The following is a 72,089-nucleotide window of genomic DNA, read 5'->3' as shown; positions in this document are numbered from 1 at the left end:
AAAGATGATCAAGAATGATCAAGGGGGTACAAAGAATCCATATAAATGCATGAATGTAATGAACAAGATGCTATGGATGACAAGATAAAAGAAACATGCAAAACATGTGAAAAACAATGCATGCAGAGGATCTCGATGGATCGAGAGGTGTCGAGAAGCTATCGAGCATACCTCGATGGATCGAACAGCTATCGAGAAACTATCGAGGAGACAAAAACTTTCTTAATCGATCCACCTAGCTATCGAGAGGTGTTGAGATTACGATAAGAGGCAACAGAAGAACTCAACAGATAAGCCAGGTATCGAGAGGTGTCGAGGAAGTGTCGATATAGCTTAAAAACAGTTTTTCAAGAAGAGAAAAAACATAGATATGAATGCAATCAAACATGCAACTCAGCCAATGATCCAATTAACATTTTAACCTCTCAAAACATCTCTCAACAACAATCTTAAGCACATGGATCTCAAAACACGCACTCACACACTAAACACGTCTAACCAATTTTATATTTTAAAAACAAGTTAAAACAGTTTAGTGAGCATACATCAACGCATGTAAACCTTGTGATGGTCAAATCACATTGTACATGCACATGTATCAAAAGTAGCAAAGAATATTGCGTGTTGTGTGTGAAAACATCGCAAGATTGCACAAGTGTCTCTATGTTATGACGATTTGAAATATGAGAAAATCACTCTAACTCACACACAATCATAACTATTTGATGGGGACTATCACCTTTGAGGTACATCCTATAACTCCCACATCTCCTAGAAAACATGCTTGCAATCATATTTAAAGCATTTTTTATCTTTTTGCTTTTATTTTCTTTACATATTTTCTTTTTATTAAGCATATCATGCATGGGTATATGAAAGAGAGAAAAGAGATACCCAGTTATGTTAAGCTTTTGACATTGCACTTTTGCTATGCCGAAGTATACAGATGTCATTGACATTGCACTTTTGCTATGCCGAAGCATACAGATGTCATATCATGAATGACGAGTAACAGTGGTGAGATGGTTATTTATGTCTTTCTCTTAGTATTTTCTAGTTCAATCCGTTAAAAAGAGTGATACGAGTGTTAAGTTCAAGAGATCACTTAACCTTACTCATCACAAACAAAGAGTTACAAAGCTCACTTGCTTAGTTGTGCATAGAGATGCTCATTTAAGCTACAAGAGATACAAAGTTTAGAAAACTCCGTTTCAATGGCCATTTTAAGGTTCACAAGAACCGATGTACACAAAACACACACTGTTTTTGTATTTTTCATTTTTTCTCAATTTTTTATTTTGAAAAAAAAACAAAATAAAAACTAAACAACCAAACAAAAACAGACAAACAATCATGAAAGCATGAAAGAAAGATGCAAATGCATAAAGGCATGATAGAAAGATGCAGATGCATGAAAGCATGATTCCAAAAGCAGAAAAGAAATCAAGCAAGAAAGTCCTACTTAGATAGAAGGAATTAAAGCAGAGGACAAACAGAAAATACAATTAAGTCTTAGGCTCTTTTCTCACCCACACAGCACGAATCTTTGGCCGTGAAGATGAAAAGGCATGTGTCCTAGTATGTCTACTAAAGGACGAAGAAGAATTAAAATTCTCCTGAAATCGAGTTAAAAAGCTCAAAGTTTTTAATAACTCCCGAAACAAAGGTGTAGGTCCTTGAGAGGAAACCTGTGACCATTTGGACACTTGCTTATGAGGATACAACTTAAAGCAATTAGGACAAATGTGTCCAAAAACACTACAATAGTGACAAACATGAGATCTAACAAAGGATTTAGAATTAGTCAAAACAGTTTTGGATTTCATACCTTTATTACCTTTCTCAGATTGAGGCACAATGACAGTCCTTGATCCAGAAGCCATGGAAGAGGAGGGGCCGAAAGAGACAACATATCCTAAGCCATTCTTATCAGAATTAGGCTTTTGAGCACTCAAGACCTCTTCAAGCTTTGCACTAGACATCCTCTCTATTTGAGTTATAGCTTGACTAAGCTCAACCTCAAGATTCTTGACCTTCTCTTCTAATGAGGTGTTTTCCACAATGAGAGTCTCAACTAACCTTGTAGTCTCATCCAGTTTGACTAACAGATCAGCCTTTTCAGTTTTTACCTCATTAAGCTCTTGTCTACAAAGATGAGAAGTCTTTTCAGGTTTTATGAATTCAGTGCATAGCTTATCATAGGCTTCCTGAAGGGTCAACTTCTTAGATACTTCATCATCAGAAGAATCATCACTGTCACTAGCACTCTCCACAATCACCTTATCAGTTGAGGCAACAAAGGCCATAACGTGAATGCATTCATCCACATACTCATCAGAAGAGTCATTCTCAGTGTCACTCCAAGTAGCAACCAACCATTTATCTTCTGACTTCTTGGCCTTTTCCCTCATAAGGTAGTTTGGGTACTCTATCCTCATATGACCAAAACCCTTGCACTCATGATATTGGATGGGGGGCTTCTCATTCTTACCCTTCCTAGAGAATTTAGATTTCTTAGGAGGTTTTCCCTTATCCTTTTTTCTAAACTGAAGAAGCTTGATTATCTCATCAGTTATGAAGGTTAGATCCTCATCCTCATCCTCATCCTCATCTTCATCTTCATCTTCAGAGTCCTCGATATATTCCTCTATACCCTCAAGAGCCAAGTTTTTACTCTTTCCACCTTTTCCTATTGAGCCTAATCTCATCTCATAGGTTTGAAGGTTCCCTATAAGCTCAGTCAAAGAAATTTGATCAATGTCCTTTGCTTCTTCAATGGCAGTGATCTTGGTATGGAATCTTTCAGGTAAGGACTTAAGGATTTTCCTAACAATTTTGGATTCTGCTATAGACTCTCCAAGGTTGAAGGCAGAATTCACAATATCCTTGAGTTTAGCATAGAACTCAACAAATGTCTCATCCTTCTCCATCCTTATTTCTTCAAAGCTACTAGTGAGTCTTTGGAGCTTCACAGTATTTATAGCCATGGTACCTTCATATGTGGTCTCAAGAATGGTCTATGCTTTCTTGGCAACTTATGTGGATGATATTTTTCTTGAATTTATCATTGGTCACCCTACAAAACAAAGCATTCAAGGCTCTACTGTTGAAATTTGTCGCTATGACTGTTGCATCATCCCAATCCACCGGCGATTCCTTTGGCTTAATCCAACCAACTTCAACAGCTTGCCATACCTATTCACCTAGAGCTTGCAAAAAAACTTTCATATGAACTTTCCAGTACGCATAATTAGTTCCATCAAATAAAGGAGGAATCAAAAGAGATTGTCCATGATCCATGACAACGGGGGTCAAGGATCACACTCAGAAAATTAATCCAATCAGAGTGTACCCGCTCTGATACCACTTATTGGGAAATTTAGACCCCGGTTGATAGAATTAACAAGTTTTTAAATCCAAGTTATTAATTAGATCTATTATGCATAAAACTTGTTAAAACAAACAAACATCAATATCATGTCAAAACTAAGTGCAGCGGAAAAATAAATAAGACAAGATATGATGACCTAGGAAAACCAATGAAACCAACCAGTTTCACAGTAAAAAATCTGAGGGAAAACCTTCCCGAAAAGCAATCCACTATAGTAAAGAGAAGTTTCAGATCTAGTACAAAACCTTTGTTCCTAGACTCTACAATCCCCGTAGATAAACTCACAGCAGAAACCTTCTACTGCTTCAGAACCTCTGAACTATTCAATATATGAACGCCACCCTTTGATGCACGAATCCTAGTACGTGACTAACCAATTGCGCGAATCCCAATACGCGACTTCAATCACCAACTAGAGAAGAAGATGTTGGTTGCAAAGTTCTTCACTTCATTAACAATGAAGATCAAGAAGCACTTGGTTACAAAACCCTAAGGCGCAAAGACGTAGTAACTTCTTTCTGAGAAAATAAGGCTTCGGTCACCTTTTGCATATATTCTTCTTGTATTCTCTTATGTGACGGCTTCTAAAATATGTCTTATATATGTCTAGGGTTGTGAGAAAAGAATCCCTACACAAATACAAAAGCCTGGCCCAAAAATAAAATCTAAAAATTCTGATTTTCGTAACCTCGATAGATAGCCTCGATAGATAGCATCTAGCGAGCCTCATTAAACCTCGATAGATAGTTATCTGTCGGGCAGCTGTTCACCAGGTATCTAGCAGGTGTCCAGTTTTAGTAAATACCTTTTCCTCACTTGTTTCTTGGTCCAATCTTCATGAATTTAATACTAGACTTGAACAACGTGTTCTTTGAAGTATTAAACACATCCTAGATCTACCCAAATACAAGTAAAGTGCGTTTTGTCAAAGGATTAGCCAACTACATAAAATACGTCCTTAACAGTGTTCGGCAATTCTCGGTGGTGTGGCCTACGTCCTAATGATAGTGGCAAATGAGGTTCTAGTTCTACTTCATAGGATCTCCAGCCATCTTACTGGGCCATTTGAAGTATGGTTCCTTCCGGATCTTCTCCAGCAACTGATGCACCAGTTCTCGGAACACAGTCTTGACTGCTTGAGGAGTGGCTGAACCACACTACCCAGCGAAATCTCTCCTCAGCCTGCTGTTATTGTATCTATCCGACCTGAAATCCCTCCTTTCCTGAGGGATAACCTTCGCCTTCCCCTTACCTTGCTGTTGATCTTCCTCGACTCTTTTGTACTCGTCAATACGATCCATGAGCCGACGTACACTCCACACAGGCTTTTTGGTCAAAGATTTCCTTAAGTCGTGATCAATTGGGAAGCCCACCTTGAAAGTGTTAATCGCCACCACATCAAAATCGCCATCAATTTCATTAAACATCTCCCAATATCTATCCGAATACATTTTCAAGGTTTCCCTTTCCTTCATGGCCATGGACAATAACGAGTCCAAAGGTCGAGGAACTCTACTGCATGTAATGAAGCGAGACCCAAATGCCCTAGTAAGCTCCATGAAGGAATCGATAGAACCTTCCTTCAAGCTGTTAAACCATCTCATAGCAATGGGTCCCGAGCTAGAAGGGAAGACTTTAAACATTAAGGTTTCATTCTTAGAGTGTACCGCCATCTTCTGATTGAAATGACTCACGTGCTCCACTGGGTCTGTCCTGCCATTATAGATGGTGAACGTGGGCTAAATGAATCATCGTGGAAGCTTTCCCTTTTCGATCCTACGTGAGAAAGGTGACTTAGAGATCTGATGCAACGCCCTGCTCATAACATCGTTTCCCAAGCCCCTAGAGGAAGACTTCTTATCCCTACGACCAGGAAAGTCGTCTTTCTCATACGAGAAAGTTTCGCTAGGAGGAGTCCTGGACCTTGGCCTCTAACTACTACCCTGAGAGCCCTCAGAAGAAGGATCAGAAAGCGATGGTATCCGCCTCCGTCTCGCATGGCGCAACTTCTTCTTAAGGTGATCAATCTCCTTCTGCATAGCCTTTGCATCATCCTCTTGGGGGACTCTGCTTCCATCACGCGAATGACTCCCACTGGGGTACACCATATGCACACTACCCTCTCGATGCCTCTCATGTTCAAGTCGCTGGAAAAGATCCTCAAGCTAGGACCCTTGAGACTCTGCATGATGCGAACCTGAGCCTGCCATAGTATTCTGATTCCTAAAGCACAAGGATTCCCACAGACGGCGCCAATTCTAGTGCACAATTTGTACTCAGACCCAAACGAGTGATGGGCTCAGGCCTAAAGAGCCTTATATAATGAAATTTGTAGAGCGTGGGCTTAAAACCTAGGCTTTACGGATATTGGACAACAGATAGGTGGGCTAGACCGCCACTACCTACGCAATCAATGGATGAAAATAACGGAAACTCTCCTCGGACGTAAGCCGAGGATCACTTGTATTGTCTTTCTTTCTTTAAACAAAAGATTAAGACTGAAGATAATATGTACAATGCTATCTCTATCTCTTCCTCTCTTTTTACCCCGATCCCCCCTTTCCTAATGCCTCTTTTCTTTCTTATATCCCTTTTTTCCTCCCTTTCATCTTCCACGTGAAGCACAGATCACCCAATTAGACACTTGTCTCATCCACCACTTTTTGGAAGTCTTTAAACAATAGCTGGAAGGCTGAACATTTACTGTTCAGAGATCATTTCCCCATTAATGCGGCCAGAGAGGTAGGTGCAAGGTCTTTAATGTGGTAGTAGCAACCTTTTCTCTTGATATTTCTCATACGTTCCCCCTCTCTATAACTGTGTGGAACACATTTTTACCCAACAAGCTTTCCAGAATTCTCTCCTCAAACATCATGACGTGTCATACGATCTTCACTTGACTCAGCCGAGGAGATGCCTCTCCTCGGACAAGCTCATCAACCTTTCTAGTAAGAGCTGGCTTGTGGGCCTCAAAGGCTTTGCTCGGACAAGCTCACATCGCCAAATCAGGCCCAAGGCCCAAATGCGTGTTCTGACCATTTTTATCCACACAACCACTTTTTTCTTTCTTTTTTGAGAGGATTTAACCATCTTTTTCTAATGTATGTAAGATTTCAATTCTGTTTTTTTCATTCTCATTTTTAAAAGTGGATAAGATTTCAATTCTAATTCTTAAATTTCTAGTTTAATGATAGGAGAATTCATTAATTAAATTAATTGACACTTATAAAAAAAATGGATGACAATTATGGTAACAATGGTATCTAACCGCTAAAAAAGAGAGAGTCATAATCAGGTAAGAGAGATGCTACATCCACAATATTTTTACAACAAATCAGAGGTGGTTAGTTATTATTATTTCAAATTTGACCCTAACACTAAGATTAATTTTTTGCCCTAACAATAACAACCAGTAACAACCTGCCACTTAAGATTTATTGTAAAAATATTGTATAAATGTTGTGGACATATCATTTCTCAATCAGGTAATGGTATACGAATGAAAATTCGAATATAAGGGATGTGTCCTAACTGCACTTCATTCGAAATTATTAAATTAGTGGCTTGATTGATTGGGGTTTTTAAATCAACAACAAAAAATTAAAAACTTGTTTGGTAAAATAAAAAAAATAACCTTTTTCTTTTATCTTCATCAGTCATCACACAAAGGCAACCAAAATCCCAAAAACAAACTAATAACCTCCAGTACAACCGAAAAATAGCCACACCTAGCTCAAACCACAAAACATATCGAGCATAGGGCACGCAACTCAATTCACACACAATTCCTACTAGGTTGAGAGTTGAGACCCATTGTCCAAATCAAACCCATGTCAAACCTGGTATGACCCGAATTCACAAATCCCAAAGGATCATTATGTTGAATCCACCGAATGCACCATCAAAAAGAGACCCATAGCCCAAACCAAGCCAGGACCCACTCCAAATCCACCCAATCTAAATTCCATGCGTAGCCCAAGCTCCCCAATGCCCATCATGCCTCCAGCAATCCAAGCTTGTGGCTCTTTACACTCAAATTAATTGTATTGATCAAGAGTTTTGTAGCTCAATTAATTAGCATATTATGGTAATTTTAAGTAAAACATCTAGGGTTTAAATCTCCTTTCACTATTGTAATTATTGAATTTATAAACAAAAAAAATCGCTTATCTTGACCTACATGTAGTAATACCCCTCCCAATTTACACCAACAATTTGTATCTATCAGCCACATCTCTCTATTTTTTAGTAGGTTCAAAAACTTAAAATTACCCAAAACAGGCATCCTAAATAAACTGAATTTTTTTAGTATAAAATTGAAAATAATCTTTACAAATCCCAACCAATCAAATCCATAGTTTTCTCCTTTCCTTTTTGTATTTTTTAAATAGATATAATATATTTCAACTATGGCAATAGGTCAAGATACCTTTTCTTTTTTTTGGTTTGTGTAGGTGAAATTTTGTCCAAGTCTCTTTTTTGAAGACAAAATATAACTCGTGTTTCCCTTAAAATCTCTTTCTTTAAAGTCAATAAAATATATTTCAAAGGTATTGAATAACAACAAGAGATTTTACCATCCACACAAAGACTCCAAACTTTCGATTCAAACAATATTGACCATTCCTCTCTTCTTTACTTATTTGTTTTTTTAAAAAAAATTGGGTATGAATATTGGCAGTGGCAAGAAGAACCTTAGGATGACCTTCCCAAAACAGTCTTTCTAGGCTCAAACTAACACAAGTCCGTTGAATACAACACAAAGTGTTGGGCCTTAGCCTAGAACTAGAACGGGCTAATGAAATTTTGGGTACATCGCGGCTTGGATCAAGGTCTGTTTTATTTTTTTTAGATTCTTTTGGGGTGAAATGGTAACTTTTATTGAAAACAAAGTGATGTGATTATTCTTTATTCATCCATTGAAAAGCATATTCGAAAAGCATATTATGATTAGCGCATATTTCGTAAATATAATATAATATGACATATTTTCATTGCCCGACCAAACAAAATTGACATTTGATATTTTCATAAGTATCCCTAACCTTAGATTTCTTTACTTGTATGTCTGTTAAATGGCAAATGAAAAAAAAAAATGGATGGATGGATGGATGGATAATAATAATAATCTTCAAAGAAGTTATGGATGCTGGTTCAATTTGCCGGTTGTTGATTGATTAGACAATTAGATTAATTCTAATCATTTTCTTAATGTATATAATTATTCTTCTATTAAGTGTCGTGTTTAGTTTATGTGGAATTTTTGGGTATTTCGGTTTCCAACAAAGACTATTTAAGATTCAAATATCTTCTTTCTCTAATATCAAATATATCAGGAGTAGTGGGTTTCAATTAACTCAATTGGTAAAAAATTTTATGGTTGTATAAAAAATTTGGAGTTCAATCCCCGCCTACACAAAAAACTGATTTGTATCTTAGTCTGATGATAAAGAGCTATCATTAGGAGTGAACGCCATAAGTTGAAACTCTAAAAAAAAAAATATCAAGAGTACAATAATGTTATACTCACTCCTCTCACATTAATCATAGATTACATAATGATGCTCTTTATTATTTTTATCTCTCTCGCTTGTTAATTTCTTTATTTCTCATTTTTTTTATATATAAAAATTCAATAGTTGAGAGAAGAGGAATATGTATCTGGACATCTTTGCTATAAACACCAATAAATATTAGTTGAACCACAAGACTTTTGATCTCTGTTTCCTTGTTTAAGTAATGGATAACTTTTTTGGTTCTCAATTCTAATCACTAAAAAACCATCACTTTAATCTTCTGAAAGTGACAAGGGAAGACTGAGCATTGGTCGATAGTTTAGTTAATGGTTTGCTCGACTTTCTTAAACGACTTTGAATTAGTGGCAAGAATTGGCAATCCCTTTAGTTTTAATTGCAAGTTAGAAACTAACCACTTATTTTATATGCAGTTGTTAAGAATCAACTAAACACTAAAGTATTTCGTTTACCTTTCTGCTCGATCATCTATTTGGCTAGGGTCACATAAATGGGGGCCACCAACCATTACCTGAATCAGGAAGTCACCTAGGGCTAGGTGGGAAAAGCTTCTCAAATTGTAAGGTTCAACCACTTAGTCACATCACAGTATGTTTATCTATTATTAAGCGGATCAAATGGTAAATTATACATTTAAAGTTGTAGTGATTTTAGTTTTGTGTTTTAAAGTTTGAATTTATTGCCTTAAAATTAAATAACCTTTTAATTTAAACTCTTTCGTAAATATTTAGTGCTGAGGTGGTCAAATATGTGATTTGGGTCAACAAAAGCTCTTGAGGTGAAATTGAAGTCCAGAGAAAAGAGCCCTAGAGCAGAACGACGAGCTCGACAGAGAGGAGGATGCTTGAGAGAGAGAGAGAACAAATATATAGAAAATGATTTGTTGATGAATAGTAGCCCCCAATGAATGTATAGAGGATATTGTTCATTGCTAGCAGTTTTTGTTAAATTGCTAAGATTGATGCATGACGGTTTTGTATTGATTTTTAATCAAATTTTTTATGAAACGTTAAATTGGTGAGGCTCATGGGAATGCCCTACTACATTATCATAAAATTATGATATATAATCAAAATAATTAAAATAAATATTAAATATTTTCGCTGCTTTACCAGCAAGGTAATGGAATTTCAAGTTGAATTTTTCCTCAAAATAGAAAAATAAAAAATAATTTTCAAAGTCCTATGCATCCGCTTATGATCCTTTATTATTTCAGTGGCATTTATGTACTTATAGTCTTCTAAATCAAAATTTCATCTATCATATGGATTTTAATTACATTATTATTTTTTTTCGAATTCAATATGTTGGAATTTATGAATTGATGGAGGACATTACAAATGAACCCATTGTTTAGGGTGACAACTATAATTAATCTTTTGGTTTAAGTGAATTTCTTATTGTTTCTAATGAAAACATCAAATATTTAAATTCCTCCCTCCCTTAACTATCAATTTAAAAAAAAAAAAAAAAAAAAAAACTTGTCCGTTATAGTTAATTTTCCACTCATTAAATATTGAAGACTTAAAAGTTACAGTCTTATGAATCTCACGCGTAAAATACACGTTTATATGAGAATGAGATGTAATACAATAAATGTACAAAAGAATTTATGATGATTGAGGTTCTCATTTCTCACCCCAGCAAAACAAACTAGGTTGATATGGATTTGGTTCATTCTCATTGTTTTTGTATTTAATGAAGAAAAGGTCAGCCAACGCAAGTTTGAAAAGGGCATTATCATGATATTATTGCCTACAAATTAAAAGTTAAATTTCAAACGAATTAAAGTTTGAACTACTACAGTGCACCTTTGGTGCGATGTTCACTTCACAAGTATGTATAACTGCTTGTGAGTGTGTGGAGAGTAAGGGCCGGAATTCAAGTTTTCACTCTTTATGAGAGAGCTTCACACACGTATATACATATATTAGGTTAGAACATAAATTTTATCTTGTATAAAAAAAAAAAAAAAAAGCTTAAATTTAATGAGATTACTCACGGAAGAAAGTGATCTCACCCCTTTTTTATTTAAAAAAAAAAGTTATTATTCTTATTAAGATTATTTCTCCCTCATTTCCTCGTGCCTTTACTTTTTCAAACCATATATAAATTTGGTCTTTGTTCTACTTTCCCACTATATTTTCAGTTCCTTAGTTGTGTCATATTTTTTTTTTCCACTCGAGAGAAAAGTCAGGAAAGTGACAAAATTAGGAACCTTCACCGCCAAACATTTTGTTATTGAACAGATGTACTAATATACTTGCATTTTCATTTATTCACACGTGGTTCAAATTCTCATTTCCATTTTACCGACAAATACATTGGCAGGGATGCTGCTGTGTTCACAATTATAGTTTGGATTTTTTTTAAAAGAGGTAGAGTTTTAACTTAGGAGTAATACTGCATGTACACCCTATCTTATAATATTTTTATAAAATATTGATATGGTCAACCTCTTATTAGTTTTTATTTAGATCTATAATTAATATCACTTTTTTTATTTATCAATAATCATTCACCACATCAACAGTTTATAAAATATTTTTGTAAAATAATTTGTATTTCTAGCATTATTCTTCAATTTATATCTATAGTTGGATAAAGAAATATCATGATAAGAGTATAATTGGTCAAATTCATATCCCATAAAAGTCACATATGTGAATAATCAATATCACATAATTAGGTTTAAGTTCATAGATTTAGGATTTTAAGGTTTTTTTTTTTTAATTACTGTTAGGGTTTTTAGTTAAGGTAGTTAAAATTATAGAAAATTGGAACCAGCATATAGCAAACATAAAGGGAGACATCCTCTTTCTGGCCTTATGCAATAAGAAAAAATAAATCCCATATCACATAAAATTCATATATGTGACTGTGTGAGTAATTACAATCACACAATTAGGGTTAATTAAATTCATAGGTTTAGGGTTTTAATATTTTTAAATTTATTTATTATTTTTTATGATTTTTAGTTATGGTAGTTGAAAACATACAAAATTGGAATTAGCCTATAGCAAACGTAAAGAGAGCCATCCTCTTTCACGCCCTGAGCAATAAGAAAAGATAAATCTCAAATCCTTCTCCAAAAATCAAAATTTGACTAAGACCTTTCTTAAGAGAGTTGTGGACAGGGCATTATATTACCACCACACCAAAAAAAAAAGAAAAAAGGACAGGACATTATTAGAGGATTGCCAACCTAGCTTAATAATATAGGAGGTATTTTCATCTTTAATAATTTAAATAGGCAATTTTTTAAAATAAAGAAGTTGAGTAAAATCCGATTACATGACTTATATGCAACAGATAAAGAAATTTAAGAACACGTATTATACATGCAATTGTAAAAAATAGTTGTGCCCTTAACACATTACTAAAATGGTACGAAAAGGAAACTTACGCAGGACCATTTTTTTAATTATAAAATATTGTGTTTCTAGAATTACCAAATAGTGTGAAATAAACTTTGGCAAGTGCCTTTTATATAAAAATAATAATATGATAGTTATAATAATGAAGAATGGGAAATTCGAACTTTGATTCTTCTCATAAAAGAGAGAATATAATATTATTGATCATTCCTGATATTGGTCTTGAGCAAAGTTAATTTAACCTCATCAGATGGAATAAGATAAAATTTATCTTATGGAATCATCAGCCAAAGATTCTAAACTTATGTTGTCTTCACCTAAGTATAAAACAAAAATTATCAATTAAAGATTTTAAGCTTAATCAAAAATAGGTTTTGTTATTCACCTCTTTTCTTTTATGCGTCTATAATTTATTAATTAGGTGAAAAGTCTTGGCTGCACTCAACTACCTAGATTGTTACTTGTTATTATTAGTCTCTTCCTTTAAAAAAAAAAAATTATGGGTGAAACACACAACACTCTCATTAATACTTCAAGTTGTCTACATTTTTTACTATATTGAAGACGGAAAATACTACGTAGACGTAGAGGATACCCTCTGGGCTACTGGAATGAGGTATGACTTAACTATAAATTAAAAAACAAAAAGACAACAACCTGAAATGAGGTCTAACCAGTATCATACAATCTTTTTAGTGGTTCTAGAAAAAAATTTCCAATCTTGAAGGTTGCCTTGATTAGAAAGGAAGAATTTTTGCTTGGAGGAAGACTATGTGTGTGTGTGTTTGCGCGCGCGCGTTTTTTTTTATGATGACGAATTATAATATTTGTAAGGTCACGATTTATACCTAAGCCCAAAAAAAAAATATATATATATATAGGCTCAAAGAGCCTAATACAATAAATTTATAGAGAGTAAGTCAAAAATCTTGTTTCTAATGAGCTTAAACGGTATCAATAATGGTCCAAGATTACAAGATGACAAAGATGGATGAGTTTATATGATGAAACTTATCCTCAAACTTAAGCCGAGGACCAGATTCTTACCTTTCTCATCTCTTAAAGATTAATTACAAATATCCAGTCTACAATATTTTCTCTTCTTCTCCCTCGATCCCCTTTTCTCCAGGACCTTCCTTCTTCTTATACCTCCTTTCCCCCCTTCATGCTTGCACTTCACGTGTAGATCTTGGCGGCTAATATGGATACTTGTCCCATCAGCAGTTTTTTGAAATCTTTAGGTAATAGCTGTAAGGCTAAAATCACTGTTCAGATATCACTCCCTCATTAATGTGGCCAGAGACTTAGGTACATAGCATTCAATGTGGTGGTAGCAGCTTTCTCTAAGATATTTCACAACCGTTCTTCCTCTCTGTGCCCTTGTGAAACATATCTTTATCCATAAGATCTTCTAAAATATCATTCTAATCAACATGGTATACCATCTGATCTTCATTTCACTTAGTCGAGAAGATACTCCTACTCGGACTACTTTCACTAACCTCTCTCGCAATAGTTTGCTCGTGAGCCTTTAAGTTTGGCATCTTTATTACCATCAATCCGTCCTCGGATAGGTAAGCATCCTTGGACACAACCCGAGGCCCAAAAAGCATCTTAGGCCTTTTATTCCCACAATATTGATCCACAAGTAATTATATATGTAAGGATTTTCTTCTCCTATTTTTTTTAAATAATAATAACAATAATAATAATAATTAAAATAACTATTTAATTTATTTTATATTTCTTTACTTTTGGTAATAGTATTTCAGTAGGAATATTAGTTGGAATAGAATTTCAAATTTTTAGAAATTTTTTATTTTTTTGGTAATAGAGTTTGGGTAGTATTAATGGGTATAAGGTACTCGTTAAGAAACACTTTTACGTTTGCTTTATATCAGATTTTCACCAACTTTTTAGGGTGTAGAACTAATAAAGTTTACTTTTTAAGTTCCACTTGTCATTTCAATACTATTTTCAATCATCTTATCAATTTATACTAATTTTTTATTAGGTAACTCTAAAATAAATCATTCTCAACGAACATCTTACAGTAGCTATTAACATTTTCCATAGAGTTTTACATAAAGTACATTATCTTAAAAATCAATAAGATAAGATAAACTATTTGAATAATTAATGTGAGAGTGCATCCACTTGTTTTAGTGAGAAAATAAATATTTTATTTATTTTAAATTAATAATTAATAAGAAATGCTTCAAAAAATTTAATAATTAAGAAGACAAATTATTTTAATAATTAATGAGAGGATAGCCACTTGTCAAAGAGAGAAAATAACCATTTGGAACAACCACGATTTATTTTTTATTATATATTATATGATTTAAACATGCTTTTTTTTTTTTTTTTTTTTTCAGTTTACGTATTCATTTTATGATTTCACAAACTTATTTTCATTATTTATTTAATTTTTTGTAATCTTGCAATTTAACCAATGGCCTACATTTTAACTAGTGACCCATCTACTAAACCGGTAAATGTTCCATTTGGGTTTAATAACTAATACCTACGATTGACTCATCTTTTTATCTTTTGTTAATCTTCTCGTTTTTCCCTCACGGTCTTCAACCCTAAAAGAGACTCTTAAATATACTATCCCTTCAAATTCATCCTCTCATAGTAAGTAATCTTCTCGAAGCCTCGAAGGGCTTTTGATAAGCCAAAAGGGTTGTAATTGTTTCACTTTCATCAAGCTTTCGATAAATGCCTATTGTAAGCTAGATTTTTGGTCCAGTAAACTTGTGCTTTCTCCCATAAGTTTGAAGTCCGAAGACGAAGAGGCATTAGATCCCATGAGAGAATAGGCTTCTTTTAAGTTTGTCATAATTTATATGATCATCATCCCTTTCATGTACTCGTTGTCTATTATTGTTGTTTCATTCAATAATTTGATTCTAGCTTTACGAGACCTTAACATGGACATGGACAAAGGCCACCTATATAAATTATGAAGGAGCAACAACCAATTTATTTTCCATTACAATATTAGTTTTCATTTCTTTCTCATGTGATTTTTTTTTTTTTTGAGAATGAAACATGCTTCTATTATTGAATGACTGGCAAATCAGATACAATGAAAGAAGAAATGTTTGGAGGAACAAACTTCATCCAGGCTAATAAAGGAAAAGATGATCTAGCTCTTTGGGCTAAGGCATGTGCTATTGCATTTCCTTGCTAACTAACATGAGAGAAAGAAAAACTCTAAAGCGAGTTTGCATAAGACAAAATGTCTTGAATTATGTTTCCATCTTGTGAGTTTACCAACCCCTTCCCTCGAAGCGATTTGATAACCAACTCAAAATTGCCTTCGAAAATGGAGTTTTGAAAACCTATTTCAATACAGAAAGTGACTGCTCTTCTTGCTGCCAACAGTTCTACTGATTGGGCTGAGTGTGGTTTATGAATCTTTTCCGAGAGGGCAGCCATTACATGTCCTTCAGAATTACGAATCACCACTCCAAGACCTGCCTGGTCTGATTCTCTAAACATAGCTCCATCAAAATTAGTCTTCGTCATACTTGAAATTGGAGGACTCCACTTCTTTGTTTGGCTTTTTCTCCATACAAATTGTTGTTGCTGCTGCAAATTTTTGAAGCCTCTGATGTAATCCTTTGCATAATCCGCAATTTTATTCAAAGGCAAATTGCTCTGCTGAAGGCGAGACTTGTTCTGATGGTGCCAGATTGACCACGCTGTGGTTGCAAATAGCGGTACCAGATGCTGCCTTGATTGCACCTGTCAGATTAGCTCTGGGAAGGAACCTGGTGTTGTTGCAGACCTATCCACTCAACCAAAATCTGCTGTCCACACCAACTGAACCTTTTCACAGCCCCATATAGCATGTAGTACACTTTCGGACTCCCTGGAACACAGATGACACAAAGAATCTGTGAGTATAGTCTTTTTGAACAAATTTTCTCTAGTAGAAAGAGAATTTGTACAACACTTCCATAGAAAGTGTTTTATTTTCCCAAGAACTCTCAAATTCCAAATTCTCTTCCAAAATTTCCGTTGAGCCATAGCCTTCTCAGAGTCTACCAGGTCCACATCAGGTGTCTCACAAAGAAGCTTGTAACCCATTTTGACTGAGTAATTCCCTGAATTTTCCTTCGGCCATACCAGTGTATCAGGTTGTACTGTAGAGCATAGTGGCAATGATTTGATAAGTTTTGCTTCAGGTGGGTAGAAACACAAGTCAATCAGGTGAGTATTCCACCATCCTGAATGAGGATCAATGTGGCAATCCACTATGGTTTCCCTAGATAAAAGAGTTGGTGGAGTAACAATTCTACCTCCCTCTGAATTCGGCAACCAAGCGTCCTAAAAAATACGAATAGTCTTCCCATCCCCAATCCTCCATCTAGAGCCTCGAACAATCAAATTCCTGGATTTGAGAATACTTTTCCAAGCAAATGATCTGGAAGAGGAATTTGCTTCAAAAATGGAACAATTTGGGAAATATTTTGCTTTGAAAACTCGATAAAAAAGAGAACTTGTATCTTGAATCAATCTCCACACTTGTTTTGCCAACATTGCTTCATTGAATTTACATAAATCCTTAAAACCCATCCCCCCTTCCACTTTGGGTTGGCACAAAACTTCCCACTTCTTCCAATGAATTTCCTCCTATCACCTTGCTGCCCCCACCAAAATTTTCGGATCAACATCTCAATATCATAACATAAACCCACTGGAAGCCTAAAACAACTCATTGCAAAGGTAGGAATGACTTGCACTACAGACTTCAATAGGACCTCCTTGTCGGCTTGGGAGAGTAATTTTTCCTTCCAACCCTGCAACTTTGCCCACACTCTATCTTTAATGTAATTCAAACTATCCCTTTTATTTCTTCCTACCACTGCTGGCAAACCCAAATACTTCTCATATTCTTTTATCTCCGGCACCCCCAACAGATTCTTTACATGCTCCTTAAAAGAATTTGCCACATTTGAGCTAAAGAAAAGGGTCGTCTTGTCATTGTTAATTTTTTGCCCCGATGCCTTCTCATATATGCACAAAATATTTTGTATTTTCTTAAGCTCATCTGCCCTAGCTCAACAAAAGAGGAGGCTATTATCTGCAAAAAATAAATGAGATATTTTTGGTCCATTCCTACAAAGAGAAAAACCCTCCACTTGCCTATTATCAACTGCATTTTGAATCAAACCACTCAAACCTTCTGAACATATGAGAAAAAGGTAAGGGGAGAGGGGGTCCCCCTGATGAATACCTCTAGTCGGAGTGATGTGACCTTTAGGCTCCCCATTCACCAGAATAGAGTAAGTCACGGAGCTGATACATTCCATGATCCAACCAATCCAAGTCGCATGAAAACCCATTTTTTCCATAATACATTGGAGGAATACCCACTACAATCTGTCATAAGCCTTACTCATGTCCAGCTTCAAAGCCATATGCCCCACCTTTCCAATTTTCTTCATCTTCATGTGATGCAAACTGTCAAAAGCAACCAAGATATTGCCTGAAATAGCTTTATTTGATTGGAATGCACTTTGTAATTCATAAATAATCAAAGGTAACACTCTTTTTAACCTATTTGCTAAAACTTTAGAAACAAGTTTATAAAGAATATTACATAAAGCTATAGGGCGGAATTCAATAACATATTCTGGACTTTTAACTTTTGGGATGAGATGTTCATTTTTCACAATCAAGAAAATATTGGGACATAGACTAGGGATGGCAATTTAAGCCTGATCCGCGGGTACCCGGTCCGGTCCGACCCTAATAGATCGGATTTTATTCGGCCCAATAAATAATAGGGTCGGGTATGTTTTAAAAAAAAAAAAACCTAAAACGAGTCCGGGTTTTAGTCATACTCGGCCCGAACCCGACCCGTATACATATAATATTAAATTTTTTTTAAAACCCTACTACCCCAATATAAATACTCTCTCTCTCTGCCACCCTCTCTCTCAAGTTCTCACCGCCGGCCACCCTTTCTCTCTCTCAAGCTCTCACCGCCGACCACCCTCTCGGCCTTAGACGCTCCCTTCATGGCCTTGTTCAGCCTCATGCTCCTCACCTCGTTCAGCCCCACAGTCTCACACAGCCTCGCCACCCTTTACCTCTCATCATGGTCCTCTCTCATTCTCACTCTTGTTTTCTCTCAACCGACCCTCTCCTAGTCACGGAGGAGTATGGATCTCGTGGTGGCTTCTGTTTTCAAGGAGGAGCACGAGATTGTTAGATCAGATCTGAGAGAGATGAGATGATCAGAGAATGGGATTGCGTTTTCTGTTTGTGATTTGTGTTTTTTTTTTTTGAGTAAAAAATTTGTATTAACAGAGCAGTGCAAAAAAAAGCTAATTTGTGTTTCTGTTTATGTTTGGGATTGTGATTTGTATTTTTTTTTTATGAGGGAAAAATCTGTATTAACAAAGAAGAGAAAAAAAAAAAAAAAGCTAATTTGTGTTTCCATATATGTTTGACAATCCAGCATTTTTTTTTATGTGGTTTGACAATCCAGTATAAGTATATGCATCATGGGTTCTTAATTATGCTATATAGTGTAAGATTTTTCCTTTTTTTTTTTCTTTTTTTTTTCTCTCTCTCTCTCTCTCTCTTCATATTTTAAGCTGATTGGGCCTATTTTTGGACTATTTTTGGCACCTGGGCATCTTAAAAAAAAAAGATTGTGATTGGGCCATGATTTGGGTCGAGAATTAGGCCTAATCTGGACTAGATGGACGAGGCTCGTGGGGCCTGCAGGGCGGATTTGGAGCCTGGATAAAAAATTCGTTTAATAAACGGACCGGGTTCGGGTCACAGGTTTCAGCCCGCGGGTCAGGTCCAGGTATAGTGAAACCTGGCCCAAACCCGACCCATTACCATTCCTAACATAGACCATTTTGAGAGATATATATATATATATATATATATATATATATATATATATATATATATATATATTTGAATGACCATTGTGATATTAATTGATCTAGTCTTTAGTTTGGAAAAAGTTTAATTCTAAACCAATTTGGAGCTATATTCCTCTCATTATTATTATTAATTCATGGAGAAGATCATTCATGTATATTTTTATTATTTCAGTCACTTGACTTTTTTGATGAGTCATCGTATGACTTGTTTAAATAATATACATAGATAGTCTTATAAATTGTATATATTAGAACTAAACTGTATTACAAGCTCATTTAACCAAATTACCTTAATAATGAGCATCTTCTTTTTTCTCCAAAAGAAAAAAAAAAGTTTGAAATTAAACTTTATCCGTTTAGTTTTTACATGGTCAAAATAACAACAAAATAACACCATCCCCAAGTGTGGGTGTGACATAAATTTTTCTTTAAGGGGGTTACTTTTGGCCCCAGTGCGAACGGGAATAGTTGAATTGTAAAGTTTTGAAAGTAAAATAATAGTACGAATTGAACCCATCTTTGTTTTTATTGGCTGCTGCAATATTTGACCAGGATTTCATAAACTTAAATACAATTCAATTCAAATATTTTTGCTCTAAATCTTAACATCTGGCCCTTTCAAAATAAAATAAATCAGCTTTTATGAATACATGTATAGTATTTAGGATAATTTTCTAGAACATACATTTTTTTTGTTGAGAAAATCATACTTTTTTACTTAAACATTACTATAATCAACTCTTTTTTTTTTTTTTTTTTTTTTTGAACCCTATGTTGTTGTTGACGACCATTCATATGAAGGAAAAGTCATAATATAAAGACATAGGGGAGCATAGATTCAAGAAAATAATGCTAGGTAGAACAAAAGAAAAGAATGCTAAAGACAAGCCGAGTTTTTTTTTTCCCTTAATTGGATCATAGTCATTACTCATTAGTCAAAGTTGAGGACAAGGTGGGGAGTTTGATGTGACTAGCCATTTGTTATTAATAGTTTTGATAAACCTTTTTAATTCTACCCTTTTTGTCGATATTCCTATTTAATTTATTATGGAGGAGCCAAATTTTTAAACGAATACATAAAACTCGGATTGGCTCTGCAATTTAAACGTTCAAATTTAAAAAGGTGGCAAATTCTAAGTTTGATGATCCCTAAAATAAAAGAAAAGTATATATATATATATATATATATATATATATATATAGTGTCCGCTTTTGATAATAACTCTCGATTATCAGACCAAGACACTAATCAGTTTTTGGTGTAGGTGAGAATTGAACCTCAAATCTCTTATACAACTATAAAAAACTTTACCAGTAGAACTAACTTAAACCCACTATAAAAACCTCTTTTTGGTCCACAAGAAAGGAAAAAGAAAATAAATTTCAGGTAATATTTATTTCTTAGAATAATTTTGATTTTTGGGACAATTATTTCTTTCCGTTGAATACACGGATCCGCTTCAATGTCTCCACCTTCAACTCTCTAGCCAGTCACAACCCTCCACATCATAGCAAGAAAGAATTACCTGCACTTCAAGAAGAGGGCAATTTGATCATTCCTTATAGATGAAATGACTTAAACACCCTGCTTCTGCCACGTGTCAAACCCATCGTGGCACCAGATGCCGTTTCAATTATTTGAGTGTCCTCCCAACAAATTTGATGGTCAGTCCTTTAGCCATCCAAGAGCTGACACGTGGAAAGGATTTAAACTCATACACAAAAGTCAACATCTTTATGCCGGTTCTACAGTGTTCCCACTACAGTTGATTTTTCCACCCAGCAAAGAGAGGGGGTGCCCATTGGATAAAAGTTAAAACCTTGGGTACCCGTATCAATTTCTCTTCCAAATTTTCAACATGCTGTCAAATCAAAGGCCAAAGAGCAGGAGATTGTGAGGAATTGTGTCGAATGGAATTTCCATGTATTTGACAATAAATGCCATGGTATTAAAAATCGGTACCGTTAAAGAATTGGTTTTAATCATAGTTTCTGATTTTTGATCGATTTAAAAAGTTTTTAACTTTTTATCGTATTAGACTTTTGAGTTTAACGTATTTAGTATTATTTATTAAGAAAAATGTTAATAAATGTCTTTATGATATTGATTAATCATTCATTTAAAAAAAAATTTTATATCATTTTTATAAAAAATAAAAAAAATTGTCAAAAAAAAAAAAAAACAAAAATACAATTTTTCTCAGTTAAGCTTCAACCGTCTATAAACAACTTGATACATTTATGTTCTTAGTTATATTAAGCCTACCACAACACCACCTAGTCGTGTTCATAAGGGACTTTTTAAATACTATTTACCGGTTAATAACTAATTCTACTATGTTGGAAATTGAAAACAAATACCTTGTGAAAACCCCTTATTGTCAAACATGGAAACACAAAGCCGTCTTGTTGTATGAGGGCGTCGGACAAGGTTTTCAAAGTTCTAACTAGTTCATAGTTACATTTCTTTGAGTTTCTCACCTTATATTTTGGCCTATTCATATTTACTCCCACTTGTTGCAACATTTTTTTTTTGTTGATACAGTTGCAACATTTTTAAAATTGGCGCTGGCGCATACGCACACACGTTTTTTTTTTTTTTTGGGTTAAAATTTCATGTCAACCATGATTTTAAAAGATCACATGCTTCATGCATACTATATATATATGTGGGTTGAATTTAAGTTACAACTGGTGTAATTTTAAGTAATATTACATCACTCAATATTTTTAAATTGGATGTAAATTTTGGTAAATTTATTGTTAGATTATATTATCTTTGTATGTTCTCCATACTTATAACTTTTTAAAATAATAAAAAATTAATAGTCATGTCATCAATAAATTATTTAAATTTAAGTTTTTGTAGTTTAAAATAAGAAGGCTATAGTACTATTCAGAAGACAAGCCAAGTACCATTAAAACCATACATTCAATGTATATTTCTAAATTCAGAAATGTAGGAGTAGGGATACTGAATGTACTAAGTGGTAATTGTCAAAAAAAAAAAAAAAATATATATATATATATATATATATATATATATATATATATAGAGAGAGAGAGAGAGAGAGAGAGAGAGAGAAGAATGGTAATTATCAATATAATACTCCGTATTGATCGAATTTATAACTTTGGTTCATGGGAGGGGGCAAAGTTATACATATGACACGAGACTATCAAAAAGTTTTAAATTTTATTAGGTACTTAAATTGAAGACCATGAATTCTTAATGATAACGTAAAAGTAAAAGTTTGAGATTGACATTTGTGGCAAAAGTATATTAACCCATATTCTTTTTACCGTGATTCTCAAAAAATATATTCTTTTTACTGTACTTTAAAAAACTTAGTTTTTTTGTTTGTTTTTGTGCTATATCTATATATGAAAAATCTGGACATTTAGAAGTCAAAAAAATATTTGGGCTTAAAAGAAATTTGACAAGAAAGTGTGAGAATCAATAGTCACAAAGAAGCTAATTAATACATTATGAAAATTGAAAACATAATCATTTTCTTTTTCACTTGTAAAGGATGGTAGAAACTCATCAATATTGTCAACTCCATTTATAATGACTATTAATCACCATTTAATTAAAAAGCTTGAAAGAATAAAAAAAGGGTGCAATATTCCAGTTAAAGAAAAAGGTGAGTTCCAATCTTATTAAATGATATATTCGCCTCAGACTTTTCTAAGTTGAGCTCACATTGATAATGGAGACTTATTATTAACCATGCAATAGATTAGGAGTATTTCATGGTCCGATCGAAGCTGAGCCAAATTGAATTAGTTAGTTTTTAACAAATTTCAGTTTGGCCATCAATTGGATTTTTCATTTTTCCCACTATTCGATTCGACTATCCATCATGGGGTTTTGAAACTTTTTATTAGCAAATCGAACAAATGCATATTACTCTCTCCGTCCCAATTTATTTGTCTTATTTAAAAAGTCAATTTTTTTAATAAAATATCATTTATTGTTTTGTCTACCTTATAAAAATATATAAGTTTACAAAATTACCCTTAAATAAATTTATAAATTTTTATTAAAAAAAGAGTTATTCTTAATGAGGTAATTAAAAGGTGCCCCAATTAGATTAATTTTATAAATATTTGTTAGTTTTCTTTTTCAAATAGTTTTGTCAATAGAGTAGGATATAATAGGAAAATTAGTAAATTAATGGCTTTTATTTTTAGAAACAGGACAATATTTTAAGACATCCTAAAATGGAATAAAGGACAAACAAACTGGGATGGTGATATTAAATACTGTATATGATAAAAAAAATTAATTTGTCTTAAATCGTGCCATTTTTTAGTTGACATAAAATAATGTCATTTAATTTAACAAAATAATGAAAGAAAAATTAAATAAAATGACGTTATTTCATTTAGAAGAATAACATAAAAAAAGAAAAAAAACTGAAATGATGCCATTTTGCCACTTCCCATTTCTAGCAACTTTTTGCTCTCCTGTCAAAATCCGCTTGGGGAATATAGTGAAGAAAACTGGCAAATTAATCGAACCAATGAACATACCTTCAAATTTTTTTTTTTGATGAACAACATATCTTCAATTGATAATATGCATATATCACTGCGTAAATTTTACAATTAAGTTGGTTTAAATTGACCAATTAAGGGGTTTGATACCAGTTGATTTTACTATAATTTTTGGACCAATTGGCCCTAAAAAAGCGGCTTTTTTTTTAAGGAAAAGAAAAATAAAAATGAAATTTTGAGGTGATCTCTCTCTTTCTGCGTGTGATTTGGGGAAGGGGGTTGGAGAGTAGCTGAGTAGGACATAGGTTGCAACACACCATTTTAGATCAATCTTTTTTGTTTCAAATTATAGACAAGGAACAACATTTAACCAAAAAAAAAACTCCTAGGTCTTAAAAACGGGCTTAGTTGTGCCTTCTAAGACAGGCTTGGGAGTTGGGATGGGATACACACACATATATATTAAAGGAGAAAAAAAGCTAATTGAACATACTCCTAGCTTTTAAAAAATTTAAAAAAAAACAAAGGGGATAAAGCAGAATTATATATTTTACCATAAGCTAGATCTACAGATTTTGTGGTAATACATCTCAGGAAAAAGAGAATCTTTTTCAAATATTAATGGTTCTACATCTACATTAAAGAAATAATAATGAATTTGATGTAAAAGTAAATGATATGTATTAATTACATGCATTGACTTTCCCTTTTCATCGAACCAAGAAATTCAACAAACATAATGTTATATATATTGCTTGATTAAAAAAAAAGGTTCTATTGACTTTTATCAATCTTATTCTGAGAATAAACAATAATGTTATATTGACTTCTATCTAAATTATTTTGCACGTATATGATTTTTGTGTGACGCTCTTGGCACTATCCTATATGATCTTTTAAAAAATTATTTATAAAATAATGATATTGCATTATGATATTATTTTCGAAGATATTTTTTCCAAAATATAAAAAAAATATAATGATGTATCATGTAAGTTCAAACAAATAAAGTTACACAAGTTGGTAGAGAAAAAAAACATGTACAACAAGAGATTCAGAACCCTCAAATTTCCATTGACTATGACAATTGAATGTAGTTGCAAAGCAAGCCATGACGTATTGTAAATCTTAAAAGGCTAAACCTAAATTCATACGGTTGTTGTTGTTCTTTTGATTAATTAATTTTTTTTTATTGCTTTTGAATTTTTTATACTAATTACGATGTCGTCAATAATCCTCAACAATATTGAAACTCTTTTTGTCTTAATTATCCATATTAATTCTTATTTTATTTTGAAATCAAAGATAGAATTATCCATATTGATCCGAAAGTTTTTTTTTTTAGAAAATGATTCTTGAAACTTGAAACGAATAGATTAATGAGTCAAGACAATTGTTTGATACATGTACATCTCAACGGATCTAATGCACTCCAACCTAAGCCGGTTCCAATGAATCATTGTCATTGGTCACAAATGTATGCATGCATGGATTTCAAAATTCCAAAAAGTAAAAACGAAATAGAAGAAGTATATAAATACAAAACTCAAATATAGGGGGTTTGAGGGGGTACAAATGAAAAATAAAAACTGAGGGAGATATATTAATATTATTAATTATTATTATTCACGAATACATTGCGTCTGTATCTGCACTGTCCCCAGACATCTCAACAATCGGCCCAAATCTAGCGTATAGCTGTATACAATTGTATTTTACCTTTCTCCAAAATAAATAAATAAATAAAAAGCTGTATACAATTGTATACGTATATTTGTAATATATATATATATATATTTTGGCTTTTTAAAAACACCAGAGTAAGTTTAATGAATTTGAAAAATGTGGTTTTAAATTAAGTTCAATGTTCTGTATACTGAATTCGGTGGGATGCTTCTATGACTTAAAAAATTGAACGTGACAGTACCCATTGATTTCAGAAGCACTGGACCTAAAGCTCTCCCCGCCAAGTAAACTGTAACGTCTAAGTTCCATTCATCATCCTATTATTTATGGGATATACAGACTCTCTTAAGACTAAAAACTAGAATACCATATTCATGTGTATATATATATATATATATATAAAAGTATTTCCTTGTATTGTTTTTGAACTTCAAAACTCTCACAATTTTTAAAATTGGTGGGGTCGACAGTGTGGACCCCACTTGATGTTCTAAAAACTCCTAGTATAATTACTTTCTATTCTTTATATTTTTCCTGTTCTCGGTAGATTTCTTCCCTCTTCTTCTGTGTCTTTGTCTCTGAATTCTATCTGTCTGTAACACACTCTTTTTTGGGACTCGCATCTCAGGCATCACTTTACTGCTTACAAGTTACAGTTCATTTGTTGTTTTTCTTTCCAAAACAGAAATATTGAATTCTTGGGTATCAAAGAGATTTGTAATCTTGTTTACCTTGTTTCTTGATATTTGGGATTGATTGATGTGGAGGTCACAGCCAAATCTTTGTTCTTTTGGATTGCTTTGCCAGTAAGTCATTCACTTTATATTTTCTGTTTGGGTTAAATTCTTGAGCTTGCTTTCAGCTAAAAATGGATGTTCCTTTGTGAAACTTTGGTCTGATATGGAAAATATTTTGAAGATATTATTTTGATACCATTTGTAGAATTGAAAAGGTTTATTGGGGTAGCCTTTAAATACAGTATATTGGGATTATGGAGTTTTTTTTTTCTTCTTCTCAGTATTGAGTCATTGAATTTTCTTGAATTATTGTTGACATGGTTGGTCAGTTGGAGTTGTTTTCTTGGTGGTGGTAAAGATTCAAGATTTGGGTATTCTTTCTCTGCTCTTGAACAGTTAAATTCTAATTTTTGATTATTTTCTTCTATATTATTTGAATTCATGGTATATATGTATTGGTGTTATTGGATTTTTCTTTTTGTTGTGATTGGTTGGTTTAGCATAAGGTTGTTCTACTATCAAGTTTTGGTAATTGATTCTGCCACATCACTATTTGAATGGGTTATGGACTAGATATTTGGATACGCAATTTTGTTAGATGAATTCTTTGCCTGTCCCCGGTGAAAATTTGTGGTTTTTAGGTATGGAAAATTAATATCTGGGTAGTATAAAGTTTTTAGTGTTTGGATGACTTTGATTATTTTGACAACAACAACCAAACTTTTTAGTCCCAAATTTTTTTTTTTGGGTCGGCTATGGATCCTTAACAGATTATGCAAGGTTGGCCATATGCATTCTTTTCGGTTATTACTTTGATTATTGAATGTTCTAAATTTAAAGGAGTTTTGTCGATATTTTATATTGTATGGTTTATATAAAGTCCTCTGTCTTCTCTTTTTCCTCTCATACTTGGCTCATATATACATATATCTTGCAACTTATTTTTATTTTAACATTTTGTCTATTGGATTTCAGTTTCAAGGTGTGTGTATTTTTTTTGGTGATAGTTGGTTTAATGGGTGTGAGATTTCATTGGAGTTTCAAAAAGTGGCTGGCAACTTTAGGACTTTTAATGATCCTTTTACTTATAAAAGTTGTTAGAAATAAAATACCTTGTATATTAATTATACTTAATCCTTATTTTCTTTATATCTGTTATGTTTTCTTCTTATTTTTGTGTTTGAGAAGTGTTTGTATGTGACAATTAAGTTCGTGCACATGGGATTATAATTATTAAATTGAGTTTTGACAAAGTGATAATTGTTGTGATGATTTTAGTGATTTTGGATTTTATATTGCAAGAGTAGCTGGTTTATTTACTTGTTTGTTAATTGACCTTTCCCTTTTGCTTGACTAAATAGGTGATCAATGTTGGACATCATTTAGAAAAAAACTACTTGCTGGATATTTCTGTTGTGGATAAGATGTGTAGTATGTGTCATAATTGTGGTGTGGAATTGTTGAAGTTGGAGGAAAAGAAGAGGCAGGAGAATGGGAATTCTTTAAAATTAGACCCTGGAGGCCCCATCTTGTATTGTAAATTTTGTGGGAAAAAGCAGGAGGGAGAGTCCATAAAGCGGGATAGTGCCAGTCCATACATAACACCAATGATCAGTCCATCTACTTCATTGTCAAGCAGTGATAGCTTTGCATCTAACTGCAGTAAATTTCTTTCCTTTTATTGCTTTGATATATTTTGGCTAAACTAGATTAACATCTTTGGCAGTGTTGGTGTAGTCTAATCTAATGCTTTCTCTTATCTACTGCTGTTGCAGGTGAGTTTTCAGTTGTTAACTCATATGACAGGTATAGGTCCTCTCTGCTGATTGTAGGTGCTGGTCCAGTATTTGTCCTTACTTTTTTGAATGTTGTATAATATTCCTAATTCTGATTGTGTTAGGGTTAATCGAGAACAAAGTACAACAGGTGATAGTCAAGAGAATTGTAAAAGGATGGAAAACAACTTAAAGGAAAGCAATAATGGTGATGATCACATTGTAAGAGATGTGGAAATACAAACAAGTAGTGGTCAAGAAGCAAAAGAAGAATTTGCTGGAAATCGTGGCAAAGCCTCTAATTATGATCAACTGGATGCTGAAATTTGGGAACCTCCTGAAGCAGAAGACCCAGAGGATGACATGGAGGGGAGCATGGCTTATAATGATGATGATGATGATGAATGTGGTGATGGCACTGATTGGGGCAAGCTGTGTTCTTTGAGTCGCTTTAGAGATGAAGGAAGTGGGAGTTACAAGTTTAAAGTGGAAAAACAAAGAGCAATGGAAGAGGTGACAAATGGAAAGTTCAAGGCCCTTGTATTCCATCTTCTTAAAAGTGTGGGTGTTGCCTCATCTGGGGAACATGGTGAAAGTTGGGTGGATATAGTTACTTCATTATCATGGGAAGCCGCTTCATTTTTGAAGCCTGATGCTAATGATGGTAAACCAATGGATCCAGATGGTTATGTGAAAGTGAAATGTGTTGCAACTGGTTCTTGCAGCCAAAGGTACTAGTAAAGCCCCTGGATATTGAAATTTAATTTTATTATTCATCTGACTTCTAGAAAACATGTCTTTGGCATTAGAAGTTACACATCTAGTTAGGGGAACAAATAGTATACTGATGTACTGATGTTATTAAGTGTTAATTACATTAAAGTATATTGGCTGCACATTTCCTAAAATTCATGCCCTTCAATTAACCTGATTGTTATTCCATATTTTTGGTTCCTTAATTTATATTTCTTCTTCAATTCCGTAGACTCCTTAATAAGGATAATGCATATGTTCATGCTTCCAAGTGACACCAAATGGCATTTAAATCATTTGGTACATTTCCACTTGGCATCAGATCACCTCACAAATGTCAGTTAGCAGATGTGGGCTGATTCTCTTTTTTCCTTAGTTGTATAACATCTTCTCTCCTCTCCATTTCTTCCCCATGGATACTTAATTCTGGGTTTGATGTTGCAGCCAAGTAGTGAAAGGTTTTGTCTTCAAAAAGCATGCTGCTCACAAGCACATGCCAACTAAGTACAAGAATCCGAGGTTGTTGCTGATCAGGGGTGAGCTTGGTCAGTCTTCTAGTGGGTTGTCATCATTTGCTTCAATGGAGCAGCAGGTAACTTGATCAGAATGTCCTTATTTTTTGCATCTGGAAAATGTATTACCTTTTCTAATTATTTGCTGGCAAACAGGAAAAGGATTATCTGAAGTATCTCATTGAGATGATAGAATTGTGCCATCCAAATGTGATTTTAGTAGAAAAGTGTGTTTCTCGTGATATTCAGGAGTCCATTCGTGCAAAAGGAATGACACTAGTCTATGATATGAAGCTTCATCGCCTAGAGAGAATTGCCCGTTCTACTGGCTCACCAATTCTATCATCGGATACTTTGACTGGTCAAAAGCTAAAACAATGCGAGTCTTTTCATATTGAAAAATTTGTGGAGGAACATGCTGCTTGTGGTGATGGGGAAAAGAGGCCAACTAAAACATTGATGTTCCTTGAAGGCTTTCCTACACGTCTTGGTTGTACGGTCAGTTTTATTACTTCCCATTATAGTTTGTTATGTGCATTGTAGGGTAGGTATTTTGGCTGTAGTCCAATAATTATGGCAACTTGGTGGTGAAAGACATTAGACTCTCACTATTGTATGCATGCATTCACTTGTAGCATTTGTCTGCTTCCTGGGAAATATTGTGATCTCACCTTTATGCAATAAGTTGGTTTCAAGATTTGTTAATGTTAGCAAGTCAATAATTCTGGGGTACATTTCCAGCAATAAACCCATCCCTACCCCTTTCACACCAATCCCTTGGGGGGCCCTTGACCATTGTGTATGAACAGGATATCATGTATGACAAAAATGAGTGTTTGAAAGTGATAGCTAATAGTTCTACACTAGAATGAGGTCTTACGGGCTCAACCTTATTGGAAAGTGTTTTTTATAAGTAATAAGTTATCTTCTAACATTTTATTATTTTAAGTGATAGTAGAAAACTTTGAAGTTGACAAATATGCATTATATCCTTATTCACTGATTTAATATAGCCTTCTTGAAATTGGTGCCATAATTCTCAGACAAACACTTGACTTTCTTCATGACATGACAATGCAGATTTTGCTGAAAGGCGCACACAGTGATGAATTGAAGCAGATTAAATGTGTCTTGCAGTATGCTGTTGTTGTGGCATATCATTTAATTCTTGAAACGTCTTTCCTTGTTGATCAGAAGGCAATGTTCTCTACAATTCGATTTCCTGACGAAGTGAATGTCTTGCTGACTGATCAACAATCCCCTAAGCTAGGATCTAGTAACTCAAGTGTTCCTAGTATTGAGGAAATTACTTCCACAAATGAGTCATGTGCGGTTGATATTCCCATATCCAATGGATTCCATGAAGAAAATATCCAAAATTCAAACTTAGAATCTAAAAGCCACTCTGCATTAACTTATGAGCCATACAATCCAGCTATTTTCTCTGGGTTGTCATCTCTCTCAGCTTCTCTAAAGAAAGTTATGGGGGACAGTTTCCCACTTGCTGCCTCTGCTTCGTATCAGTCCCTGTCATCATACTTTGGGTTCAATGGAGGGCAATTCAACGGTCATGTCTGTAAACCTATTTCTCTATCAACTCCAGAGAGAGTTTGCCATTGTGATATGGAATCTAAAGGCAGTTCTGATGAAGAAAACTCATTTGATGGTGGGCAATTTCAAAATTCTTCAGGATACACTGAAGTCCCCATAGAGACGCAAAAAGATGGTGGTAATAGTGAAGAGCAAATGCAAAGTAGGGATGGCATCAATGCAGTAGTGGATTCTCGAAGTATTTTGGTTTTGATGTCTAGGCGGAATGCTGTAAGAGGGACAATCTGTGAGCAGAGCCACTTTTCTCATATCATGTTCTACAAGAATTTTGATGTTCCTCTTGGAAAGTTCCTGAGGGATAATTTACTTAATCAGGTTTCTCTCAACGCCACTTATGAAGATTCTAAGACATTTTTTCCAGTTATGAATTGTCACTTTGTATTTATATGCTTCTAAATGAGTTAGGTTCTTTATTGGGTTTGACTGTTCATTTTTATAATTGGAAGAGAATGATGCTTCACTATGTCGGGTTCCGAAAGTCACTTTTGTGATTTCTTCAAACGAAAGTTTTATGCATCTAAAGAGCTGACTCTCTGTCTTTAGGAGGGGCTTGTATACTTCCTATGTACTGCCCTGCTAGGGCCTTGTTCTTTTCTTTCTCCTTTTCTCTTTGAAAAACAAAATCTTACCTATAAATGACAAGAAAAAGGGTTTATGATTTTCAGTGCTCTGACTTAAGTTAACTTCAGTTCCATGATTTGGTGGGTTAGGATAAGCATCAATTTTTTTAAAAAAATATAGCTTGCTTTAAAATGAAGATGGCACACTGATAGAAACTGTTGCATATGCAGAAAAGCCAGTGCACCAAATGCGGTGAATTACCAGAAGCTCATTTTTACTATTATGCACATCGTAACAAGCAGCTTACTATACAAGTTAAACGACTCCCTGAGGGAAAGCATTTGCCTGGGGATGCTGAAGGCAAGCTTTGGATGTGGAGTCGTGCTAGATGTAAACCTGGGAATGGAATCTCAAATTCTACAAAAAGAGTGTTGATGTCCACTGCTGCCCGTAGTCTGTCATTTGGAAAGTTCTTGGAGCTCAGTTTGTCTCACCCCTCTTCATCTAGCAGATTATCCAGCTATTGCCATCCTTTTGAAAGGGATTTCCTCCATTTCTTTGGGTATGGAATGGTTATCGGCTCTTATTGCATGTTTTAATTCTGGAGTAGTGTGGGAAATGATTGAAAATGAGTTTTTCTTGCGTTTGATTCTTGGTGCCCCTTGTAATATATGATTATTAATAATATGTTTACTGTAGTAACTTGATTCAATAATTGCAGCTTAGGCCCCATGGTTGCAATGTTCAAGTATTCTACAGTTGCCATATATAATGTTTCTGTGCCTCCTCGGAAGCTGGAGTTCAGCAATTCAATTAGACAAGAGTGGCTTAGGAAAGAAACTGAGAATGTATGGTCTTTTTTTTGCCCACTTTTTGGTTTGCAATAATGCTTTGGCATGCTGGTACATATAATTGTGTTACCACTCCACTTTCTTTTTGTTTAATTTCTTGTCTTTATCCTTTATTTTCTTCAAGGTGTACATGAACGGGATATTACTATTCACAGAGACTGCGGCATTTTTGAACAAAATCAGATCTCAATTTGCTGGCAGAACTCTGAACTTACAAGGCACCTCATTAAACTTTTCTGATGTCGAAGAGATGCTTAACCAGGAAAGATCTGAGTTTGAGGTTAGTTTTCCTGTAGTACACATATTTGACAGTTTACTTCTGTAACATGCAATACACAGGACCATTAATCTTGTGTTTGTGCACGTGGCCCATCTATGTGCCTATGTTACAACTTAATGCTACTAATCTTGGTCATGTACAAGCCTAAATGAAAAATAGTTAATTTCTATGCATTTAATATTTGGGGAATGTTTTTGACTGTTGATGGACTCTTATCTTTTATCACTAGATAATACTGCTTTGTCCTTTCCATGACTGGGGATTGTTTTTCCTTCTAGTTTCAAATGTAATTGTTGTAGTAATTTTTTTTTTAGCTTGAAGTTCCTCTACTGGACATTTGTTCTTTTTATACTAATATATAATATAGGCAATTTCTTCTTCTTCTTCTTTTGGTTTTATTGATCATTGATAAACTCTTCTCTTTTATCACTAGATATATTGCTTGGTCCTTTCCATGATTGGGGATTGTTTTTCCTTCTAGTTTCCAAAGTTGTTGTAATTTTTTTAGTTTGATGATCCTCAACTGTACATTTTTTATTTTTATGCTTGTATATAATGTAGGAAATTTATTCTTTTTTTTTGTTCTATTAATATAAAACAGGAAAGCATTAAGAGTGCTGTATGGAAGAATGGGAATCCAGATCAGGCTGTCTATATACCTCTCAACTTGAACCGATTATTATGGGAGCTTTTGCTTGAATCTTGCATTTGGGATCGGCGCTTGCATTACCTGTTCTCAACTGATGCAACAGTGAGTGACTCTAATGCTTCTGAGAGAATAATACAAGAACAAGCTAAATCAAAGATGGATGGCTCTGCTGCTGGAGGCAATGAGGGAATGGAAACAATCTTGCAGAATGGCCATGTAGGCCTTGATGACTGTGTTGATTTCAAATTTAAGTTAGATACATCTACAGAAGCAAATGAAATTCCAATAAAAGAAATTCCAGTTGAAGTTCAAGTTCAAGACTTGAGTGATGGAGGTGATGTATTAAATGCTTCTACTGTGGCTGAGGGTGAGATGCCAACTGTGGGTGTAAGTACAAATAGATCATCTGACCAAGAGTTGGTTGCAAGACAAAATGGCTCTGCCCATTGTCAGTCTGGTGATGATAATTGTCAAGCAGTGATTCTTCCTTTGTTTGATCATCCACGAGAGGATAGAACCATTCCAGTTTCCACAGTTCTTGGAAATAGTGATTCTATTGCCGATTTACATGTATTAAAGAAGGATAAATCTCTACGTTCCCTATCATCCTGCATAGAAAATTCGATTGGATGGTTCTGGACACCATTCTCAAAAGTACGACAGATCGACATGAAGGATCTCCTGAAAAGTTACTTGCAGAAATTTGAAGCTATCAGTAGCTATACACAAGAATATATACCCACAGCAAATCAACTTATCACTGAGGAAGGCTCAAGGCTGCACATTCCTCTTGGAACTGATAATTATATTTTGTCAGACTTTGAGGGTGAACTCTCAAGCATAATTGCTTGTGCACTGGCCTCCTTGAAGGAACTTCCTGTTCAATCAGAAGTTCTTGATGAGGATAGTAGGAGAGAGAATGGAATGGCTGCTAAGTCATATGAGAGTTTACACAGCCTAGCTCGAATATCCACCATTACTTCCCTGCGTTGGTCTTCAAATGGTTTTTCAGAATCAGATTCAGTCCTTTCTACCTCAAGCAGTTCTCCAGAAGACTCTCGATTCTCCAGTTTTGATGGGTTGAATTTGTTGGATTCTCTTGTTCCTCCAGACCCTTTTAATCCAATTGTCAATCTGGTTGGGAAGGGTAAATATTCCGTAGCTTGTCTATATGCCAATGAGTTCCGTGATCTTCGCAGTCGCTGCTGCCCATCTGAGGCTGATTATATTGCCTCCCTAAGCCGTTGTAGGAACTGGGATGCCAAAGGTGGGAAAAGCAAATCTCTTTTTGCTAAAACACTAGATGACAGGTTTATCATAAAGGAAATTAAAAAGACAGAATTTGATTCTTTTACGAAGTTTGCTCGGGATTATTTCAAGTACATGACTCAGTCATTTGAGTTAGGGAACCAAACATGCCTCGCAAAAGTTCTTGGGATCTATCAGGTGAGTTGGATTGATTTCTCACCTTTTAAGGACCTCACTTCTTGTTCTTAGCATTTGAATTTCTTTGCAGGTAAGTATAAGACAGACAAAAAGTGGTAAAGAGAATAGGCACGATCTGATGGTGATGGAGAATCTTACATTTGGTCGGAAAATTACTCGCCAGTATGATCTTAAAGGTGCTCTACATTCGAGGTACACTGCAGCAGCTGATGGTTCGGGCGATGTTCTTTTGGACCAGAACTTTGTCAATGACATGAATTCCTCGCCCTTGTATGTTAGTAATAAAGCAAAGCGTCTCTTACAACGGGCTGTTTGGAATGACACAGCTTTTCTTAATGTGAGTTTGTGATTAATTTTTTCTTTTAATGGCTCTATAATCTGAAACTGTATTCTCTGCACTACTTCCCTGCACCATATTTAGTTCAAAACATTTTTCACAACGTAATAATATACTGATTTTGATAAAATGTGAAGCCATCCAGTGAACCCCAAGAGCTTTACTTCTTATTTTTCTATCTGTCATTTACTCTTAATTTCTTTTTTATTGATGGTGGTTTACTGTTTATCTGTTCATTCATGATGGATTCTAGTTAATTCAACTAGTAAAATCTCTTATTGTTAAATAAGAGACTTGGGTTCAAAACCCGTCTATACTCTATACCAAAAGTTTCACATCCATGAAATATAATCTATTGGTTCAGTTGACAATTACATATTTGCTCTATCTGCAGTCAATCAATGTTATGGATTATTCTTTACTTGTGGCCGTGGATACTGAGCGGCGGGAGCTTGTGTGTGGGATCATTGATTATCTGAGGCAGTATACCTGGGACAAGCAACTTGAGACTTGGGTGAAATCTTCACTTGTTCCAAAGAATGTTTTGCCAACTGTCATCTCTCCAAAAGAGTACAAGAGGCGATTCAGAAAGTTCATGGCTTCGCATTTTTTGTGTGTCCCAGATCATTGGTGCTCAGAAATATCCTCTCATGACCCTGGTGAACTTTGTGGTGTCAGAGATGATCATGATATTTCTCAACCAAAATCCCAAAAGGAAGAGGGGCTTAATGGTTTTTCTGCATGAGTTCTTTATCTGTTAATATTGGTTTTTTAATTGCTGCTCCTTCACTCAAACTGTTCACAATACTGTAAATAGATGAGCATTTCAGATTATATACACCATCACCACCCTGTTATTCTGCGATTTTTAGCAAATTTCTGGGTTAGTTTCATTACTATAGGTCCAAGTCCATTTAGAGATAAGTTTTTGTAAAGCATTTGAGAAATTGTAGAGAGTTGCGGTAGTTCGAAAGAAAGAATGATTATTTGGAATCAATGAAAAGTTGCTTTTATTCTTGATTACCTTTTCTTCTCAAATATGTTCTTGATGTATATTTGGAATCAATGAAAAGTTGCACTAATTCTTCATGACCTTTTTCTATCTCAAATATGTTGATGTATTTATGAAGTTGTTTTATATACTTTTGTCACTATCAATTAGCATTCTTTTTGGTAGAGGTTATCCTTACGTTTCCCTTTTCTTATTTTTCGAGAGAAAGTTAAGTAATACGTTTCCCTTTTCTTAACAAAAAAGAACAAGAAAAAAAAAGAACAAGAGTATGTTATGAAAATTAAGTTTCATACATATTAGTCATGATGATTTTTAACGGTTGTAAATCCTGTAACCCTTATCTGGTCTTTAACTGGCCTAGTAAACTCGTATTATCTGCATTTCTTATTTTCACATAAAATTTTAATTAAAATAAATAAAATTTGAGCATATTCTTTTTGTCACAAAGAAATGAAAACACTAAAAAGTTAAATAATACAAATTCTTAAGTTTGAGGGTTTGAAAGTTTTGCAGCGGAATTGACATATTCCTGTGCACTAAGTGGTCGGAGGTTTAGGGGGAAAATATTTGATTTATGAGGTTAGCAGCATATTGTAATCATCTCTCAAAAAAATAAAAAAATTTGGTTTGAAAATCACTTTAATCCCATAATTTCAGAAAATTAATTGTAGCAGGTTGAAAATAAAGTGCTCCTGTTGTAGTATATAAAATGCTTAATAAAGTCAAGAGAATAGTAATAAAATCATTTCAAAATTTACCCAAAAAGACATAATTATATTTATTATAGTAGGGTTGTGCATAAACTATGTAAAACATCGTTTATCCAGCCAATTTATCAAAAAAGAAAAGAAAAAAGAAGACGTTTATCCAGCCAAGGTAATTTGAAGAAGTTTGATAAAAGTTTTAAAAAAGACAATAGTATATTGTAGAAAATAATCGGCACTAAAAACATATTACACAAATTTTATAAAAAAAAAAAACTGCCCCCCACACACACCTATATATATATATATATATATAATGAATTCACATAAAAAAAAATTAGTGACTTTTTGTTACATAGATGACTAAAGAAAACCCGATATAAAAATTAAAAGAAAATAAAATAAATGAGAAACCTTTTGCTATAATTTATTTATATAAATTTTATTTTCTTTAATAGCAAAGTTTAAAAATAATAATAAAGTTTTTTTATGAAAATAAATAATAATAAAGTTGATTGGAAACAAACTCACAAATTGAAATTGGGGATGTTTTGAATAAAAAGAAAATTCCATTAAGGTTGATAATTGCATACAATGATAGATTGAATGTTGGTAGGTGACGGTCTTGGCAGAGAGAGATTTAACAAATTGACGATTGCAACATATGAGAGTGTGAGACCAAAGATGCGAAGATGAGCCACAATACTAATAGAGGGAGGCTGGCCCTCACCAGACTTAAGAGGGAAAAAAATTTATTGAGAAGAGCAAAAAGAAAAAAAGAAAAAGAAAAAATTGATAATCAGAAAGTGAAATATTTGTGAGTATAATACTGTCAAACAAACAAAACCAAAACCAAATGAGAAAATAATCTAGTTATTGACTTATTGTCATTGCCTTCATTGTACCCATTTTCACTTTTTACATTTAACAAGAAAACAATCTAGTTTCCGTCATTGCCAATATTCCCCCCCCTTTTTTTTTTCTTATAAATATTAATAAAAGGATATAAAATTTTATTGATAAGAAAAACAGTATTACCAATAGTCCTATTTCAAGTTCAACCAAAGAATGCATTTAGAAAAAAAAGAAAAGAAAAGTTCAACCAGAATGTAGCCACATTTTAGTTTAACTAACGCTGGCATCTGTGTTGTGTTAGCGTATCATGCACTTCACATTTAGCACATATTTATATCATTGATTGATTAAAATCAAGGAATATTGTGTCTTTGACTTTGGTCTAATTAATGGGTTTTCTTAAGTCAAATTTAGTTTTTATAGATAGTGGAAAAACATAATTCTAAATAGATTTTACTAACGTGTGCCTTTAAGGCACACAATAGTATACTATTTTGGGAAAAAGGTTTATCAGAAATTAAAAAAGTTTTATAGCTTTTTCAATTTCTCATAAAATGTTTCAAAAATAGATGGCTTAACGTGTGCCAACCAGACTTATTTTAAATAGTAAAAATGTAGTCACTAAAAACTTTCATTTGAGTCTAGAGCTAAAGTTTTTTAATGATAAAACTGACACCTCATATTTGAGACTTAGAATCTTTGTTGTACAAGAAGCATGAGAACCATTTGTTCTCTCTTACAATTTGAAATGGCAAAGCATAACTATTTCTTTCACCAAAAGCAAATGCCAAAAACTCATTGATGGGGAAGGAAACCTTTCTAAAGAAACCAGAATAAGAAAAGACAAAAGGAAGCTTGGGAAACAGAATAGCTTGTCCCCCTAACTTGAACAAGGAATCCCACTCTTCCATCCTCAGATGCTACTATAAACTCTCTCTTGGAGTCATGACTCTGCATAGCCTCCCTCAAAGATGGATAGCTCAATCAGCCAAGACTTGATTGAAAGCCATGAAAGTGATGATGATTATTACTACCTTAAAGATGATGGCACTGATGAATCCTATTACATATATGTTATCAATGCAGTCCTAAGTGGTACTGCACGTCTAAATGTTCTATTACCCACAGCCACCATCCTTGCCTTCACCATTTTGGTTCCTCTATTGACCAATGATGGAAATTGCACCACCTTCAACCGCTGGCTAATGGGTTTCTTCTTAGCCATTTCAGCAGCCTCTTGCATCTTCTTTGCATTCACAGACAGCTTTCGGACTTCCACCGGTAGGTTATATTATGGAGTGGCAACATTTAGAGGGATATGGACTTTCAATGGAGGCCGGAAGAAACCACTTATACCATCCGATTATAGGCTGAGATGGACTGATCTCTTCCATGCATCACTTTCGTTGATCGCTTTTCTTACTTTTGCAGCATTGCACATTGATGTGGTACAGTGTTATTATCATAAACTGCCTAGGAGGGTAACCAACACCGTACCTCTTGTGGTTGGTTTTGCGGTGAGTTTCTTGTTTGTGGTTTTCCCTTCCAAGAGAAGGGGTATTGGGTATCCTTTTTTGCTGCAGAAGGACACTTCGTACTCAAGACGTTGAGAGAATTTTTCTTTTTTCCTGCAGAATCCCAGAAAAGCTGTAGCAATTTTCTTGTAGAAAACAAGACTTCTATAGCATTGTATCAATTCTTATATGATAAGAAACGGTGAAGTAATTTCTTTAAGAGCTGTAATTCCAATAATTCACTCTCTAATGGCAGGATAAGAGTTATGTTAGAAGTTGAAATTTTCAAGTCAAACTTCCAACATGTTAGAAAAACTTCTAGGAATAGGTAGATCCGGGGAGGTTTAAAAGACTGAAAATTCCAAGCATATTAATTTCTATTCATTCCTAATAAGATATCAGCTGACAATGAAAGAAACTCTATTAAGAAAGAAGAATGCTATCTAGTTTTTTTAGCATTAAACAAATTTCTTTAGGTGCTATGATTTTATCATATTTAACGAATACAATACAGTAAGAAGAAAAGGTAAGGGCATTCAAGAATATGACTCACATGACTGGTGGATCATAATCTTATCATGACAGTAGCTAAATAGAATACAAGAGAATGAATAGAGAAATTAAACTTTAATTTTAGGTACAATGACAGCGAAGTGGAATTGATACACCAGGTGGTTTTCTTTTCTCTCGGACAATGGCTTCCTTAATCATCGGCAATTTCTGATGAACCTTTTTCCATATGTGATTCACAGCACCATCAGGATTAATTGGTCCAATACCTCCTGGATGCCCGTTGTCATATTCAAAAATAGACTGAACATGAGCCATATTTTGTTGAAATTTATTCTTCTGCTCCTCGGAAAAGCTTTTGAGATAACCCACTAACCAATTTGGCCTTAAAGCATCATTAACTGCCACAAAAACTGAGAACTCTGAATAATCTACCATACCTTCAAATGGGAGCTCAATGTTGTCACTGACAATAACAGGTATACAGAGACTTTGAATGGCATCAAAAAGTCGGCATGAAGTGGGAGTGTCCCCAGCTGGGTGCAAGCAGAACTCTGATGTTCTCATCCCTCTAATTGATTGCTCCACCCCAGTAGCATTAGGGAAGCCTTCTTCCATAATAACACCTGGTTCATTAACCAACAGGTCCCACAATTTCTCTCGAACTATGCCTCCCTGTTAATGGAAAAAGATAATAATCAATGTTGCTTGCATGGTAGGATATTCAGGAATATTCATAATCCAAAAAGGCAGCTGAAACGGGAAAACTCTTGTATTACTGTTGTAGGGTGTCAATTATAGTTTATCACACAGTAAAAAATGATAAAGAAAACATGAAATGTATTATGTATACTTTAATTCAATTATGAAGCGATAAATAACCTTGAAAAGCCTTCAATATAGACATCATCTCATCTATTTCACACAAGATTAAAACCTATTTCTAAAAATCGCCAAGATTGTCAATTGTTTATCAAAAGAGACACAAAAAAAAATACATAAAAGGAAACTAAAATGCCCTTACCCCATAAAAAGTGTTGATGTATCACATAACAATCAAGAATGCAAATGATGGTAAAAATTGTCGAAGCAATCATAAGACAAGATGCCAAAACTACCTATTCTGAGGTGTCCCAAGTGAAATAGAAACCTTCTACTAAAAAGAGCTAAGACATTTGCATGATAAACCAGGCAAGGCCATAAGGTGTTGTTATCAAGAGAGAGAGAGAGAGAGAGAGGAAATAAATATGCATGTAATGAAGAGTATTAAGGCAATAAGGCAGGAGGAATTTATCTGCAAGTGATAGTTCCTCCTATTGAGTCAAAGGTGTCAACATAAGATGCTGTTTTTGAGGCCAAGTTCAGCTAAATTGAGGATGCTGAACATCACAGAACAAAGGAAAGCAGGAAACATAGCATATCAAACTGCAATAGAGATTTAGATATATGTTACTGACCCGGTGCCTATGTTTAGCCCCTTTAAAATAAAGAAGCGTTCGGCGTCTTTGGTCTTCTGATAATTGCAACCTAGGTAGTAGATGGGTGTATGGAACAATAACATCTTTGAGCAGTGAAACTTGGGTGTGTTGAATCATATCTGGTGTGCTACTATTGGATGATTTTGAGTCAAGCCGGAACCATCCGCCAAAATCTACCACAAGGAGAATAGCTGGGGCTATCTCAGCTCTGACATGCCACATTGCAACTGGGTCTGCCAAAGAATGCTTCAAGTTTTAACCTAACCTGACAATCCAAAGACTAAACTATAAGCTGCTAAAACACGCAACAAATCTTTTGTTTATTTTCTTTCTTGGCACTGTCAAGCAGTGTGATAAATCAGGCAAAAAATGACTGTTTACATCTGAATTTAGTTTTCACATTAATGATGAATTGATGATAACTGAAGTTTGAGTTTTCACAGTAGTCTTGAAAGATTTTGTTACAATCTACACTGACATCCACCAAGTGATACAGTCTAGCAAAACTTAGACTTTGAACAGATTCAAGGAAATTAATTGTACCAAGTTGAATAAACATCCTATAGAAACTGGAAATATAATTTGGTTTGTCTCAAATAGCTTTATGTTACCCAAAATTCAGATGGATAAAGGCAACCATTCCAAAATTTTAACTAAACCAAAAAGCAAACTTGAATTTCAGAGTTAAATGGTTTCTCCTACATTAAGGTATCTTCAACAATTTCAATTTGTTTATTTGGTTTTCCCACATACTCAAGGCATAGAACTTAGTCCAAACCCTACGGAAACTGTCTAAATTAGGTTTTCTAGGAGTTCATCAAGGGAGGTTAATGAAGATAAGATACATAACAAGGAGGTTAAAAGGTTCAAAAGGTGAGGACTTTTCCTCAAAGATGCACAGTTCTTTTATGACTTTTAACACCTGATCCTATTTAATTAAGAAAAATAAAAATATTGACCAAGCATGTATACCAGAAACTGGAACACACATATTTAAGGCTCCTCATCCTCTAAACAGCTACAAGTCAAACATTGTACAAGGATCATTGCCACAAATAGGACGGGCCGAATCAAATTACACCTATAATGAAGCAAATGAAGATTATTAACTTTCGTTGTGTGTATTGCACCAGATGAGACTCCAATTTCTCAGAATGCCCAACCTCAGCATCAAGTTGAGAGGATCCATTCAAAAGAAAGGATCTATAGGACCAAGTACTAGCTAGACAATTCAAATCCAAAAAAACCCAACAGACTAAAACCAAAATTTGTGGGGAATCTGGGGATGGTTTCAACAGAAAGAACAGAAGCCACAAAACAATGATATGGAAAATAACCTAGCACCGACTAAATTACTACATTTGCAAAATCAAAAAACCTCAAAAGGTTTTGGAAGAAACAGGCACTCCTAGTCCTGGATCACTATTATTTTAGCCCAAAATGATCCAGGACCACAATAAGGGAGTGACTAAGAACCAATGAGATTCTTTGTAAATTTATGATATCCAAACAGCCCCAATTATCCACCCATGTTATGATTCACTGAAATGCCATTTTTCCTCCTAATGAACAGAGGGATTCAAATAGGTCTCTAAGAAATATCCAAGTTATGATTTTCAGAAAAGATAATCTCAACTCATTATCATTGAACCTGGGCTATTAGGGTAATTTTGATAATCTAAACATTATTCTAACATCCCATGTCCAAGGTGGCACCCTTCTCATCCTGGAAGACACAATCAACAATCCCATGCTAGATATTGTTCAATGCTACACTTTGAGCCATGTGTTTGAAATTAACTAGGGAACTATATGTATCTGTACCTAAGTTTTGCCCTTCCTAAAAATATAGGAGTACCTCAGTAAAAATATTTGCTCTCCACAGCATTTTAGTTGGGGATTCAAATGGTTTTTAATCAATTACATGTGATGAAAAATAGAGGGGAGAGAGAGGGCTAATTACTTCTTGCAAATATTAAGATTGAGTAATTAACTGGGATCAGAATCAAAGCAAAAAGATTCTGATGTGGGAGACGCAAGAAGATTTTTAATTAGTATTATTTATGTTTGCAAGTCAATTGTATTTTTTATGTTTTAGGTCCTAGTAGTTTATTAGGCTATTAGTATTTTAATTTGGAAGCAAGGTTATTTTTGTAATAAGGCAATCAGGGTTTGCTATCCAATTAAAACTAGGGTTTAGCAATCCTCTATAAGCAATCTATTGTACTTGCGGAGATAGTTGATATTTTGATGAATGAAAAAAATGGCCGTTTGGTCTCTTTCTTTGGTCTGGTGCTGACTCTAGTGGTTTTCCCGCTTGGGGCTTACTCTTAGCTCATATTCCTTTATTTTATTGTTATTTCAGTTTTGTTCTCTCATATTCATATTTAGCGTTTTCATTAACTGGGTCATAAAGGAAACAGCAACTTTCCTTCCTCAGATTCAAACACAATCATTGAATGTAAATGGTGTCCTATTGTTATCCTCAACCAATTTCTCAGAAACCCAACAAAGATTAAGCATTAATAGTAATGAACCCAAAAACACAAAAATGGAAAAATGGATCATCAAACTGATAGTACCAGTGAGAATATACAACCCAAAAAAAAAAGAAAAAAGAAGAAGGAATCAGAGTCAAATAAAGAACAATTCAAACTTAGAGTTTTCCTTAAATGGGTCCTTAAGAAAACAGAAACTATCCCTCCTCAGATTCAAACACAATCTTTGAATGCAATGGTGTCCTATAGTTATCCTAAATCATTTTCTCAGTAACCCAACCAAGATTAAATCATGTTTGTACAAAATTAATAATAAAAACATACCAAGCATTAACAGTTATGAATCGAAAAAAAAAGAACCCAAAAACACAAAAAATGGAAAATGGATCAAGAACAACTCAAAACACTAACATTACCAGTGAGAACAAAGACATGGTCTCGGCCACCGGAACGGTTCCAAGCTTGAGTTTTGGTAACGAAATCGAGAACCTCTCTCTGCCTCACATAGTCCATGTTCTCATCAACCTTTTTCCTAAACACTCCCTTGTTTGTTCCAAGCTGTAACTCAGCGCTTAAAGTGGCAAAAAATGGGACAAAAACGACATCAGCTTGGTTAAGATCGAAAACCCGTTTGGCAAACGAGTTGGTTCGTAGGTTGTCGGGGGTCATGAGGTCAGCCATGATCCAATACTCAGCGCTGTACTGTTTGATGAGTGGGTTTTCAGGGTAAGGAGGGAATTTGAGGTTTTTGGGGATGTGAGTTTTGTGGTGGGGATTGTTTGGGAGACGAGAGTCGAAGGTGGTGGAGGAATAGTAGGTGTCTAAGAGGCCATAGTTGAGGGATCTGGGGAGGTCGGAGATGTAGACTTTGAGGTGGTGAAGTGTGGCTTGGGTTTGGGTTTGGGTTTGGGTTTGGGCTTGGGGGTTGGAGAAGAGAAAGAAGAGGGTGACGGAGAGAGTGCAGATGAGGGTGAGAGAGAGGAAGAGAGTTGGGATTGAGCAGAGAGAGGTGATGGTTGTGGAGGTGTTCTTCAGAGCCATGTTGTTGTTGCTGTTGTCAAATCAGGAAATACATGGTTTTAAGTTTTTAAGTAGGAAGTATGAGCAGAAAATTGTTTTTATTTACTTTTTTTTTTTTTTCGTTTATTAAATTAGGCCTTGGGCCTATGCACTTGCATCCAATATATGTTTGAATCTATGGCAGAAATGATCTTCAAAGCCCACCTACCCAAAAGCAACTAGAAAGGCTAGAAACTTGGTGAAAGAGGGATAAATTTTATTTTTTTTGGGTTTTTAATAATATCATCTTATTTCTAAAAAAAATTATTTCATGCCTTCACTACATCTATGGTGTAGAAGAGGGATAATTTATTTTGTTAAGTATAAAATCATAACAAATTTCATTACTTTTGAGATGACAGATTGTGATTGGTGTACAATAAAAATAATGTCAGTGATTCTCAAATAAAAATAATATTACATGAATCACAATATGTAAATCGAACAAGTTGTGATAAAATTGCAGTTATGCAATGGGTTGTAGAATGCTAGTGGGAAAGAGGGTAGGATTGTTTTTGCAACAATTATTTACCATATTTGGAGATTTTGGAATAAACAAAGACACCAGAATCAATTTTTTCCTGTAAATCAAATAGAATTATAGAAAGTTAAATCGTTCTCAATATCTCAATAAACTTATGTGAAGCTGAGTTCATGCTCATATTAAACCATCCCTATCTTGGTTTGTCTTGCAGCACTACTCTACTTAATAGTTATAGGTCGAGGTTGCTAAATTGGCAGTGGAATTTGGTTTTACTTTTCTTTTTTTTTTTCCCCCTAAATTGGGCCTTTTTTTTGCTAGTTCTAAATTGGGCCTTCAGCCTATGCAATTGCACCCAATATAGGTGTGGCCCATTAAATAAATCTACAGCAGAGATGAGCTTCGAAGCCCATTATTTTTTGGTTTTTAATAATATCATCTTATATATAAAACAATTACTTTATACCTTCACTACATCTATATGGTGACAAAGAGAGAATTTATTTTCGGTAAGTTTAAAACCACAGCAAATTTCATTAATTTTGAGATGACAGTTGTGATTGTGTACAATAAAAGTGATGTTAGTAGTTTCCAAATGAAAATGACGTTGCATGAATTGCAATCTGTCAACCCAACAAATTGTGATAAAATTTATGAAATTTATTGTGTTTGTAATATTGTTGTATATCTCTTTTTTGTTTTTTTCCCCACTTCCAAGGATTCCGAAGCCCAAATAAAGCCGCAAAGTCACAACTAAGCAGAATTAGAAAATGTAAGATGTACTTTATTTTTCCATCACTACATTGATAAAATGTGAAATTGTAAGAAGAGATATTTAATATATGTCATAAATGGGTCTAGATTTGGGAACGAATGAGAATCTGAGATATTAGTGTTTTTTTGGGTTTTTTTTTTGGATGGAGTTTCGAGAATATCATGCAAGATTGTGATGCTATATTGTCATGAAAAACTTAAGTATCAGTTTTTGTCAGGGAATTGGCTTATATATTATATGCATGTCATTGCTTTTAATATTAGGATTATAAAGATTATTATTATTTTTAAAAAAAAGACTAGAAAGATTATATGAAATGTAAAATAAAATCTATAATTTAAGAATGGGTATATAAAGTCTTTGTAGAACTTAAAACCTAATATTTATTTCTTTAAGAAGTTAAATCCAATTTTCTTTATGACTTCTCATGAACTTCACACATTCCTAGATTTGTCATTACAAAAATTTTGAAATATGTAAAAATATATTATCAAGTTCTTATATTAAGCCCTGGGCCAAGGATCTTTTGCTGCTATCTTCTAGGCTATGCAGTTAGCTATTTCAGAGAATTTCCCAAGCATCATAGTGGAAAGGGATATGCAGTTAGCTCTATATAGTAGAAGACTTCTAGCCAATATCCAAACATAATTTTTGATGCTTTCAAACTTAGGAATGTTTCTCTTTTTATTCTTTTTTTAGTTGGGTTAAAAGAGAGCTAAATGGTGTAGTCCCTGCTATGGCCCAATGTCCCTTTGATGCTAATGGTCTTTTATGTTGTACTAACTCTTCCCTCTGGCTGTTTCTTGCTCTTATTAATGAAATTTAGTTTTAGCCAAAAAGGAAAAGAAAAAAAAAGGTTCTTATATTAAGGGGCTAAAGTCCAGCTACACAACCAGAAAGAAAGCACAAATTTGCCAATATCAATCAGCAATAGATAACAAAAATATGGACAAGTTAACACAAAGAAAAAAATTCCAGGTTTTTCTTAAATGGTTACAAATGCCCAACTCTTCTACCACAGAGTGGATTCAATTGCACCCATTAGAAAAGAAAGCAAGACCATGCACTAAACCTATCCCTCGAGAAGAGCCCTGTACTCTTCCTATGCCCACACTAACAAAATTAACGCCCCATCACAACCTCATCAAAATTCCAGTCTCTCACAAGATCCCTTCTCACAGCACGGCTTCGGACAAGACGTGGGGCACCCACCATTCCATTGTTGCTTGGAATTGTTGGTTGTGGACTCACTTTGGATGATGATGCAATACAAGAGTTCGCCACTGAAGGTATTAGGGATGACTTCCTTGCTAAGCAGTTGGCAATAGCTGAACATCTTCCATCATTGTCAGAACTTGAAACAGAGTAACTCCTGAAAGAATGTGATGGACTTTCTACGCTGTGACACACAAGACATGCGAGACTCATATTTCAACTCTTGGACAGTCTTCTACTGCTAAAGTTGTCTGCTGTATGCCAAAACAAAACAAAGAAACGGTCAGAATTCTATTATAATGAGTGAAAATTTAAATTTGACATGTAGAGGGAGAATATATAGGTGTCATAAAATAGAACTTGAGGTTCAAATGTGCTCCAAAAGGATCAAGAATGGAGCATATTTCAATTTTTAACCACTAACAGCCATCAAGGATGATAAAATCCAATATCCAAGAACTTGGGACAGACCAGCAAAGTGAATTGTGAAATTCAATACTGCAGACTTCCTGTTTGTTGTTCAAATAGGAGTTTTTTTCTAATTTTTTTAAGGGTAAGTTACAAGCATGCTCTTTGGGTTTTGAACTCACGACCTCACCCTCCATCCATTATTATGGGAGGAGAAAGTGCCAATTGAGCTATAGCTGGTAAATAGGAGTATTGTTTTATGCGGCTGACATAACACTAATCAAATTTGCAAAAATATACATCTGAACTTTAGTAACAGCATACGTTAAGAAAACAGTGCTAGGAGAAAAAGTTATAAGCAATCCTGTCTGTCTCTCTCTCTCAAACACAATTGCAGAACCAAGCACACAAAATATCATATGCTCTCATCACCAGAAATGGTCAATTGGTACTTCCTCCTCCCATAATAATGGATGGAGGGTGAGGTCGTGAGTTCAAAACCAACTAATGAACCAAGGAAAAAAAAACAATCAAATTGACAACAAGATTGCTTGCTGGTAGACTCAATTCCTCCTTTCATTTTCTAATCTGTTTTTGCACCCTCCAAAGCTTGTTCACAACGATGTTGAAGCACATTGCAAATTACCATTACCTGTTTAATAAGGTCATAAATACGGAAGACACTGTCCATAATGGATGTTGTGCCACTATACATGGTCTCCCCCCCACCCCCCCACCCCCCAACCCTCCCAAAAAAGAAAAGAAAAAAACTGCAATCTATCCATGTGTGATACACCATTTAAGAAAAAGAATCTCTGTCATGGATTTAAAATCAGACAGCACCACCAATCAGTCAGACAAATTGCCTAGCATTTAACATTATGTGCTATAGGTTCATTCAAGGTCCAAAAGTAAATATGAGTGAACCATGCAAAAAGTTCTCATACCTAATCTCTTGCACCATTCAGGGTTTAAAAGATCAGCTCACAATGAAAGCAAATAGTATACATCTTTAGCTCTTAGTTACTATTTTCTTTAAAAAATCTACTTTTTGAAGAAAGTAGCAATTATTGCTAACAATGCAGACTGAAACGAAGCATTCAACTTCAAATAAGGAAGCTCAATCAATTAACCAATCTTTTTTGTCTAGAACTACTGTTAGACTCATAAAATCTCCAACCTTACTCTTCACTAGCAACAACTCTGAACTTCAACTGCCCCAACCAAAATGTAGGACTTGTTTCAGTTAAGATATCCAAAGGCACCAAATACCTTTTAAATACAATTCTGACCTTTATACAATATACCATGCTGATGTGATACTCATAGCAGAGGAATAAATAATGATACATAGACAGGGAGGGGATGACGCATGTACAAATAGAAATCATTCCATAGTTGCAATCTGATAACTCGGGTGTCATAAGTAGACCCCAGAAGTGTCAGTGACCTCTCAGTTGATTGGCACGTCTGGCACCTTTAGTGAGCTTGGGTTCAAAACCAACTGGGGGCAAAGTCCCTCCTTTATGTAGCAAAAAAAGTAGACCCCAAAAGTGTATAAGAATGATGTTGTGTCTGTTTGGTACTTTGGTTTATGTTTTCAAAAACTTTTTTTTATCTTCAAAATAGAACAGATGCAAAAAGCGTTGCCAAACATGTTTTCAGATTTTTTTTTAAAGAAAACCAATCTTGAAAGCAGCCTTTTTTTCCCTTTTTGTTTTTGGATTCCTAAATTATACATCATCTCGTGGATCTTGAACTTATAACCTTCACCCTGACTCTCCACCACACTCTCTTAGGGGCAGAAAGCGAAATTTGAACTATTTGATCTACAGCTCATTGGCACTATTCTTGAAAAAGACCTGTTTTCAGAGGAAATTGAGGTAGATGTTTTCTGAAATCGTTTTTTTTATTTGATAGGGGGAAAAATAAAATCATTGGAAATATTATGCTTGTTATTATCTTTTGTTCTCTTAAAACAGTTTTTAAAATTGTAAAAACACAAGCAAATGGCAACAAACCATTCCAACCTAATTTGAAATATGTATAAAAGATTCGTAACACAGAAGTCATAATAAAATTGAAGTTACTGAACCCAAAAAAAAAAAAAAACTCAAGACCATTTATTCCTACTTGAACATATCACACGTAATAACCATAATTTCTATGCCTAAGACTTGGGAGTTGGGAATGGACACAACAGTGGTTAGTGAGCACAGCTTTTTTGCCAAAGGTTTTGTCCTAAAGAAAGCAGCAAAAGGGTTGTTTTGGAAACTTTGATAACAAGCTTGCTAAGTTTGTCCTTCTCATCAGTAATTGTTATGTTGCTTCTTAATTTTTTGTAAATTATTAAACATTATGAGAATGTTAAAATAATGGTTAAACGACTAAATTCACTATTTCCTATTAGCTTAAGCTTTTGGGATGTGTGGTAATTTATCATGATATTAGAACAAGTGGTTTGAGTTTGAACCCTATCACCACTCTACCTCCTATTTAAAAAGTTAAAAATCCCGCTTGTAGTACCCCACTTACAAAGGGCAGAGTCTGGTCACACATGAGGGGGAGAGTTAGATTAATGGTCAAATGATTAAATTCACTGTTTTCTAATAGCTTAAACTTTTGGGATAAAGTGCTAGATTGCCAATGCAAAATCATTGTAGCCTTGGATATGGAAGATGAAAAATGAGGAACAATGACAATTCAACTGAGTCTCCCCATCAGTTTTATTATTTACACACCTGCATCATCTATTTATGCCAGGAAGAGATGCCATCTGATACAGATACCATATTTGTCGAGTCCCACATAAATGTTGACAATTAGACATGCTATATACATACCTAAGCATGTAACCAAAAATGATTTAAAGACCATATCAGCAGTGAACAAACTAGCTCATGATCGAATTGACATAATGAAATGCTCATATATACCAATGAAGCACACTGTAAAAGTCTGGCTCTTTCTAATGAAGCTGTATTTCTCTTCCCAAGTTAACCAACAAGACTTAATGATCCAATATAAGACAACTTTTTTGTCACTAGCAATCACCCTGAAACTGAAGATTAATTCCTAAAATTATTGTCACAAACGCCAATCTTGTAAAGAGTAGAGTCCCATTAACCCAAATCATAAAATCCTAACAAAAACATACAAAAATCTTGCACCCAATTACTCTGCAATCAAAACTAAGAAAACCCATATGGAAAAAAAATAATCTTGCACTTGAATCTACAACAATCGAATGAAAAAGACAATAAGTTTACAAAAAATCAGCAAGAAAACCAAATTAAATTAAGAAACAAAAGCATGCATACATAAGAAAACATACTTAAATAAGATCCAACCAGAGACTTGCATCAGTTGCAGAAGGGTTTGATCAGATAATATAAAGAAAGAAAGTTATATGGTGAGTGAGGGATTGAGATCTGAAATACAAACCTGTTAGCGTTTGTCTGTCTGTCTCTGACTGACTTTCCAACCTTAGGTGGTACTGTGTTGAGGTGATGATAGAGGATTTTGGTAATTGACTCCTGGGACTGAGATGTGCAAAGGATCTAAGTAAAACTAAAAGTACTAGTAAAGTAGTAGTAGACTTCAATCTTATACTTAGATATGGAAAAGGAGGAGAGGCCATAGGGCAATTAGAATATATGTATGTATGATGAGTTGTTTTTTTGTTTGTTTGTTCTTTTGGTGTTGTGTGAGTGCGTGTGTTGTGTGTGGAGAATCATGTTTGAAACATGAAGGTAATATGTGCTATTTAGGTCTTTTTTTTTAACTTATTATTATTTATTTTTGGTTTAATTTTATATTTAGTTCTCACTTCTCAACCTTTATCCATAATTAAAAAGGGTTGAAAAGATTTCATTTTAGTCTAATACTTTTTTTATTAGTATTTACTATTGTTTCTCCTTTGTTGTTATCAAAAATCCTGAAATTTCACCAAACAAGCTCAAAGCAAGAATCTGTCGTTTAAAAAAAAAAAAAAACTCAAAAAAAAGAGGAATTAACGGTACCTTTACCTATATTTCAAAATTGTTGAAAAATTTTCATTTTAGTGTCAGTTCGGAACAGTTTATTTAGTTGAAATTAAAAACTTTTTACTGAAAGTGTAGAAAAAAAGTCAAAAAAAAAAAAAAATTGAATAATACAACAAGATCCATGAATAATATTTAAAAGTGCAGTAAAACTCATGAATATTAGCAAAAATAGGTTGAAAGTGGAGATAAGCTGAAAAATTCAGCTCATCCCAACGCACACTTAGTCTTATACTTTTTATTTTAGTGTTGAAAAGGTCTTTCTCCTTAATTGCTGCTTCTTCTTTGTTGTTATCAAAATTCCTAAGATTTTGCAAAACAAATTCAAGTCAAAATCACAGCAAGAATTAACATTAACAACATGTGCGGAAGGTTTCTAAATTTGCCCTCTCCTCTTCATTTTATGAAGAATTTTTTTTTATTGGAAATAGATTTTACTTAATTTACCTCTCTTTTAAAAAAAAAAAAACCATTGTACCAACACTTTTTAAAAATACTAATGTCTAATTTTTTTTTCTTGTAATATTTAATTTTCTTGCTATGTAAAACTCATTAAATTTAATAGCATTTCAAGCATAAGCTTCTAAAAAATACAAGTAAATCTCATTAGTAAATACTTTTACTTTTTTCATTAGCAAATTCTTTTTTCCATTTTCCATTAGAAGAAAATATAATATCACTTTTTTGGTTTAGGACGTTCTATTTTGTCGTCTATGAACAAAAGAAAAGTTTTTATTGATTCAAAAAAAAAAAAAAAAATCATTCAGCATTATTATTATTACCATATTTCTTTTATAATACATTTTATATGCTAAGACAAATTAAAGTGACGTCTATTATTTAATTTATCCAAAATTAATTTTGAATACATTTTATATTTTCTAACGCTATTATCAATTTATCATACTTCAACGTGTAAATTTTATATTATAAAAAACCATGATTTAAATGTTTAAAGAATATTAAGTGTCCTATCAAAAAAATAATATTAAGAGTTATTAATTTAACACAATGACTTCCTATAAAAAATTATTTTATACAATGACTTTTTTTGGACAAAGTACAGTAAACTCACTTATGGCTAGACTTGTTTTCACTTTACTTACCCGTGATTCAAAATTTAACACTTTGCCTTGTTTTCACTTTACTTGTCCGTAATTCAAAACTTAACACTTTGCCCACCTAAGATTACTTCTATTAAGGTTCCGTAACCTACATCTATTAAAAATACGAGTAAATAAGTAATTTTACTCTCAATTTTTGTCTCTCTCATCCCAAAACAAAAAAACATAAAAAAATACAAGGGAAAATAAGATAAAAAACGCTATAATCTTAAAACTGTTCAGCTGCCATTCCTTTTAGATTTGGAATATAATACTAGAGTCGGAGAGAGAGAGAGAGAGTGAGAGAGAGAGAGAGAGATAAGCAAATGCACCGCTGATCTTTGATCTCCATTGATCCACCATGACTCCCAGCTCATTTGCCGATCGACTGAATTGCCTTGGCTTCTCTACCACTTACTTCAACTTGGAGGTTGGGTTGTCTCTGGATTTGGGTTTAGCGATTTGATGAGTCATGGCGATGGATGGGTATGCTAGGATTTTGTTGGGTAGATTTGCCATTTGGAGTTTGTTGGGTGGGCTTGTTGTTGTGTTTCGATGAGTCATGAATATGAAGGAAAGGATGGGTTGCTGAGACTTTTCTTAGGTGCTCATGTTTTTTGAATGGTTTTTACTGGGTTTGGGTTTGTAGGCTTTTGACTTTTTGCTGCAATTACTCCCCCTAGCAATTGTTCCTCACACTAGCAACTTAGATAATTACTAGTTCCCAAAAAAAAAAAACATTCCTAATTTCTTCTAAAACTGTATAGGATACTTGGCTTCGTCTTCTTCCTTCTTTAGGTTTTTAGGGATGGTAATTGCTGCTCGACCCTCGGGTACTCGACCCTAATGGGCTGGGTTTCCTGGCCCGATAAAGAATAGGGTTGGGTTTGAGTTTAAAAAAAAAACTCGAAGTGGGTCTGGGTTTTATCAAAAACCTGGCCCGAACCCGGACTCGAACCTGACCTGGTTACTCTAAAATTACTAAAAGCCCTTTATATATGTATGTATGTATGTATGTATGTATGTATGTATAGTTATAAACCCTACCCACCCACATCTCATTTCACCTCACCCCTCATGCCTCAGTGAGCACTCTCATGCCTCATGCCTCACACAAGCATACTTATAGCATAGTCAGCCGCCTCACTTTGTCACTCACCGCCAGTCTCAATTTCACAGCTCACATTGTCACACAGTCACACGACCTCCATCTCACTCACTCTCAAGCATCGCCGCCCAAGCATACTTATAGCATAGTCAGCCGCCTCACTTTGTCACTCACCGCCGGTCTCAATTTCACAGCTCACATTGTCACACAGTCACACGACCTCCATCTCACTCACTCTCAAGCACCGCTGCCCAAGCTCTCAACTTGATCAAGAGTTTGAATTCTGAAGCTTGTGGACTCATATTCTTGTCTTGAGAAGTCAGGTCTCTGCATTGAGAGGTCTTTTTGTAACAAGAAGCTCAAGGGTCTACTGCCGAGCTCTGCTTCATTTGTGTATGGGCTTTCACCTAGATTCTAGCTTTTGGAGTTTGGACACCTAGAGCTTGAGAGGCTTTCGGAGAACTCCCTGTAGTGTGCATGCCTAAATGAGTTTGAGCATTCTTTGAAAGCTTGGTGTGTATAAGTTGCTGAACAAAAAGTGCCTGGACGACTGCCTCTCATCGCCGGGTCTTATGATTAAATGGTTATCTTAGCTCGGTGATTTATTGATTTATAATCTTAGTTATGATTTATTGATTAATAGATGTATAATTGACAGGTGATTTATTGATTTATGATATTAGCTATGATTTATAATTAACAAGTGATTTATTGATTTATGATTAACCTGTGGATTGATTTGGCATTTGAGCCACGTTATATTGCTTGAATGGGCTTGAATCTAGGCAAAAAATCTTAATGGACTTCAATTCTTTTTTTTTTTTGTTTGGGCCATGATTTGGGCCATCGCTTGGGCCTAAATCTGGTTAGGCTAAACGAGGCCCTTGGGACCCACGGGGCCCAGCAAGGTGGGTCTGGGCCTCGCAAAAAAAATCCGTTTAATAATCGGGCTGGGTTCGGGTCGCAGGTTCAGGTATGAAAAAACCCGGCCCGTTCCATTCCTATAGGTTTTGTTTATATTTGATAACTAGTCGCTAACCCGTGCAATGTACTGATTTATCTCTTCTTTGAGTAGTTTTTGTTATAGACATGTGAGTTCAAGCTAATAGAGCATGTTCTCAGTGTTCATAAATATGCCAATAAGAAACATTACATACAAATCTCTGCACTGAAATAGACATTAAACATAATATGATTTTAGCTAATACGAAGTTGGCAGATGAAAGTTATGTGAGACGTTTATAGATTGAAAGAAAAGAAGAAGAGAGTTGATAGTAAATTTTGAATAGAATAGAACTTCTCTGTTTGTGGTCTGCTCTCATAAAAAAATAAAAAATAAAAATAATGAGAAAGTTGATATTACATTTTAAGCTTCTCTAACAAACTTATCATTAGCCCACATAATTATATTCTTGACCAAATACTTGCACAAAGTTCAACAATAATTCTTACAAACCTCAAATTTCATGAATATATTCTAACATAAAAATTGATAAGTAAAAATTTTAGTTTAAAAGATTTTTTGTTTTAAATTCAATACTTACAACAGAGGAAGGAGGATGTTCTGACATAAAAAGCAAACAAAAACCTACCCTTTAAACTATAGAAACTTATTACCACAAAAAGGAATCATAAACATGCACATGTTTTTGAAATCAAACTATAGAATTAGAAAACATAGAATTAGAAAAACTCATATGAAAAAAAAAAAACACTTACCAAGTTCTTTGTAGCTGTAGATTTAGATTCTAATAGTTGTTAAACACCACCTTTGGAAGGTTTTAGATTTTGATGGTTGTAGAACAGCTTCAATTATCTACTCCCTATATACCAGATTATATGTGACATTAAGTGAGGAATACTGTAAAACATCATTCTACCTAAAAGAAAAATTAGATAAAAAACAATTACTAATTCTCTTATTTGCTAGGTTGTTTTCCTAGGGAACTTGCAAAATCAAAACGAAAAGAAAAAAAAAAGAAAAACATGAAGAACCATAAAAAAAAAAAAAATGAAAAGACGAGTTATTAATAACATATTTCATAATTTAAATCAAAATTCAAATCTACAGAGATGCGTAATAAAAAAATCATAACCAAATACTTTCACCAACTTCAACAATAAATCTTAAAAACCTCAAAGTTCATGAATATATTCTAACATAAATTGATAAGTAAAAATTTTAGTTTAAAAGATTTTTTTATTTAAAATTCAATACTTAAATAAAACAATTGCTACAAAGAATTAGAAAAACTTGTATGAAAAAAAAATCACCTTCCAAGATCAAGGTTTGTAGTTGTATGTTATATATAAAAAAAAAAGATTTGTAGTTGTAAAACAACTACTAATTCTCTTACTTGCTAAGCTGTGTTCTTAGGAAACCTGCAAAATCAAAAGGAAAACAAAAAAAGAAAAACATGAAGAACAATCAAACAATCGATTTTTTATTCTTTAGATTAGATCATGCGAGTTTTAATGGTTAGAATGGTTGGTGAGTTCTTCAAACATATGTGAAAGTCCATTAAGGCATTAATAGCATTAGTGTACACACAAGTATCATGCAAGAGTCAGTTTAAGCAATGGTCTTCTTCTTTCTGGATATAGTACAAACGTTGGACAAATTTGTAGGTGGGTATACGAAATCAAAGAAGCCTTGCGTAGGTTCTTAAGGGAAGGGAAGAGTTCCAGGGTTTTAATGTTTTAGTAGTAGTATAATAGCGTGTAGTTTTAGTACCGCGTCTTTTTTTGATTGAAAAACATAAATTAAATTTATAAATTATAAATAAAAAATGCTGATGTGTAAAATTATGGAGAGGTCAACCAAAAGTCAAAGGCTTGAGAGAGTTTGAGTTTAAGTTGAACTTGTTAGAGAGATAGAGTTTCACTTTATGTTAAGTTTGGACTAAACAAAACTAATTTTATTTAAAAAAATGATAATGATTTATTTTTTAAATATTGTGCTGATGTGGAAAATTGTGGGAGCTTTAGAAGCTTCGGTTATATATATATTGATTAGCTAACAATGTCTTTGTTAGGTCTAATGGATTGGTGCAAAAGTGCTGGAGTTGGTTCCAAATTTAATCAAAAAAGTTGTCATTGGATTGTAATTGTTTGGAATTTTATTGAAATGTTCATCTATTTTTGCAAAAAATTAAAACCCTAGCCTTTTCATTCATGTTATGTTATGTTTTTGTTGTAAAAGTTTGTTTTTAACGGAAAAGCTAGAGGTAGATTATCGAACCTTAACGGAGGTAATCTCAGATGGGCAAAGTGTTTAGTTTTGAATCACATATAGAAAAAGTGAAAACGAACCTAACCACATGTGAGTTTACTGTAATTTACCCTTTTTCTTAGAAGAAAGACTGTGAACTTTTATTAAGAAACTCTAGCTAAATCAGCTTGAAAGACAGAAATAAATTGTGGTGAAACATCTTCCATCTACATAATAAAGTCTGAGATATGCACAGCATACCTGGCAAGACTATGAGTAACCTTTTTACCTTATCTCTTAACAACATGAGAGCAATGTAATTGATTAAAAAGACGAGCAGTGTCGTACATCTTCAATAAGCAACCCACTGTAAGACAGAACCTCTGTATCATTGATCAACCTTGACATTAGAACCTGCGAGTCTCCCTCAAGAACAACTTTTGTAATACCAATTTCTGATGCAAACTGAAGGGCTTTGGAAGCAGCTAAGGCTTTGATAACTTCTAGAGAATAAGCCTGTGGAATTTGTTGTGATAAAGAAGCAAGAAACAAGCCATTTATGTCACGAACAACCACACCTATACCTGACTTGTTTACCTCAGAAAATTTAGCTCTGTCGAAGTCTTCTCTTCATCAAATCTACCGGTGGAGGCAACCAATGTAACCGAGGCAGTGGAGACTGAAGCTGTGGCAGTGGATTGATGGCCAAAAATTCATCCGGGCGTCCCTTACTTTCATGAGCGAGCTGATGCAGATTTCAGCTGGGCTTGTTCAATCAAGTCAGGTTTCTTTGAGTCCAGATTGACCACACTGTGAATGTAAAAAGTTCAGGGTGTTGATGCTCCTGCAAAATCCATGATAGCAGCTCCTTAAAATATAGAAACTGATTGGACATACAACAAGCCCAGAGCTCAGTATCTGACCACACAATATCAAGCGCAGGACACAACCATGGAGCATGGAGGGTATTTTCTGCAGTTTCACGGCATCTATCACAACGATGATCATCGATGATAGTTCGACGCACTAGGCTTATGGAAAGAATACTTGTCTTCAATCATATTAAATACATTTGGTGAAATTTTCTTATATACCAAAAAATAAAAAAATATCTAATAAATCACATTAAAAACATTTTTTTTAATAGAAGAAAGTCAATGCTTATTATTTAAAGAGGCTATTTATATCAGCCTGTAATATAGAAAGCAAGTTTGACGCTACATCTTCCATCCAACTTGACAAGGGAGGGGAAACGATTGCTGTATGTGCCAAAGAGTGTGCAGCCTTATTGCCTAGCCTACGTACATGAGATTTTTTGAAAGCTGAAAACTGCGAGGCAAGAAAATGAATGTCATTAGCTAGATATCCAAATTGAACCCAGAGAACTAGTTCTACTCTCGAGGACTTTGATGAGGACTCTTGAATATCCTTCGAGGGACAAGATTAAGGGGTGGCGATTTGTGTTTGTGTGTTGGGTTGAGGTGTGAGTATTATGTTACATGAGTCAACCTGAACCCGATCCGTTTAATAAACGGGTCAGGATTTCTCAATCCTAACACAACCTGTTTATTAAATGGGTAACCCGACACGACACGTTTAACCCGTTTAATTAGTAGGTCAAGTTAGGATCAACACAAATAACCTGTTAATAACCTGTTTGATTATGACCTGAACAACATGTTTAATTAAACTTAACCCGAATAACCTGCTATCAACTCCCATATATCTAAATTTATAATTCAGCCATAAATCAAGTAATAAAAATTCAAATAATAACAATAGCAAATAATTCTTTCATTCCTTCAAAATAAAATTACTAGTCCAAAAGGTTCCAACCTCTATACTATCAAATTCAATAATATGTCAAAGTTCCATAATAAAAAACCAAGATTATACATGGCATCTAAGTGCCATGTCAAACACTAAAAGACAAACCAAAATAATTACATGGTAGATCAAAATATCCTTGATAGCAAAATCCAAGTCCAACCATCCAAGTGCCACATCAAAAAGCAAAAGACATCACTGATTAAGAAACTAGATTAGAAGAGATTGAGGGTCCCATTGAAGAGGTGTCTTCCATGTGCTCATCCTTATTGATATTCATGTTCATTATATCTTTAGTGAGCTCTTCCAACTGTGATTGTGCAAGTTCTACATCAAAAAATTTAATGAAACATTAGAAACTTATCAAAGTGTTATAAATAAGAAATTTAGAAACTGTGGGTAATCAAGCAATTGAATCAATTAAGTAAATAATAGTAATTCACATGGTAGTAATTAGTAGTAATGAACTTGGATAAATGTGGATAAAAATACAATTTTACCTAGACAAATTTAAGTTTTAAAAAATAATACATATAAACTCTGCATTAAGCAGAACTTAACCTATGAGTTTTTAAAGCTAAAAAGAGCTTTATAAGGAAATGCTGAAATTTGAAACTTTTAGAAAAGCTCTATAAAATTCAGAGTTCGTATTTTATAAATTAATAGCTATAAAACACTAATTTCATAGGTAAAGTTTTTGTTTCTACCACTATGTCATAAAGAGAAAAGTAGAAGAAATTTCATGATCCTACATAGATATTGATAGCTAAGTTGGACAACAAAGATATGATAACACATATCATAGATATTATTGACAGTTAGGTTGGGCAAACAAAGATAGGATAACTCATATCATAAATATTGTCTACTATCTACCAAGTCTGCCAAATAAAAACATCTATAAACTATTATATTCTATCCATAGAGCAACTTTTCTTCCATTTAAAGTTGACACAATATGGGAAATCTGACATATACATATTATTTTCTTTTTAAAAAATCATCATAAAGCTTATAACTCATTTAGCCAACATGTAAATAAAAAATACATTATCTATACCTACAAATATCCAATCTCTGCTACAAACCAATGCCTCCACAACATTAGGTTTAAGTGCACTCCTAAATTTATCAATGACTCGTCCCCCAACACTTAAAGTGGATTCTGAAGCAATTTTAGAAACAGGAATGCTCAAAACATCACAAGCCATAGCAGCAAGTTCTGGATATCTGTAGACACTTGATTTTGCACCCATTATTCAATCAAGGAAGATGACTGGAATGACCATCCATGTACCCTAAAAATCATGATTGCATTACATGCCTCAATTTGTTCTTACATTACATGCATCAATTTATTCATTGCATATCACAAAAATGATCGTGAGATTCCAACGGTTGCAATGGTGTGCCTGGTTTCTAAATCGAACTATCGGATTGAAAGATATCGCATGATCAAGTTTGCATGGCCGACATGCATCATGTCCAGGAAGAGTCGACCACGTACAATTAATTTAAATTAATTCTGATTGGTTAAACAACTAAAATTAATTAAATAATTTTGTGATTGGTTGATAATTAGTGTCTAAAATAGGATTGCATGCATAGGAATAAAAGGGACGATTGGATAACAATAAAATTGTGGATAATCTGAATTTTATCAAGATTTATTTTTAGGAATTTATCTACAAGATAATTGTTCCTAAAAAGTCTGAATTATCCAAAAAAGAGATTAAAAAAAAATCGTAGACTAAGAATGAAAACACGTCTAGGTACAAGGACCAGATTAAAAAAACCCTAGAAAGAGATTCCAAAACGCACCCAAACACGAAAGTGTGTTCGGCGTCCAAGAGCACCATTCGACACTTTTGGAGTGCCGAATTGGCCCCTTTTGGGCTTTGGCCCAACTCCTTTCGGGTGACAATAAGGCACACCCTTTTCAATCTTTTCGCAGAAGGATGAGTTTCGATTCACATTCTACACGTCAGAGCTATTTTTTAGAGTCTTCTGGCCCTTATAAATAGAGATTGGATCTCATAATTTAGGGATTTTTTTGGCGCTTTGAGAGGCATATGTTTTGAGGCTCTCAAAATGTTCATATTTACTGATTCTCTCTGATATTTTCTGCTAAAATTAGGGTTTTTAGGTTTCAAAGATAATTAAATAAATTTTTTTGAAGCCTAAAACATCATCTCAAGAACAAGAAGTGCTCCATGCAAGAGGTTGTTTTCAATCACCCTATTCATTTTTTTTTTCTCTTTTATGATTCTTATTTATGATGATGCATATTTTCCTTTATCCATAACATGAATTGTTAATCATTGTTTTGTTAAAGCATGATCTTGATTTTGTTTATATGATTGTTGTGATCTTTTTATTAATTCCAATAATCTGCATATAATCAATTTTTTTCTTAAAATAAAAAACAAATCTGCACCTTTCTTGGATGTAGATCTGAATTTTTCTTTAAAAAAAAACGGATCTGCATCTTTATTAGATGTAGATCTGAATTTTTCTCAAATCAAAAACTGATTTGTATCCTTCTTAGATACAGATCTGATTTTTCTTTAACATATGTAGATTTTGAAACAAAGAAAAAGATGAAGCATGATTGTGTTTATGGTTGTTTTGTTTTTTTTGGTTCATATAGCATAAATTTGTGTTATGAGTGAAATTCTCTTCATAAAAAAAAACTTTTTCATATATTTTAAAAAAAAATATAAAAACAGATTTGATTTTTTTTTGTTATCAAAAACCATTTTTTATCATCATAAAATAGATTTGATCTTTTACAAACTTAAAACCATTTTTTCTACATGTTAAAATAGATATGATTTTTTAACAAACTAAAATCATATTTTTTTAATCACCAAAATAGATTTGAGTTTCTCTCCAAAAAACTACTTTTTTATTACAAAACAGATCTTGCATTTTTGACCAACCAAAATCAATTTTTTTTTATCACTAAAACAGATCTGAATTTTTTAAACAAAGAAGAGGATTCATTCATAAATAAATTTGTGACATTTAGTTTTGTTCATATATTCAACATGTCAATCATAGCATACATAACTGGTAAATTGGTCACAAGAGTCTAGTAGACCAGACTATGTTTGGGCTGAATGGGTGCCTAACATCTTCCCATTCCGTAACCTAGCCTCCGAATTTAGGTCTTTGGATAAATAGATCTAAGCCTTGTCTTTATTTTTATTTTGGGTAGAATGTAACTAGGACAAAAAACTATGTAATTATTTGGTAGTATGTAACTAGGACCCAAAGCCATGTAATTTTCAAATTTTCAAACATGTATTTTTTTATTCAATCAATGAGAAGGATACTATTCAATCATGTATTTTATATTTATTTTTTCTTATTTTTTTTGTATAAAAGGATAAGTGGCTACTGCACACCACTTACCCAAAAAGAGAAGTACCCTAAAAAGTACCAAAATCTCTTTTTTGAAAGGCACCCCCAATTTTGGCGGTCTCTCACAGTGGCGACTCCACTAGGGACGACGAGGGCTAAACTTCGTATTTGACTTAAGTGACCAAATGTGTACCCTTATTTTGCATGGTCTTGCATGATATAGTTGTTTGTTTGTTTATTTATGTTTGATGGGATGTTGTATGGTATTTTGGTGTATGATATTTGTTGTTTGTATTACTTATTAAAATCTTTCCCTAACTATCATAATATGTGCTATCCAAACAACAATGTATGCACCCCTTTTCAACAATTTTGTGGTGGTAGTAACCATGGATCACCGGTCTTCATTAAATTTGGGTACCTAGTGGCGAACTCATCAACTCATAGCCTAAAGTCATTGGATAATTTTCTGTTGACTGTAAAGGACAAACCATGCCGTTCGGACCAACACAGTGTTCATTACATTACAAGTTGGAAGGTGTAACGTCTTAGCTATGGGAAGCAATGAAACAACAAACCCACCCTACAACGTAATGACTTAGAACCTATCCTTAGGTCGGTCCCGGTTAAAATTGCATTGCATGTTGTGTGTGTTTGTTTTGGTTGATTGATGGATATGGATGGGGTCTTAGCTTTAATTAACCCGACCAAGCCTGTCATTAGGGGAGAATTTGGTCAAGATCTGAAGGAAGGCTACAAAGAGAACCTTATCCTGAAACTTAAGTCAGTAGCTCCAGTTCTAAGCCCGTCACTCCCATTACAGTACTGAAGTCTGTAAGCATAGAAGAAATTCTGATGCTGCAACATCACAATCCCATATCTGACCTACAAAATACTTCAAACCCCAATCAAACAACTCAATACTCACAAACGGGGGGAGATACTTCAAACCCTAAGTAAATAACCAAACATCCACAAGTGGGGGGAGACATTTCAAACCCCAATCGAACAACCCAATACCCATAAACGGGGGGAGACACTTCAAACCCCAAGTAAATAACCAAACATCCATAAGTGGGGGAAGAGACACTTAAAACCCTAATCAAACTACCAAGCACCCATAAATAGGGGGAGACACTTCAAACTCCAATCGAACAACCCAATACCCACAAATGGGGGGAGACACTTCGAACCCCAAGATGTTGATCGAAATGACCCAATGAAAATTGTCCACATCCTAAGGGGGGAGATACTTTAAACCCCAGCATTTTGTGACTGACAAGCCTATAGACATAGAGATTGACGAACAAGCCACAGATTATATGGATGAAGACCTCGTAGTACTGATGCTAAGGGAAGAAGGAACTTATTGGGAGCTACCTGCCATCGTGGAAGCCACCATTGAGTTGAAGAACTAGGCATAGGAGGGAGCCGCCCACCCCATGGAGGACTTCTTGAAGAAGATCAAGACCGTCAAGTGAGTTAGTTTTGCCAAGAAAATCAAGACCGCTAAGCATGTCACCCCTGCCAAGAACATTGTTCCTGTCCCTATTGAGTCTATCTTTGCTAGTATTTTTGTTCCTGTTAAGTCTGTTTGTGATAGTTTTCCAATTGAGTCTGTAAAGTTTGTTGAAAACTCTTTCCCTTTTAATATGATTTCTGATTCTGCTTATTTGTTGGCTTTGAATGCTTTTATTTCTGAAATTGGTAAAGAAACTCTTAATAATAAGGAATTAAAACATGGATACCTAGAACCTATAAAAGAAGAAACCCAACCCATTAACCTGGGAATTGAGGATGAGCCCAAAATAATTCAAGTGGGCAATACCCTAACCACTTCAGAGAAAGACACATTAGTGGCACTACTGACAGAGTTCAAGGAGGTCTTTGCTTGGTCATATGAAGACATGCCTGGGATTGATACAGATATAGTACAACACTACATTCCAACAGATCCAACCATGAATCCAATCAAGTAGAAGTTGAGAAGAATGAAGCTAGAGTGGACTCTCAAGATCAAGGAAGAAATGGAGAAATAGTACAATGCTGGGTTCCTAAGGGTGGTCAACTATCCAGAGTGGTTAGCTAATGTGGTTCCGGTACCAAAGAAAGATGTGAAGGTCAAGAAGTGTGTAGATTTTCAAGATCTGAATAAGGTCAGCCCAAAAGATGATTTCCCTTTGCCTCACATTGATGTCCTAGTTGACAACACAACAGGTCATGCTCTACTATCGTTTATGGATGGATTTTCAGGATATAACCAGATCAAGATAACTCTACAAGATATGGAGAAAACCTCCTTCATTACACCATGGGAGACATATTGCTATAAAGTCATGCCATTTGGCCTTAAAAATGCTAATGCTACTTACCAACATGTAGCCACTACTTTGTTGTATGATTTGATCCACAAAGAAGCAGAAGTTTATGTTGATGACATGATAGTGAAGTCCAAAGACCGTGAAAGGCACATACCAGCTTTGAGGAAGTTCTTTGAAAGAATTCAGTTCTACAAGTTATGATTAAATCCTAAGAAATGCACTTTTGGAGTCACATCCGAAAAACTATTAGGGTTTATGGTAAGCCAAAGAGGAATAGAAGTTGACCCTGGTAAAATCAAGGCAATAGTAGAGATGAAGGCTCCAAGAATTGAAAAGGAGATTTGGGGGTTTTTGGGGAGAATACAGTACATCAGCAGGTTCATAGCCTAGCTCACCATGACATGTGAACCAATCTTCAGACTGCTTAAGAAGGAAGTTCCTATAGTGTGGAATGAACAGTGCCAAAAAGCCTTTGAAAATATCAAGAGTTATCTGATGAAACCACCAATACTTGTCCCACTGGTACATGAAAAAGCCATTGTTGTTTTATCTCACTACTACAGATACGACAATGGGGGCTATACTTGCTTAATACGTAGAGGAGACTAGAAAGGAGAATGTGATCTACTACATCACCAAGAAGATGTTGCCTTATGAAGAAAAGTATTCACCGTTAGAGAAGACATGTGTAGCACTTGTATGGGCAACTCGTAAACTCAAACATTATATGCTTGCTTACAAGGTTTTGTTGATTGCAAGAATGGATCATTTGAAGTACTTAATGGAAAAACCCATGCAAGATGGGAAGACTGCTAAATGGGTCTTGCTTTTGTCAAAATTTGATATTAAATATGTGACTCAGAAATCTGTGAAAGGGAGAGCAATTGCCGATCACTTAGTCCATGGTTCACCAGAAGAAGGTGAAGAGATCTAAGGGGACTTTCCAGATGAAGATATCATGGGGATTGAGTTAGAATCATGGAAGATGTATTTTGATGGAGCAACAAATCAAAACGGAAGTGGAATTGGAGTTCTCTTAATTTCACTAAAAGGGACACATATCCCATTTTCTAGCAGACTTAACTTTCCTGCCACCAATAATGCCACGGACTATGAAACTTGCATTATGGGTCTACAAGAAGCCTTAGGCCTAGGAGTGAAGGAGTTGGAGGTATATGGAGACTCAACTCTAATAATCTTTCAGATTCAAAATAAATGGAAGATCAGAGAAGAAAGGCTTATGCCTTATCATGAATGTCTTTAGAAGTGGGCATCAAAATTCAGCAAGATCCAATATCAGTATGTGCCAAGGATGTAGAATCAAATTGTAGATGCTTTAGCAACCATGGCATCCATGATGGATGGGCCGAAAGAAGATGAAGTCAGGACGATAGTGATGGAACATAAAGAAGAACCAGCTTACTACATGACAATAGAAGAAGATGAGGGAAAGAATGAGGAAGGTGAGTGGTATTTAGACATCCTACAATACCTCAAAGATGGGACATACCCGAAGTCTGTGGACAAGAATGACCATCTATAGGTTGTCCACTAATTACATTATTTGTGGTGAAATACTTTACAAAAGATCATATGATGGAATTCACCTCCCTTGTGTAACCACTAAGGAGGCACAACAAATAATTGAAGAGGTTCATGAGTCGAGCTATGAGCCACACATGAATGCACACATGTTATCAAGGAAGATAACGAGACAAGGCTATTACTGGACCACTATGGAAGCCGACTGTACGACTCATGTTCGAAAATGCCATCAATGCCATATCCATGAAGATCTGAAACACATGCCACCTATGCCATAGCACACTATGACATCACCCTGGCCCTTCTCTACATGGGGGATAGACATTATTGGGAAGATCTACCCAACGGCATCCAGTAGTAATGAATCCGAGCCCCGATTCAAGATGCAAACAGGAAGTTCAAGCAAAATTGGGCAGGCCCATACATTATCAAACAGATATACTTTGGGGGAGCAGTAAGGTTGATGGACTTAGATGCAAACCCTTTCACTAAGCCAACCAACATGGATCAATTGAAGAAATACCACGTCTGAGGTGGTAAACTGAAAGCACTACATTTGAAGTGGTTGTAAACTATGTTATTTCCCTTCCTAGGCTTAAAACAAAAACAAAAAAAACAAAAAAAGCTCGCTAGGTTGAAAACCCGAAAGGGTGGTCTAGGAAAAAATTAGAGCAACAAAAAAAAAAAAAGCAAAAAAAGGTAGGTTGAAAACCCAAAATGGTAATCTACGCAAAAAGAGAGTAAATTTAAAAAAAAAAAAAAAGAGAGTGAGAGAGCCTGCTAAGTTGAAAACCTGAAAGGGTGGCCTAGGCAAAAATTAAGGCAAATAAAAAATCAATGAACTACGGGATGACCTGATCCTTCTACAAAGGGGTACGTAGGCAACCATGCATTGGTCCGGTCACAATTTCCCAAAACCCACCATTTGCCCATTAACCAAAATTTTCCAAAAATTCAATCATTCCATTAAACCATGTCATTACAAAAAATCTAGAAACCAACACATAAACCAAAAAAAAAAAAACCAAACTAAACCACAAGAACCCAAACCCTAAGCTAAACCATAAAAAACCCTAAACCCCAAAAAGCCTGTTAATGACATATTTTATGTAGTTGGCTAATCTTTTGATAAAACGCACTTTACTTGTTTTTGGGTAGATCTAGGATGTGTTTAATACTTCAAAGAACATGTTGTTCAAGTCTAGTATTAAAGCCATGAAGATTGGACCAAGAAACAAGTGAAGAAAATGTGTTCACTAAAGCTGGACAGATAGCTCGACACCTGCGGACAAATAACTCGACAGCTTCTCAACAGATAGCTATCTGTCAAGGTTTAATGAGGCTTGACAAATACTATCTACCGAGGTATCTATCAAGGTAACGGAAATCAGAATTTTTAGATCTGATTTTCGGCCCGTGCTTATGTATTTGTGTAGGGTTTCTTTCCTCACAACCCTGGATATATATAAGGCTTATTTTAGAGGCCGTCACATATGAGAATACAAGGAGAACACATGCAAAAGGTGACCGAAGCCTTATTCTCTCTGAAAGAAGCTACTGCGTCGTTGCGCCTTAGGGTTTTGTAACCAAGTGCTTCTTGATCTTCATTGTTGATAAAGTGAAGAACTTTGCAGCCAACATTCTTCTTTCTTAAGTTGGTGAGTGAGTCACGTACTAGGATTCGTGCAAAGGAGTTAGTCACGTGCTGGGATCCGTGCATCAAAAGGGTGGTGTTCATATATTGAAGAGTTCAGAGGTTCTGAAGCGGTAGAAGGTTTCTGCTGTGAGTTCATCTACGAGGATTGTAGAGTCTAGGGACAAAGGTTTTGTACTAGATCTGAAATTTCTCTTTACTATAGTGAATTCCTTTTTAGGAAGGTTTCCCTCCAGATTTTTTTACTGTGAAACTGGTTGGTTTCATTGGTTTTCCTAGGTCATCATATCTTGTCTTATTTACTTTTCCGCTGCATATTATTTGTGACATGATATTGATGTTTGTTTATTTTAACAAGTTTTATATATAATAAATCTAATTAACAACTTGGGTTTAAAACTTATTAAATCTATCAACCGGGGTCTAAATTTCCCAACAAGTGGTATTAGAGCGGGTACACTCTAATTGGATTAATTTCTTGAGTATGATCCTTGACCCTCGTTGTCATGGATCGTGGACAATCTCTTTTGGTTCCTCCTTTATTTGATGACACTAATTATGCGTACTGGAAAGTTCATATGAAATTTTTCTTAGAGGCTCGAGGTGAACAGGTATGGCAAGCTGTTGAAGTTGGCTGGATTAAGCCAAAGGAATCGCCGGTGGATTGGGATGATGCAACAATCATAGCGGCAAATTTCAACAGTAGGGCCTTAAATGCTTTGTTTTGTGGGGTGACCAATGAGGAATTCAAGAAAATATCATCCACGGAAGTTGCCAAGGAAGCATGAACCATTCTTGAGACCACCTATGAAGGTACCATGGCTGTAAAGACTGTGAAGCTTTAAAGATTCACCAGTAGCTTTGAAGAAAAAAGGATAGAGGAGGATGAGACCTTTGATGAGTTTTATGCTAAACTCAAGGATATTGTGAATTCTGCCTTTAACCTTGGAATGTTTATAGCAGAATCCAAAATTGTTAAGAAAATTCTTAGGTTCTTACCTGAAAGATTCCATGCTAAAATTACTATCATTGAAGAAGCAAAGGACATTGATCAAATTCCTTTAACTGAGCTTGTAGGGAACCTTCAAACCTATGAGATGGGATTATGTTCAATGGGAAAAGGTGGAAAGAGTAAAAACTTGGCTCTTAAGGGTATAGAGGAAGAGATTGAGGACTCTGAAGATGATGATGAGGATGAGGGTAATGATCTAACCTTCATAACTGATGAGATTATCAAGCTTCTTCAATTTAGGAAAAAGGATAAGGGCAAACCTCCTAGGAAACCTAAATCCTCTAGGAAGAGTAAGAATGAGAAATCCCTCATCCAATGTCATGAGTGTAAAAGTTTTGGTTATATGAGGATAGAGTGTCCAAACTCCCCTATGAAGGAAAAGGCCAAAAAGTCAGAAGATAAAGGGTTGGTTGCTACTTGGAGTGACACCGAGAATGACTCTATTGATGAGTATGTGGATGAATGTAGTCATGTTATTGCCTTTGCTGCCTCAACTGATAAGGTGATTGTGGAGAGTGCTAGTGACAGTGAGGATTCTTCTGATGAGGAAGTACCCAAGAAGCTGACCCTTTAGGAAGCCTATGATAAGCTATGCATTGAATTCATAAGATCTGAAAAGATTTCTCATCTTTGTAGAAAAGAGCTTAATGAGGTAAAAAATGAAAAAGCTGATCTGTTGGTCAAGCTAGATGAGACTAGAAGGTTAGTTGAGACTTTTGTTATGGAGAACACCTCATTAGAAGAGAAGGTTAAGAATCTTGAAGTTGAGCTTAGTCAAGCTAGAACTCAAATAGAGAGGATGTCTAGTGCAAAGCTTGAAGATGTCTTGAGTGCTCAAAAGCCTAGTTCTGATAAGACTAGATTAGGATATGTTGTCTCCTCCGGCCCCTCCTCTTCAACGGCTTCTGGATTAAGGACTGTCATTGTGCCTCAATCCGAGAAAGGTAATAAAGGTATGAAATCCAAAACTGTTTTGGCTAATTCTAAATCCTTTGTTAGACCTCATGTTTGTCACCGTTGTGGTATTTCTAAACACATTCGTCCTAATTGCTTTAAGTTGTATCCTCAAAAGCAAGTGTCCAAACGGTCATAGGTTTCCTTTTAAGGACCTACACCTTTGTTTGGAGAGTTATTAAAAGCCTTGAGCTTTTTAACTCAATTTCAGGAGAATTTTAATTCTTTTATGTCCTTTAGTAGACATACTACTACACGTGCCTTTTCATCTTCACGGCTAAAGACTCATGCTGTGTGGGTGAGAAAGGAGCCTAAGACTTAATTGTTTTTTTTTTTTGTCCTCTGCTTTAATTTTTTCTATCTTAAGTAGGACTCTCTTTGCTTGATTTCTTATATGCTTTTGGAATCATGCTTTCATGCATTTGCACATTTCTATCATGCCTTCATGCATATGCATCTTTCTTTCATGCTTTCATATTGTTTGTCTATTTTTGTTTGGTTGTCTAGTTTTTATTTTGTTTTGTTTTCAAAATAAAAAATTGAAAAAAAAAACAGTGTGTTTGTGTTCATTGGTTCTTGTGAACCTTAAAATGGCCATTGAAATAGAGTTTTCTAAACTTTGTATCTTTTGTAGGTTAGATGAGTATCTTTATGCACAACTAAGCAAATGAGCTTTGTGGCTCTTTGTTTGTGATGAGTAAAGTTAAGTGATCTCTTGTACTTAACACTCGTATCACTCTTTTGACGGGAAGGACTAGAAAATCTTAAGAGAATGACATAAATAACCATCTCACCACTGTTACCCACCAATCATGATATGACATCTGTATATTTCGGCATAGCAAAAGTGCAATATCAAAAACTTAACATAATTGGGCATTTCTTTTCTCTCCTTTGTATACCCATGCATGGTTTACTTAATAAAAATAAAATATGCAAAGAAATAAAAGCAAAAAGAACAAAATGCTTTAAAATATGATTGCAAGCGTGCTTTCTAGGAGATGTGGGAGTTATAGGATGTACCTCGAAGGTGATAGTCCACATCAAACAGTTATGATTGTGTGTGAGTTAAAAGTGATTTTCTCATATCTTAGATTGTCATAACTTAGAGACACTTGTGCAATCTTGTGATGTTTTTCACGCGCAACACGCAATATTCTTTGCTACTTTTGATACATGTGCAGGTACAATGTGATTTGGTCATCACAAGATTTACATGTGTTAATGTATGCTCACTAAACCTGTCTTGACTTGTTTTTGAAACATAAAATCGGTTAGACTTGTTTAGTGTGTGTGTGTGTGTGTGTGTGTTTTTGGGATCTAAATGACTAACTCTTTATTGATTGAGAGATGTTTTTGAGAGGTTAAAATGTTAGTTGGATCTTTGGTTGAGTTGCATGTTTGATTGCATTCATATCTGTGTTTTTCCCTTCTTGAAAAACTGGTTTTAAGCCATCTCGACACCTTCTCAACACCTCTCAATACCTGGCTTATTTGTCGAGATCTTCAGTTGATTTTTTATCGCAATCTTGACACCTCTCGATAGTTAGGTGGATTGATCGAGAAAGTTCATGTCCCCTTGATAGCTTCTCGATAACTGTTCGATCCATCGAGGTATGCTCGATAGCTTCTCGACACCTCTCGATCCATTGAGATCCTCTGCATGCATTGTTTTTCACATGTTTTGCATGTTTCTCTTATCTTGTCATCCATAGCATCTTGTTTTATTACATTCATGCATTTATATGGATTCTTTGTACCCCTTTGATCATCCTTGATCATCTTTATGTTTCTTGGGTAAAGCTTTATAGTTTCTTGTACCCTTTGTCAATCATGACAAAAAGGGGGAGAAATTGTGGTTTCTTTTTAAGATTCTACAAGTTAGTGGGAGAAATACATGCCCTTGTAAGGGGGAGATGTGTTTCATCTTGTTAGGGGGAGTGATTACCTCCTTATTGTTGTAAGAGCTACTTTTAACTTCTTCTTCTTGTACCTTAGGTCTCTCTTTATACACATGTTTCTTTTGTATGCAATCTATTATTTCTGCTTCACATAAAAATGCTTTGATGTGTTTTATTTAAAGTATTTTAAAAATACAGGTTGTCAAAGTCTACTTGTCATGAACTCTTTTCTTGCAAAGTTTTTCAAGAGTTTGTGTCAGGATAGATTTTATTGTACTTAACAAGTGAGTATGAGTTGAGTGATTTATGACTTCTCCTATATGTCCATTTGTTTGTTGTGGTTTTGTCACGAATTGCCAAAGGGGGAGATTATTAAGGACATATTTTATGTAGTTGGCTAATCCTTTGACAAAATGCCCTTTACTTGTATTTGGGTAGATCTAGGATGTGTTTAATACTTTAAAGAACATGTTGTTCAAGTCTAGTATTAAAGCCATAAAGATTGGACCAAGAAACAAGTGAAAAAAATGTGTTCACTAAAGCTAGACAGATAGCTCGACACCTGCGGACAGATAGCTCGATAGCTTCTCGATAGATAGCTATCTATCA

General features: G+C 34.5%; 4 protein-coding genes across 5 annotated transcripts; 2 read left to right on the top strand and 2 right to left on the bottom strand.

Annotated features, from left to right (window-relative positions):
- Positions 1-25,950: 25,950 nt before the first annotated feature.
- Positions 25,951-35,949, top strand: LOC142611357 (putative 1-phosphatidylinositol-3-phosphate 5-kinase FAB1D). Its single transcript, XM_075783470.1, has 13 exons — positions 25,951-26,220; positions 27,513-27,813; positions 27,927-27,957; positions 28,052-28,657; positions 29,124-29,271; positions 29,348-29,689; positions 30,272-31,117; positions 31,594-31,925; positions 32,085-32,211; positions 32,339-32,494; positions 33,096-34,589; positions 34,660-34,926; positions 35,321-35,949. Exons 2-13 carry the CDS (start codon positions 27,576-27,578, stop codon positions 35,669-35,671), a joined length of 4,938 nt encoding a protein of 1,645 aa, XP_075639585.1. The 5' UTR covers positions 25,951-26,220; positions 27,513-27,575; the 3' UTR covers positions 35,672-35,949.
- A 2,519-nt stretch (positions 35,950-38,468) lies between these two features.
- Positions 38,469-39,107, top strand: LOC142625531 (protein DMP2-like). The gene has a single exon (XM_075799171.1). The coding sequence runs from the start codon at positions 38,469-38,471 to the stop codon at positions 39,105-39,107; it is 639 nt and encodes a 212-aa protein (XP_075655286.1).
- A 327-nt stretch (positions 39,108-39,434) lies between these two features.
- Positions 39,435-44,572, bottom strand: LOC142639896 (putative arabinosyltransferase ARAD1). The gene is made up of 3 exons (XM_075814028.1): positions 43,914-44,572; positions 40,979-41,232; positions 39,435-40,196 (listed from the first exon to the last, which is right to left on the bottom strand). Exons 1-3 carry the CDS (start codon positions 44,536-44,538, stop codon positions 39,645-39,647), a joined length of 1,431 nt encoding a protein of 476 aa, XP_075670143.1. The 5' UTR covers positions 44,539-44,572; the 3' UTR covers positions 39,435-39,644.
- A 2,080-nt stretch (positions 44,573-46,652) lies between these two features.
- On the bottom strand, positions 46,653-51,020 carry LOC142640165 (uncharacterized). Of its 2 annotated transcripts, none has more exons than XM_075814257.1 (2): positions 50,880-51,020; positions 46,653-47,278 (listed from the first exon to the last, which is right to left on the bottom strand). In XM_075814257.1, exon 2 carries the CDS (start codon positions 47,238-47,240, stop codon positions 46,935-46,937), a length of 306 nt encoding a protein of 101 aa, XP_075670372.1. In that variant the 5' UTR covers positions 47,241-47,278; positions 50,880-51,020; the 3' UTR covers positions 46,653-46,934. The 2 variants fall into 2 exon arrangements, with proteins under 2 accessions (XP_075670372.1, XP_075670375.1); XM_075814260.1 differs by having other exon boundaries at positions 46,653-47,281; positions 50,880-51,017.
- Positions 51,021-72,089: the final 21,069 nt, after the last annotated feature.

This window comes from Castanea sativa, chromosome 1, assembly GCF_040712315.1.
Source record: "Castanea sativa cultivar Marrone di Chiusa Pesio chromosome 1, ASM4071231v1".
NCBI lineage: Eukaryota > Viridiplantae > Streptophyta > Magnoliopsida > Fagales > Fagaceae > Castanea > Castanea sativa.
This window is presented reverse-complemented; position numbering and strand designations above follow the sequence as displayed.

Excerpts from the sequence above, each read along its gene's own strand:
- LOC142639896 (XM_075814028.1), bottom strand. The coding sequence starts at position 44,538 with ATGGCTCTGAAGAACACCTCCACAACCATCACCTCTCTCTGCTCAATC. Across the intron at positions 41,233-43,913 it reads CCATGTCTTTGTTCTCACTG|ACCCAGTTGCAATGTGGCAT; the intron begins GTAATGTTAGTG and ends ATTCTTTGGCAG. Across the intron at positions 40,197-40,978 it reads GGGCTAAACATAGGCACCGG|GGAGGCATAGTTCGAGAGAA; the intron begins GTCAGTAACATA and ends TTCCATTAACAG.
- LOC142625531 (XM_075799171.1), top strand. The coding sequence starts at position 38,469 with ATGGATAGCTCAATCAGCCAAGACTTGATTGAAAGCCATGAAAGTGAT.
- LOC142640165 (XM_075814257.1), bottom strand. The coding sequence starts at position 47,240 with ATGAGTCTCGCATGTCTTGTGTGTCACAGCGTAGAAAGTCCATCACAT.
- LOC142611357 (XM_075783470.1), top strand. The coding sequence starts at position 27,576 with ATGTGTAGTATGTGTCATAATTGTGGTGTGGAATTGTTGAAGTTGGAG. Across the intron at positions 28,658-29,123 it reads ACTGGTTCTTGCAGCCAAAG|CCAAGTAGTGAAAGGTTTTG; the intron begins GTACTAGTAAAG and ends TTGATGTTGCAG. Across the intron at positions 34,927-35,320 it reads ATGACACAGCTTTTCTTAAT|TCAATCAATGTTATGGATTA; the intron begins GTGAGTTTGTGA and ends CTCTATCTGCAG.